The following is a 71619-nucleotide window of genomic DNA, read 5'->3' as shown; positions in this document are numbered from 1 at the left end:
TGCTCCTGCTGGACATAGAAGCCAAACCCCTATCAACAGCCTCCGCAGACCTCCCTGGGGGGGCCCTGGTAGCCAGTGTGCCTAATGGCGGTGTTGGCCAGTCCTACCAGTGCTCCCTATGTGAGCGGGCATTCAGCCAGAGGGGCTCCCTCAATAGACACTTGCGTTCCCACCTGGGTGTGAGGCCCTACTCTTGTCCCCATTGCCCCATGGCCTTTTCCAGACAGTACAGGGTCACAGAGCACATGCGAGTGCACCAGAGAGGCCTGGAGGTCCTACAGAAGACTGGGCCCACCGGATGAGATCTTGATCGCACTGGAACACTTATGGAACATAGATATAAAAGGATCAGGCCCCTTGTGGATCCTTACTTCTGACCAAGGCTGATTTATTCATCAGAATAGAGCCTGTAGGTGTGTCGCTTTTGATTGATTGGATGTGGCACACCAGGAACACCAAATATGCAATGTCAGAGAAAATGGTTTGTAAATACAACCAATTCTGATAGAAACAAAACATTTGGAAACTTTCTTCTGGGGGGTATTCCAGATTAAATGAAATGAATAAAATGTAATGTATTCCAGGTAGCGGGTTTAACAAACTCTGAGATTAACCCTGAACTCTGAGTTGAGTTACTCTAACATGGGAAACTCTGAAAATTTGGTTCCAGAAAGCTGATATGAATTTGTTAACTCAACTCGGAGTACGTCAACTCAGAGTTAAGCGCGGGCATGAGAACTATTAAAAGCCAACATCAATGGAGCTCCGATTCTAGGATCCACCATGGCACACGGCGAAGTTTTATTTCGTGTTCATGGTCGAGCATATATTCCAGGAAAATAGCAACACGGCTGTAGCAGCGTATACAAGTGGCGTGGGAGACAATTGCTGCCGAGTCAATGCATACATTTGAATCCAATAGCCAGTCCTTAAACTGAACATTTAACCCTACTGTTTGTTAATATTACAGGAGAAAAAGTGTTCAATGTTTTATTAAATGTAAAAACATACTACGAACCGGTAACGCATATTTTGCTTGTGATTGTAGCCTCGATGTCACCTTAGTTTTAATCATATTCGACATGATAGTAAGTAAATATCAATTGGTGCCTATTTCAATTTGTAGTAGCAGTTTCCCCCAACAGAATGTTTTTTATCAAAAGATGATGATTATGATGATGATTAAGATGACGAAGAGACATTGACTGCTGCCGCAGAAATGGATGCAGAGAATTATGTATGTAGCTACTGGTAGTTCTCTCAACATCTATTTTTATTTACAGGCTTGTACAGAATTGTCAGTTACACTGACATTGTGAGAATAATTAATATTAAAAAAACGATTTGCACATTCTGATCCTGTTGAACAGAGCATGGATGCTGTATACAGTGAGATGTTCATTTAATGGCAAGTGAATTTTGCATGTGGAACTGAAATGTAGCTAATGTAATCTCATGTATACCCAGTTACAAGTAAATGAGTTGTACAAATTGCACCTCGTGAAGAAAGTGCCAAAAACTGACCAAGAGATGGTGTAGGCCTACTTAAGGTAGAAGAATAAAGGCTAATCTCCAAAAAGATTTACTGGAACACCAGTTACGGGAGGATGCATGGTCACAGGTGATGTTCATTGTAGGAACAATAACCTACATTAATATTAATTGTTGAATTTGCTGAATTTCTATTTCGACCAAGAGATGTTGTACATAGGGCAGAAGAATAAAGGCTATCTTGTAAGGCTATCCACCTGCCCCCACCTCTCATATGGTAAAATATAGAGTTACTGGATGGAGTCTCAACTTGATGGCTCCCACATCTTTGTAACTTACTGTAGCATTACTAGACATGTTGATAAGTAAGGGTCAAGATTCTGGTGTGATTGTAGTTGTTCTTGGGTATAAAAGGAATTGTGAAGCATTGTTCTGTGGATTCTTGATCTCCTGAGACCTTCTCCTCAGCTCTGGCTTGGCCTAGGCCTACTCCTTCTTCCTCACCTCATGCTTTCTATCTCTGGTTTACAATAATCATGGTAGAGTAGGCATAAGAGTTAACTTAATTGATTGCATTCATTTGCAATATGATAAAATAATATTATTTAACCTTAATTTGACCATTCTTGCTCTGATTTAACCCAAAGAGTCAAATAACTGTAATTCCATTGGTATTGGCATTATTTGGTTAATGTTAATACACTGTTCAGTTTCCCATCTTCCTTCAAACCATAGGGGAATTAGTTTAGGTTGTTTGGCCAATATATTGACCCCCAACAAAGTTGAAATAGATTTGCTGATATAACAGTTTCAGGACGGTAGCCTACATCATGTAAATTGTAGGAATCATATGAATCATGTAAATTTTAGGAACAATAGCCGATAGAAATAGACTACTCATTGTTGGATTTCTATTTGGAGGCAATAAAGAAGAATTATTTGTCCTTATTTCAGTGCCAAAAGGCATTTGGTCAATTCTGAGTGCAAATCAACACTCTCGATGAAGACCCAAGGGCTGAGAATGTTGCAAAAATAAATTACAGATTGTGACAGGAAACGGTAACGTTTACTTAGGTATTCATCAGGGAATTAAAGTACATCAAACTGCAGTCTTAAAATCATCTCCCGGCGTATAACTAAGCGAATAGGGGTTATGCGGAGCGATCAGCGTTCGAACCGGAAAACAGATGTAATCGTTTCCGCTTTTCACATCTGTACACACCTGCAGCGCTATGGGTGATCCAAATAACTTATATTGACAGGGAAGTTCAAGGATTTTATAAGTTGTATTGCTCTCTACATTAGGCTAAGTGTGACAGGAATAAAGTGATGAGTTCATATAACGTTATAATAGCCTAACGTTAGACCGTTTCCCAGGAGGTAGCACTAACACTAGCTCTACACATTAACTACAACGTTACAGTAGTAGGCTACATAGCTAGCTACACAACTAGTGCTAAGTTATCAATGAAATATGTGAATTCGGCAAATTAATTTAAGAAGCTCATTTTAATTTAGTGTCATATCCATATCATTATTCTGGTTTCTATAGCTAGGACCTATCGTTCCTAGAAGGAATTACGTTTACTAGCCTACTACTAGGCCAAAAAAAACGTTAAAGTTAGCAGGTGTATAAGATTACGCTACCGACAAAATTGACCTGTAAATAAATACTGTCACACTGGTAGTTGTTGCAGTTGATTGCCAAACACTGCATTCTTTGAGTCCACTTGGACTTCTACTGGTACAGTCTTCGTTTGACTGTTTTAATCGTCTGCGAGCAAAAAAAAAGGGTACTCCCCAGGGTACTCGGGGCTCTGGAAGTCCGTTTGGCAATCCTGTGTACATGGGAAATTGTAATTGAGGGTAGCTCCTTTAAACACCAGCTTTAGTAGGTGGCCTTTACTACGCTGTGTTTACCTCAAAAGCGGCCGGCCGGAAGTAGTTACATCTGTTTTGTAGAACCCGGAAGATTGCGCATAACCCCTATTAAATTTTGTTCGAGATCGCTCGGCTGAACCAGGAAATGATATGCCGTGTCAGCCAACGCTATCAGGCTAAGAAAGTGGGAGGGCAACGGTAGAAACACAGAGTTTGGCGTGGAAAATTAGTTTCAAGGAGTAAGTTACTATGGAAACTTACCAAAAGGTTTCGTTACCTCTCTTTCTGGAACGTGGAACTCGGAGTATGCCTCTTTTCAGGGTTATACAACTCAAAGTTTTCATTAAACCCGCTACTTGAATACCCCCCCAGGTCAATATGCAATCACACAAAAAACAAACAAATGTTTTCTTGTCTATACATTGTGTATACTTATTCTGTTTTTGTAGGCCTATATATAAATATGGGTGTACCATATTTTTGGGAAAATACGTCTAATTTTCTATAATCCGCACCCCATTTTCCAACAATATTCAGTTGGAATGTTCGAAATCACATAGACTATATGCGACGTTACGATGTGAGACCCGCATTTGAAAGATCACATATGTGCGACGCTACTCCTGGGGGTAGCGATTGGAAGGGTGATTGGCTGGGGTTTTGAGGTATTTCACACTTACGGTCTCCGAATAAGGTATGTAACATTGGTTTAGCTGAAAATGCCCCCGGTGGTGTTCTATGTCCCATTATACATCCTGTATTTTTCCCGGGAAAAAACGCTAGGTTTTCTCCTTTTTTGGTATGCTCATGAATATATAGATGAGCTGCGCGCTGATTGGTTGGTTTACAACGAGTGAAGCTGCAGAGCAAAGACGCAACACGGCCACAGCACTCAAGTTCAAGTCTTTTATTTGTCAGGTACACAGAACAACACAAGGTTAGACTGAGCACTGAAATTCTTAAGACAAGACAACGCAAGCACCTGGCATAACACAACATATAAGTACACGGAACATAATTTACATCTATGCTGAGCTTAAATAAGTGAAACTTCCTAAATATACAGATAGCAATAAATAATCGACTATACTAACCCTAATACTAAAACTTCCTAGATTACAGATAACAATAAATAGTACACTATACTAACCATAACGCAAATAGAAACAAGCGGAGCTGGTTCATGAAGGAGGACGCGAGATATAGCGCGTCACTAGCAACGCGTCATATTATGCTGCAGGGCACTCCCTCCTAATAGGGCGGGGTATATAGCGGGGTATCCCGGCATATGCATCGCTAGTGCGACATAGACATCAGTCTTCCTGCTGCCTCCGCCTCCCCGGCCTCCTCCCTTGGTTCTGTTTTCTGTTGCAGGGGGAATGCGTCTCTGCTCTCTGCTCGTAGGTCCAGACGATGTCTCGTGGATGCGGCAGGGAGCCGATGCGAGCAGAACCACAATGCCAAATCAAATGTACAATCATGTATTGTATAGTGCGCAATAAAGTAGTAGTAAAGACATACGAGTCCTCCTGCCTGAACCTGTTTCAACCCTATAACCTATTCTTTCCTAAGTGGAGTACAGTACAATAGTGCAATTTTGCAGATCAGTGACTAGGTCAATGACCATACAGGCGCCTGGTGGCGAGGTACAGTGATGTACAGTAGTGCAATGTTACTGATAGTGCAACCAGAAGCTGAAAGTGACAGTGAATAAGTGACTAGTGTGCAGTAAATCAATGTCCATATCAGTGTCCATTCAGAAGCCTGATGGCCCTTGGGTAGAAACTGTTGTCCAGTCTGCGTGTGCGCGACCGGATGCTGCGGTAACGCCTGCAAGAAGGCAACGGGGTAAAGAGACTGAAGGATGGGTGGGAACAGTCTCTTAGAATCCTGCCAGTTTTTCTTAGGCATCGTGTGTGGTTGGTGTCCTATAGGGCTGGGAGCTTCCTGCCGATGATGAGCTCAGCAGAACTGACCTCACTTCGTAGGGCCTTGCGGTCCCTGTCTGTGCAGCTTCCATTCCACACTGTAATACAACCAGTCAGAATGCTCTCAATAGTGCATCTGTAAAAGTTAGTGAGGATGACTGAGTCCATACCAAACTTCTTCAGTCTCCTCAGGAAGAAGAGGCGCTTACGGGCCGCTTTGACCACCTTGTCCGTGTGAACAGACCAGGTGAGGTCATTGCTGATGTTCACTCTGAGGAACTTGAAGCAGCTGACCTTCTCCACTTCCGATCCATTGATGAGTAGGGGTGCATGCTCCTCCTCCTGCCGCCTCACTGAAACGACAAAGGTGGGTTTTGAAATAAAAACGTACAAAGTACTATTGTGTCTACACAACACTGTTTTCAACAGATTGACTAGATATCATTAGGTGGGTAACGTTAGCACTACATCTTGGCAAACAAACTATCGTGATTCAACTCATCTTCAGTTAGCTCTAGTTATTTTGCAGAAAAATTGATCTGGACAAACATGCATCTTGAATTGTAGATTTACACGACAACACCGGTTATTTATTTGATTGAAACACAGTCAGGAACATGAAATAAAGTTAGCACCATTGCCAATAACCTAGACTAAATCATCACACATTCTACCTATGATCTTGCGTCAGCGAAAACTAGTTTACATGCCTACAGTCTAACGCTAGATGTTTTCGCTATCTAGCATTCCTTGCAAATCAGTGTTAATAAAAAGCAGATGAGCTATACCGTAGCGTAGAAGATCCCTGTGCAGTTCGAGTCTCGACACATATGCGCGAACCACTTCACCAAGGTTTGCAAACCTGGGACAATGTAAAGCAGGGTTTGCTATGAAGCTGTTGCTGAAAAGAGGTGCGTTACAACCAGATGTTCATCACAACCGCAAGCTGTAGTATGATTTTGTCGGTAACAGATAAGCAATGCTAACGTATCCTATATCCAGCCCCTGCCTTTCTCCAGTTCTTTCAAATAGATAATCTAAACAGGCGTTAGCAATAGGCTAGACTGCTATTAGTTTTCTGGCTATTTTTTCGGAAGCTTTCTTTTTAATGCCGACTACAGTTAGTCTAGCTAGAGTATTTGCTAAGTAAGGTATGTTGATGTGTTTAGAAACAGCATTCTACCTATGCTAGATACAGGAGGCGTTAGCATTGCTAATAGGCTAACTGTTAGCGACAAAATCATACTTACAGCTTGCGTTTGTGATGAGCATACGGTCGGAACAGCACCTCTTTTCAGCAAAAGCGGCGTAGCAAATACTTCTTTATATTGTCCAAGGTTTTCATTCAAAATGTTTCTCGCAAATTAATAAATGAGTGTCGAATTTAACAGGAATCTTCTCATAGACAAACATCTGCCATGTCCGCCTGGAACACTGCATTCACGACCGTGGTCCATTTTCAATATCCTTAGAAAAACTTGGAAAACGTTCTTCTTTCAATTCCCGTGGAAGTAGGCTACACAGAGCAGCGTGCAGATAAACTTGTGTCTGAGATCGACGCGACCTCCATTTATTTTCCTGGGCCAGAACACCGGTGGGCTGGTCTGTAGGTAAATGTTGGAGTGTGACAAAGAGCCAAAAAAGGTGGAGCCCCGTTGCGACGTCACAGCGGGGGATTTTTTTGAAACCTATTGTTTCACAGCAGCCGTTACAAATTGTGTGATATGCATAGGAAAAAGGCATCAATGGACTTTGAGGTTCACTACATTTCTATTTTACACACCAAACTGTCATTTTTCAACTGTGACAAGGTAAAATCGGTTTCACCTTGTCATAGTTGAATAACGACAGTTCGGTGGGTAAACTCAACATACCGTGAACATCAAAGTCCATTGACACCTTTTTCCTATTCAAATCTCAAAAAGAAAATATTTGGCTGTAAAACGCTAGCTTTTCAACAAAGCTACCGGTCCTACGTAGGACCGGTGATCGCCCTCTTATTGGCTCTGGTCTGTATCTTTGTCACGCCCCAGAATTTACATCCAGACCAGCCCGAGGTAGCGTCTATCTCCGATACTAGTTTAGCTGCGCGCTGCTCTGACTACTTATAAAGCATTACAAAGAAGAACGTTTTGAATTATAACAAGGATATTGAAAATGGACCACGGTCGTAAATGCTGTGTTCCAGGCTGTACAGGGAAGGCTAACACTCACAGTCTTCCCAAGGGGCCAAACATTCAACAGGCATGGCTGCTGTTGTCTATGAGAAGATCCCTGCGAAGTTCGACACTCAATCATTCATTTGCTCTGAACATTTCACCCAAGACAGTTTTGACAACCTTGGACAATTTCAAGCAGGATTTGCTAGGAAGCTGAACCTGGAAAGAGGTGCTGTTCCGACCGTATGCTCATTGCAACCGCAAGCTATAAGGACAGTATGATGTTGTGCTAACAGTTATTAGCAATGCTAACGTTTCCTGTATATAGCATACCAGGTAGAATGCTAAATACGTTTCTACACACATCAAATGACTCTAGCTAGACTAGCTGTAGTCGGCAGCCATTAGAAGGGAAGCTTCCGAAAAATAGCCAGAAAACGAACAGCAGTCTGGCTTATTGCTAACGCCTGTCTAAATAATCTATTTGAAAGAACTGGAGAAAGGCAGGTTCTAGATACAAGATACGTTAGCATTGCTAGTAACTGTTACTAGTAACACCTAGACTGTAGGCATGTAAACAAGTTTAGCTTGCTAGTTAACGCAAGAGCATAGGTAGAATGTGTGATAATTTAGCCTAGTTTATTGGCAATGGGGCTAACGTTGATTCATGTTCCTGACTGTGTTTCATTCAAATAAATAACCTGTGTAATGAAAATCTACATATCACGATCCATGTTTGTCCAGATCTTTGTCATGTTATTTTACAGCAAGATATCTAGAGCTAGCCTAGCTAGCTAACTGAAGCCGAGTAGAATCACGATATGGTTTGGTTGCTAAGCTGTAGCCTAACGTTCTACCCACCTAAGTCAATCCAGTTTGCTTCAACAACAGAAGTGGAAACAAGTAATGTTATCATTTCAAATGATATATAGTCAATCTGTTGAAAAAAATGTTGTGTAGACACAATAGATTTATTTGCGCGTTTTTATTTCAAGCCTCCAACTTCGGTGTTTCAGCGAGTGCTGCTGTTGGCCGTGTTGCGTTTTTGCTCCCAGCTTCACTCGTGGATAACCAACCAATCAGCTCGCAGCTTATCTAAATATTAATGAGCATACCATAAAAGGAGAAAAGCTAGTGTTTTTTGCCGGGAACATTTCAGAGGATCTGTCAGAGGGCATAGAACAGCACCCGGGCCATTTTCAACCTAACCAATGTTACATACCCTATTCGGAGACCTTAAGGAACAGTGTGAAATACCCCAAAAAAACTGTCAATTGCCCCTTTAATGGGTTGAATAGCATTCATGAAAAAAGTGTTTCTACTGTTGTTTTGTTATAAAAACATGCTATAAGGCAAATCGAAATGTAAGCCGCACCACCACAACAAAAAAATTAATTGGGGTATAAACCGCGGCTTTATTTCCGAAAAATACAGTATGTGCCTATACTGTGTTGGCAAGACATGCCCAACCTCCCTCATACAAAGTTCCATATACAAAGATGTGGTGTTAGTCAGTGCTGGTCCTAGCACATTTGGTGCCCTAGGCAAGGTTTACCTACCTGTAATTAAAGAACTTTGTGTAAGAAATCACTAATGAAGAGGTAATTTGGGAGGAGGAGCGTCTGTCAAGCCCTCCCCTTACAGCTAGCCTGTGTCCAAGCTCCCTCTCTCTTGTCTGTCTGTGGATGTGGTTTAAGGCTCCAGCGCTATCCTGATTACATCATCCAGTCCACCTGGGGCCTGTATTACAAATCAAGATTTGGCGTTAGCGAGGTAACTTCAGGTTCAACCCAGGGTTTTCTGTACTACGACGGTGGATCACTTGTTACCGGGGTAGGTCGTCATTCGCTTCCGCTCCGACCCTATGCTTTCTACCTGCCTCACACACAGTTAGCTAACTGCAAGATTAGGCTACAGAATTACCAAATGGAGCAACAGCAAAGGCTGCAAGCGTTGGCAAACAGATTTAACAATGTGGTTATTCATTATAATTCTGGACAGACTGAAGAAGCCAGTAACAATGTAACGGGGGCAAAGGTCCACCATGAAAATGTGTTTGGGGGTGGGGCAGTCTGTCTGTTTGTGCGTATTGTGTGTGTGTGCTTGTGACATCCCTCTACAGGTGTCCCTAATTGCTGGCTGATTGGGAACCCACGGGATTGGTCGTGCAGCGCATAAACACCACTGTGTCCTCCCAACGGGAGAGCCTTCCGAGAGCCTTCCGAGAGCTGCTTCGGACGACGAAAAGATTCCGGGGCCCGCGCCGGACGACGAAAAAGTAGTCATCTACGACGAACGACGAGTGAATTCCTGGTTGGTGGCAGGCGCCCGTGAAGGACTACTACGAACCTCCACGGAGTGGAACAACAGCAACCGTTGCGATCGAGCAGAAGGACGAATACAACGCACTCAACGAAACAACGTCAAGGAAACGCTAGAGAACACTGTTCTGTGGGAAGCGTACCCACGCCACCGCTGTGAAAGGACAGTTTTGGTGGAACTGCGGTGCGCTCGCGGCTGCGTTACACTGGAGCCCTGAGTTATAATCTGGGTCGTGAGTGGTGTATGGACTGGTGGCATTGCTGGACAAATCCTCTCATCAGTGTTCTACTTTTAAGTGGCCAATTCTTATTTATATTAATCTGTATTTTATGCTTTTTCAATGGGTGACTGGGGGTTATGAGCCTATCGCCGTTTTGCGGTATAGCGTTATGGTGTACGATTATGTTTTGCAGTGTTGTGGGTTTGCTGTGAGATTGCCGTGGGTTTGCTGTGAATTTGCCGTGAGTTGCTGTGGATTTGCTAACCCTAGCTTTTGGCACCAGGTGCGGAGCTGCGATTTGCTCATGACTGAGTCTTCTGTTTTTAGAGCTGTATATTAATAGTCATATTTGTGTAAACTATCTCACCGTGTTGGTTGTGTGCCTCAAGGATCAGAGTTAAACCTGTTATCCGTTACAACAACCCTACAAGTTCTGCAACACTGGTAGACAGGTTAGTGCAATATTTACTTCAATAGACTATTAGTCTGCCAGAACCACGATTGGGTAAATTCCCACCACAAAGTGTAATGTTACATCTCAATTGTCAGCATGTACTCTAGGCCTATAGCTAAAACAAACTGTATATGTACCCCATCCTCATTGTATCCCACTTTTTTTGTAATCACTAGCCAACCTGTTTAAATGTTGGACATTTACAGCCCACATATTTCGGAATAAGAAACTAAACACGATCATGGGTCATTTTAGCGTGCATTGATAAGGCTTTGAAGGTCAGTCGTGATATTGTATGTCAAAGTACATGGACTTTAGATGTTTACCTCTTCCAACACACCTGACACCTCTTCCACAAAGCTAGTTTACAGAAGAAGCCAGACTTAACTCGCTTTGTGGAACAGGCCCCTTGGTTGAAATGAATAGGTCATTTTCAACTTCAACACAACCAAATTACACATTAAATTGTATCTGGGGCCTGTACTACGAATCAAGATTTGGTGTTAGCGAGGTAACTTAGGTAACTTTAGGTTCAACCCAGGGTTATCTGTACTACGACGGTGGATCACTTGTTACCGGGGCAGATTGCCATGGTAACACATGCTGAACGCCTAACCTGGTCAGGAGCAGGTTAAGTTGGAGATCAGAGATCAACCGGTATTAAAAAAAAACGCCCACTAACTCATTATTGAGGATAATTAGGCCGCAAGGTGAACCACGAAAAGTATTTCAGAAAATGATTCCCGCTCCACAGTCTGGCATACCATTTTTAACTCATAAAAAAGAACGAGTCGTTCACACTTAACTTCTTTTTTTCAGAAAGAAGTTAAGTGTGGGGGGTCGATATAAAAATGTATCGACCCCCCCGACCTGTGGTTTTGACCTCTTTATGGGGGGTCCAAGCCTTAATCGGGGGGGAGGGGGTGATCATCACAAAAACATTTTCTTTGAGTGATGTGGAATGGTTGTGCTGCGGTGGATCCACCGCTTCCTTCTCTGCTGCTGGTGGTGAACCTCTTGGTGGGTGGGCTGCATGAGGATGCTTCCTTTGGTGTGGATGGGCATGCTAGATGAGGTTTTGTATTGGACATGACTCAAAACATTGACCACATCAGTGGATCAGATAATCTTTCATATACCTGTAAATTGTGATTGAAGTCAGTAACAGCACTACTTACTAGTTGAATGGTCTCCCTTCAGTGCGCAATTGTTTAGATATCCCCCTATCAAACTCCTCCACTTCACTGAAATAGTACAGACAATATGACTTCTAGGTAAGCATAAATATCAGTTACACTAACGAAGTAGTGTACATTAATTAGCATTGCTTACGTGGTTGATAATACAGGTAATAATAGTAGATGATAAAGTTGTATGGCATTGTACAGAAAATGTACATTCACTACTTACCTCCGATGATAAACTGGTCTAGAGATTAAGACCTTTTAGGGTCTTAATCTCTCTCGATAGCATACAGTACTCAGGCCGTAGGCTATGTGATGGCCTACACAAATTATATGGTTAATTTTTAAGACAGTAGGCTGCAGATTTCATTTAGCTGACAGATCAAATCCACTTGCTTTTAGCCTAGAATTTTTTTTTTTAAGTTTTATTAATGTGCTGGCTTTATCATATAAGACACCTACAGTAGTTAGGCTTGCCAAAATCGCACTATGGTTTAAAAACAAATAGTCTAAAAGTTTGTATTTCATAAAATTATCATAAGTGAACAGATAATGGTACTAGAATTCTTTTAAACGTTTAGCTAACTTAAATATGTGGAACAATAGCCTACTTGATTTACATAAGCTACGTCGCGATACTGTTTCATTAAACAAATAAACAGCGTAACAATTTACAGTTTGTTTTTAAGCAAGCTATGTGTGTAAAGCTAGCTAGCTAGTGCTATAACTACTGAATGTTAGCTTATCAAGTAGTTTGTTTGCCGTTGAAAACCACTCCAGTGTCGTGAAAGTTAGCTAGCTTTATTGTCCAATTCAAGACACCAGAATTGTTTTATACGCGATTCACATTAGTTACTTACACCATAGAGTTAATATAACTAGAGTAAGCTACTTTTGTCTTTCAAGATGGCGTCCCCATTCGTTTCTATGAAAAGTGCTCAGTGGCGCAGTGAGGCAAGCGAGATCGCGAGACTGGACGCCATCTTTCCACTTCCGTGTCTTCCTGTCTAACTTTAAACAGTGGCTCTTTTTTTCCCTAGCTCCGAGAGCTCATGTAAATCGGCTATCGGCCAATGTGAACTTTTGTGCTCGTGCCCTGTTAGTATCCGCCAGCACATTTGCAGGCAACTTTCATTGACTAAGCAAATAAATGGGTTGCTAGTTTACCCATTTCGGATTGGTTTCAAACTTAGCAAAAATCGGGAAAAATTATTTTATGAAAAAGCTAGTAGTATGAGCCAGGTTCGAGAATCAAACAAAAATTATTGGGGGAGATAGTTTTGTAAATGTTGAATGGAGTTAATAGAATAAAAACGACCGAAAGAGTCGGAAACCTAACCGTACATGCAATACCACCTACATCCACCGGGGCCGTTGCTTCAAGCCGAGGGGCGAGGGGTGGGGGCTTGACTTACACTCTGATTCTAGTCCATCTTGTTCTGAGCCGTAATCCTACAATATTCACTACTGCGGGAAAATATGATCTTGTTCCGGTCCATGTTTATCCCATTCGTTACGTGGTGCTGTCAGATTAAAGGGTCCTTGAACTGCAGTCCTGAAACTGCGGTCCTGAAACTGCAGTCCTGAAACTGCAGCTCTCTGGGGGCTCAGGCTCTGCAGTTTCACCCTTCTCACGCGCCTTGTATTGAGGGACCGCGCGCCGTTTACTGAGTGGCCGGCAGTCGCGCCCCCAGAAATTTTCATAGGGGTGGCCAGATGGGGCAAGGGAAAATCTTGGGGTGGCACACCAAAATCAAAACACATAGTCTAACAATAATTTTGAAAAGTGTCTGCCTAAAAAAAGCTTTGACTAAAAGCGCATATGTGTGGCGGTCTGCAAGAACCCGTCTGTCGCGGCCGCTCATTGTTGGCTATAAGCCAAAAAATATAAAAAATCTCAATCAAAATTGAGATTAGTTGTGTTTTGTATAATTAACACCCTAAACTTAATTGTAATGTACAAAAAGTAGGGCCTAATGATTACTTATGAAAAACAGTTAATTTCAACGTTTTTTTGCTAGCAAGATTTTCAAGTGTCAAGTCAAATGCTCAGTTTGCCTGCTCTTTTGAGTGCTGCAGCACTAAACAACTGATCAATGAAGTCAGGCTGTTAAACTTTAAAAAAAAGCTTGCTGAGAAGTTATGAACGTAGCCCAGTAGTTAAACTGACATTTACATTCACAAGGTGATTATAAACAAATTGATTTACTTTCCATATTCGCCCATGGTATTCACACATGGTATTTAACAGAGCTGTACAATAGGAAACAATGGGGTTTTAAGTGCTATGTGTTAAAAATACGCTCTCGGTGTGATCGGCCCGAATTGACTAAGTTAGCAATAGCTACTCTCTCTAGACTGAAGTAACCTTTCGTTTGTCTAAACTAGCTAGCAAGGTAATACAGTCAACCCCCCCAAAATACAGAATAAAACTAGCATAGCTAATTAGACTACTGTAGCTAACCAACGTAAGCTAGGTTGCCTACTGTAAATAGGTCATTTAAAATTCAAAAACGGTTTATTGAATATTTGTACTTAGCCTACTTTTTTCTTTAACTTGGTATCTGCACTTACCAGCGTCCAACTGGGCTAGCGTTCATCAACGATAAGCTCCCTCCCTTCTATGTACCGTTAGGCTGTACTGCACTATCACCTGGCCCAGTGCAACCTATTGTGGGGGGAGGGGTGACACTGGGGTGTCAGGATCTGAGTGTGCAGGATTTCTATGACGAAATGTTGAAATGAGTGTTTTCTGATACTGATTCTATAGGCCAAAATGTGTTTTTAAATTATTTTTTGAGGTTGATTTGTCCTACAGTGAAGTTGTAATCCCGTTTTCCATTCATGAAAAAATAAAATACGATGACGGACAATATGCGACTCACGATGGGGGGGCCAGCAATTTTCTCAGGGGGGCCGCCCCCCCCGCTGACGGCGCCACTGACAATATAACTCCCGGGCCATTTTTTCCCCCCAGTCCGCCCCTACTTAGATGTCATGTGCCCCTGGGCAAGTGCCCAGTTGCCCTTAATCCGGCCTTGTACAGCAACGCCCCTCCGATACCATCGCCAGGTTCAGAAAGCGGCCCTATCGTAACTTCTGCCTTCTGGAAGACGCTACAGATCTATGCGAGCTGGAACGAAGCGCCTCAACAGCTTCTTCCCCTCTGCATTCAGACTCCTGAACCGAAGCTGACCTGGGGCCTCATGTATAAAGGATTGTGCAGCTTTCATACCAGAAGATGGCGTACGGCCAAAACTCGAAAAGTAGGCTACCTATGCACAGAAATATTCACATGTATAAAACCAGTTGTACGCCAGGTCCTGCGCACCTTTCCTTTATAAATCACAACCAACGTGAGATTGACCGCACATGAACGAGCCACTGACCCCGCCTTGCCTCCTCCCATAAATGAATATGCAGATGGACTATACATGCGCTCCTGAGGTCATTTCTTTCTCTGAATTACGTATTTCTTCGAATAAACGCCACCCTAACGCTGCACCAAAAATGAACGTTAAATGCTGCAGCGTTTATTCTAAGAAATACGGTGACTGTGAGATCGAGGTTCCACAGAAGGGAGGCGAGAAAATGTGTCCTGTTTGACGGCCTGTCATCAGGTATTAACACAAAAGAAAGTCGGTGGAGTGGAAAACTGTCACTTTTTGAGGCCTGTCTTGTTTTTAACCTGTAGCACTTTGAGATTAAGCTAAATGTAAAGTGCATTGCAAATAAAATCATTATTATTATAGGGCCATACATGCTGTGGGTTCAGAGAACCGGACCATGGCAGAAATTAAGAAGAAATGGTCCGATGTAAAACTTTAAATTAAGAAACGAGTGGTGGCGCATCATAACAGAATTAGCGTGACATGCATTTCCTGAGTGATTTTGTCATAGCATTTCCCGTTTGGGGTTTTGGCATTTTGATGTGATCATCCACATTAATGATCAAACTTATTTGTATGTTTTTTGAATAGTCAACGTCATAAACGTAGTAGTGGAAACTTTATTCGGTAATGTTTGGTGGGTTTCGACACTTCAGTTAGAATTTGCCACGTTACAGAGCCAGACAAGACTTTGTGGACGGTCCGCACATTCTCACGTCTGCTCAAAACTTTCTGTGAATGGCGGCCCGCACATTCTCACGTTAAGTAAATCTTTACAAAGTGTGCGTGAAAACCAGCGCACACAAGCTTTTAGTGCGTACACAACGCTTATACATGAGGCCCCTGGGGTCTCATTTATAAAACTGTGCGTAGGATTCTCACTAAAAGTGTACATACGCCCAAAAGCCTAAAAGGGCGTACGCACTCCAAAATTCAGATTTATAAAACCGTGCGTAAGCACACCTGTACGCAATCTTCCCTTTATAAATCGCAGATTACCCACAAGTGTGCGTACGTGAATCTGCAATGTACCCCGCCCTGAACACGCCCATTTTTAACCCTAAATAGTCAATGCAAAGCACCTCATGAATGCTAATCTAGTATCTCATCATGACCCTGGCATGCGATTGTTCTTTACGGTGAATCATAGCGCATGACAACTTCTCAGACACTGTTAGCCTATTGGTGGAGCCCGAAAACTCCGAAAATTTGGTGGCCTGTAGATCACAAATTAAAAAAAAAATGTGCAGTGGCGTCAACTGTGCCAGTGATACCGCGAGTCGAGATACAATTTGAAAACAAAAGCCCTTTGTTATGAACAGTAGATTAAAGTCTGGACTGATACCGAGGACGTAGAGTGTAGCGATTCACGGGAGCTTAACGACTGTATTTCCAGTTTTTGACACATGAGGATATTTGCACAGTATTAAATAAATATATTTAGTTATACACTGTGTTATGCGGTTATCTAAAGGTAGCATATGTGATGTTATCCTGTATTCCATGCCGTCGGGGAATCTCCCCCTCCTGCACCCCCATAGTGGACAATCTGATTGTAAGGAAGCGCTGAATTTTGATTACAAATTTGAGTTGGATTGTACAAGGTTTTTATGGAACAATTATCACTCAGTACAAGCGCAATCAACACTGCTGGATGTAATCTTCATGATAATCATGAAATTGAATGAAAAAAAAAACGTGTACGAGGGAAACCAAATATATAAATATTACGAGTAATGTTCTTCCCACATTCAATTTCTGCAGTCTGACTACAGTATACGGTCATCTGCGTCGCCAATTCCTACTGTTTCCACAATGTGCGTAGGCCTACGGGAGGGTCAGAGTTTGCGTGGAGGACCGCACATTCTCCCGTCAAGTTTGTTTGTTATAAATCACAACCTTTGCGTGGAAAGTGGCGTACGCACATTTTCAGCCCCGTTTAGTGCGTACGCAAGCTTTATAAATGAGACCCCTGGACTTTTTCTATTTTTTTTTTTTTTCCTATCCGTTCCAATTCATTTTCAATGAAACCGGGCGTTGACGCTCGCGTAGGGCATTTTGGGAGCGTAAGCGAGCGTCAACGCCCGGTTTCATTGAAAATGAATTGGAAGCCGACGCTCCGCGCCGCTCCGCTCCGCTGTAGTGGACACACACGGTTACCCTCCTTACTGGACTGAGCTACCTATGAAAAAATAATACCACCAACATTGTTGTGTGGCAATAAAGTTCTATATTATCTATCTTATCTATCTAAACAGACTGAATGTGCACTGCAGCAGAACAGAATGTGTCAAAGCAGATTATACAGGAGTTGTGATACTCATTAGAATTTAGATGTTAATATGTATAATATACAGTATATATATATATGAACTTGTATGTGTTTAATAAACAATGTATTAGTAGTTAGTAAGCTATCTAAAAAAAGTTTATTAATGACTATATCCCTGCAGCAATTATATTTTGAGACTGCAGAACCTTTGATTGCTTTATTTGGTTTGCATTGACTTTTGGTTTATTAGTATAGTGTCATTTTGATTAGTGTTGGTTGTCATTTTATTTTGTCTTTGTTTTTGTTGAAGTTAATGGGGATCAAAATTAAAATAAAATAAAATACTCTTCTTTCCGGGCAATGTTCGTGGCTTTATTTTTGAAGCCAGTGATTATCAAAGTCAATAAAGCGTTCAACTGTCACCGTCTGGGCATAATGCTATTATAGTTAATGTCTTTAACAACTGTTAGTCAACTGTTACAGTGATGCAAGAACACTTTGACATTCACCACTAGAGGGCACTGCAATATCGCGAATTCTGGTGATGGGTTAACCAAACCCTAACAGACATGTGTAGCCCTGAATATCAAACATTTCATTTGATAATGAAATGAAAGAAACCTTGTTGATGGCTGTTAGCCTGTTGATGTCTGTTAGAAACATTTGAAGAAAAGTGGAGCCTACGTTAGGGTGTAGGCTAAGCAGCTTACAAGTTACGACCATCCAGCCTCAACACACTGCTCACTGGTTTGAGGTGCTCTGGGCTACAGCTGAACATCACTGTTGTGGAGCAGGATAACAAAGTCACTCTGAGCATTGACGTGTTACAAATCACTACTGGTTAACACTCTTCCAACTTCTCCATACATGACACAGGGATATAGTTAAACTAGGAAATATAATTTATTGCATAAAAATTATATTTTGTTACAGGTAAGAAGGCTAGACATTTATTTACAAATGGTAGTTTACAGAGTGAAGCAAGTCTGTTTTTGTCTCTGAATTAATTTCTTTTTTTTGTAAAAACAACATGAACAGCCTGAAATCAAAGGCGTGTAGTCCGGTTCTGAGGCATGACCCGAGTGGGTCATGTCTGGTAGGATTCAGACCAAGAGGAAACATCAAACTTCTTGTTATTGTTCTGTAATGATAACCAGTCTCTGTATCAAACAGGTTGGGAGAAGGGGGTAGTGGGATAGCATCCATTGTTCAAGGAGGTTCAATGCTTGTGACCCAGAACTATGTGTCTGTAGGGTCACGATGCTGTAGGACATAATATTCTTCATTATCACTGTAATCATCATCATCATCATCCTCAATATTAGCATTTCACTTCTCAGGCTGTGCTTTACTGAGCAGGGGTTACAGTGATCATATGTCAGCCCAGACTTCGTATCCATTTGGAGCTTACACATTACACATCATCAGAATAATCAGTTTCCATTGCTGTGCACTTTGTTCAATCACCAGGTATGACACATTATCAATTTAACCCAGTCTGCCTGCATCCTTGCATCTCAGAAATATACATGTTTCCAGGAAAACAAAGAGGATTTGATAATTCACTGTCATTTTGTACTTGCATAGCACTTAGAAAAATGGCAGATACATCTCAATCAAGCACACACACACAGTTTTTAATTCATTCATACAGTGATGGATAGCTGGGGAGGAAAGATGAGATACTGCCATGTATTTGTTTAGGATTTGCAATCATGGAGTTGAACACTATTTTTTGCTTCAAGGGCCAAAAACCAGACATCCGAGATACAGAGAGAGTTAAAACAAATTTAGACTGTCTGACAATAACTGAAATAACAATATTGACAATGCAAGTAGCTTGATGACCCTGACCACAATCAGGCAGCTATGTAAAAGGGAAACAATCAGTTAGTAAGAGGCATGGAGGAACAGAATAAGCTAAATAAGAGTTAGACAGACAGAGAGAAAGAGACATGTGGGGCATATAGGAAGAGAAAAGGGGTTGAAATACAGTTTAGAAAACTTGAGGTAAGGATTTATGCTCCATTGCTACCAGGTCAACACAAGGCAAAATTAATCTGCCGACAAGCCACATCATTATTATCTGGCAGCACTGCTGACTGTCAACATGATAACAGAGGTTGTCTTACCACAGCCAATGTTATTTTACATATTATGTCTGATAAATCAAGTAAATACACACATTTGAAAATAATTATTTGTTTCTCCAGCCTTCCACTGTTCCACCTCTCCCAGGCTAGCTCCTCCAGCATCAACAAAAACCAAGCAACATTGTACCTCGGTAATCAAGCACAACTTTAAAAAACAGAGTTCATGTCTCGATCATAACAGCAATGACACAAATGACAGTGAAAAAGAACAAATCCACAAATATGGATAATAACTTAAAAGAGCGTTCCCTAAAGGAAACTTTTAAGGGTGGACAGAGGGCTCTCCTGCTGTGTATTCTGAATCGGAACAGATTAAAGGCCGAGCAGAAAGACAGGAGAGAAGGTTTCAAGGAGAAGGAGCGATAAAAGAAAGGAGAGAGACCTTTTGTAAAGCTAACTGTTCTACCAAGACTTTGAGGCATCCAGGTGTACATTATCAATAATCAGTCTTGATCACCTGCCACACCTATCCATAAACACCTCTGTCCTCATACAACCCATCGTACTCCACCCCCAAATCCAACCAAATTAGAACTTCAAACTCAAAACCATTCCTGATGTGATTTGTCGTCAGTCAAACCATAATTATGAGGATAATATCTGTCAGAGTTGGCAAGTCTGTGAGTCTGTCCCTGTGTATGTCTGCCAGTAGCCTGAGGGGTTGCAGACAGGTACACATCCTGTCGCTAGCTGCAAACACACCATGACAATGGGGACCTCAAATATGGCTGGTCGCTAGGAAACAAAGCCCAATCCATGAGGTGAGAGGGTGTTTAATCATGCACTTTCACACTGGGCTTCGAGTATGTCTGCAGACAGAAGTGCGGGCGTGCCTGTACGTGCATGTGTGTGCTTTGATGTATGATTGCTTGGATTGTTGTGCGAGAATCCTCAAGCATTGTGTTTATGTACAAACAAGCCACATTTATTTGTTTTTCCTCTGAAGAAGAACGCAATTTACACTGCACATACGACACTGGGATGGTTATATGGCAATATTTTACACCTCATTGCAACTCCACCCGTCTTCACCTACACAAAAGGTGCCACATTGCTCTGAAGACAGGCCTGGGTAGTGAGTGTCACAGGTAGCCCAGTGTGTTGAGAGTGTGGAGGAACTGATGGGAAAGCTTGGAGAGGAGATGAGGCAGAGGTAATAAAGAGGTGGATATGACAGACATGCTCTCTAGGAGCTGTGTAGGGTCCTAGTTTCTTTGTGCATATATAGGCAAGTATTGGTATTTTCTTCATGATGGCAGATGTGCTCTCTTTGTTCTGTTTTCACTTGACCAATCAGCAATCCCCATCTGTTGTTATGACGACCAGCACCTCACTCTTGCCCATGTCTTCGAGTGCGGTCGCTAGAGAGACTAGGTCTGCGTCACCTTGGTGACAGGCCTCCCATAGGTCCAGCAGAACACCTGTGGGGCTGGGTTTTGTTGCAAAGTAGTTGAGATACCTGAGAGAGGCAGGGGAAAGGAATGAGGTGAAGTTTAGTGTCGAGAGAAAGGAATATAACAATAAGGGCTCTCTGCCGGCACTTTATTATAGATATATACATACAGGTGAACAAACAACACATAGAACAATACATATTCACACGCAAGCACCCCCCCCCCAAAAAATAAAAATAAACAATCCATGTCTGAGGTTGGTTTTGACCTGTCGAACCCCAAGCTATGTGCCAGTAGTCTCCAGTCACATCCGCGGGCACTAGGGGCGTCGAGACTGGCACAGATCTTGTGGCGGATGGTGGCAGGCAGGCGAAAGGCATAGGGGCCCACCTGGGAGGAGGGCAGGCAGATGCCTCCCGAGGGCATGGGCGAGTGTGGTGGCAGGGTCTAAAAAGTGGGTAGGAGAAGGCAAGCTGTTGGAAACCAAGAGAGGTCTGGCACATACTGTTGATGCTCCTTTCCTTGTACATAAAATGGTGGTGGCTTCATTTTCACTGCCCCCCCCCCTTTCCCCCTCTAATCCCAACCTCCCAAGTACCTCCTGGATGTCTGTGTTCAGCTGGAAGATCTGCCCTTCTCCCTCCACCTGCCGGACGCAGATTTTGCAGGCGAGCTGGGACACCGCCAGGCTGCCTCGCTCCAGACTGAAGGTGCAGTGGAGAGGCCTCTGGCTGCCACTCCAAATGTGGTAGAAGGGGATCTCCTAGAAAACCCCAAAACACAAGCCCAAATAGCTAGGGTCACAAAATAAGTGACGAAAGCTATTGACAAGTTCATTCGTTTTAGGGTTGGGGTCATTTGTAATATGTCTGACTTGTCATGACTGGGATGTAAACTCAATAGCTGAGGTTCTCTACATGTTTTACAGAGAGAACTGGGGTGGCAATCATGTTGGGTTTCTGACCTGGTACTTTGCCAACAGCTTGCTCCTCCAGTGGGAGTGTGGGATGTCATGGATGGACAGGCGCAGGTTGTGGTAGCTGTCTTTGAACATGAGGGGCTTGGGGTCCTCCAGCAGAAATCCACCTAGACTCTTCTCCAGTTCCAAAACCTCCTATGTAAAAATAAAAGAGAGAGGGGGGACATAAGGGGCTTGTGGGTCCAGATGTGAACAGAAACACAGAGAGAGGGATGAACAGACAGAAATACAAACATAAAACAAGTGAGGAAAATATGACACAAGAAAGGGAAGAGGGGGGGTTACCTTGAGTGCATGGGGGGTGTCCTGGATGCAGTAGATACGCAGGCTGTAGTCCAGGGACAGGCATGGAGCTCGGGGCGCAAACAGGGCCAGCTGCAGACGCTTGCAGGCAGACTGGGGTGGGGCGGATTGGCCCACCAGGCCGTAGGTGCCAAGCTGCTCCAACAGCACGTGGCAGCTCTCCTCCTCCAGTTGCAGGTAGCACGGTGATGACAGGGTCTCCTCCCCCACCGTAAGCACCTCCTTTAGGCAAGGGGCAGAAGCACAGCATGAACAGACGGCACACTGCACACTTGACTAATATATGAAACAACTCACCAGATTTGATGAAGTAATGTTTTGGTGGTTTGTATTTAGCAGTGTTGAAAATTAGGATAGGAGAAAAGAGATCACATTGAAATAGGATCCAGATCCAACAACTCCTCACCTCCCAGGCCCCCTGATGTGTCTGGGTCTTGAGGGTGAGGATCCAGTCTGGGGTAGGGGTGTCCAGCTGGGCGCAGTGTGGCAGTGTGAGAACCACAGGCCGGCTCAGCAGCATCCCCGATGGTCCACAGCTCACTATTGGGCTGAGCACTGTTTGACTGCCCTCCGACGGGAGCCTACACACAAGGAGAACAACATGACAATGGCAATTTTTGGCTTCTCTATCATGTAGACTTAAAGTAAGGATCCCAACTGAGATTGACATTTAGGTAATGCTAATTACCTTACAATCACACATCCAGAAGAAAGAAAAAATAAATTAGACAGGAAAAATGTAACAGAACAGATACTTTTTGCAGGCTGAATCACAGCTTTAAACTTGCTTGCACAGCAACTCTGAATTCGACTTAGGGTTGTTCTCTTTGGTTAGGAACCCTCTTAACTGTAACTTTTACTGACGATCCATGAACTAAAACCTCATAACTAAAGACCCAATACTTCTAAATGATAGTGATTTTGATGGTGAATGTCATTTTGTCCCCAACTTTATTCCTTCTGAGAAACCTTGGAGAAACTGAGTCTTAGATGCTGGCTTACGTTGTTTTCTCCCACTTGCTGATTATCAAGTACATCTCGTAAAACTTCCCCTGAGGAATGGTTCCTGGTGGAATTAGCAGACTCACACCTAAAGGTGTGTGTGTGAGAACAAGAGAGACAGAGGGAGAGAGAAAGAAATGAGCAGATTACACTGATTACTATGAACCACCATTAGAAGGCACCTCCATTTGCTGTTGCGTGTGTGTTCCAGTGCATTACATTTTCTGTGTGTAACTGAACAGGCCTTCACATTACCTGTGTTGGGGATGGTGAGGCGTCCACCCAGGTGACCAAGGGTGGCGCTGGTACTTTGTCCAGGCTCTCTGGACAGTGTCTGCCCATGGTGCTCCCTGTCCCTGCCCACCGTGCCCACCATCTTCAGGCTCAGGATCTCCCCATCAGAGGAGCCCCCCGAGGGGGGAAGCTCCAGGGAGGACAGTGTGGAGGAGTTGTACACCTTAATCTTCAGGCTGGGAAGAGGATCCAGCAGGGGAGAGGTGGTCATGGGGATCTTGTGGGGGCTGTCATTGGCCCCCTGCTGCAGGGAGAAAAGGGGCCCACGGAAGGGTCCCGCTGTGGCAGTCAAGTCTGGGGGCGCTGAAGGGTGCAGGAGGTGGGGGTTGTCTGGAGGGAGAGACAGAAAGAGAGAGAAAGATGAAAGAGACAGATGAAAAAAAAAAGAGAGAAAGTGTGAGAGAGACCTATTTATATGTTGTCTGGTAACAAGATCATAAGAAACACAGTTGCTACAAAGGATTGGTGCCATCAATAAACTTAGGATGGTTAGGGTAATAGAATAGAGATAATAAAAAACACATATAGTAACATATAGGGTACAGAACCCCCCACCACAAGGATGGACAAATTAAGAACACTACAGACAAAAGAGGGATGATCAGGCAAATCAGAGCATTGCAGAAGCCACTTAAAAGCAGAAGCATGAGAGCTCCCTACCCTGTCTGGGAGGCTTGTAGTTGCCGGGATGGAAGGCCGCTGTGAGGGCAGAGGAAGAGTCTGTGATGTCACCGTGGAGGTGGCGGCACCTGCGTTGGTATGCCAGTATGCCCACACACAGCACCAGTACGCCGCACAGCAACAGCGCCCCCACCAGGCCAGCATACACCGCCACACCCATGCCAGGCTCCAAAGCTGGGGGAGGGCAAATAAGTTGGGTTAGGTTTTCCACAACGATATATATATATACACACACACACACACACACACACACACAAACATCTGGATCCAAAGCTGACAGAGGACGGAGTGGCAGCTATATGTGTATAAACGTACAAATTCACACACACATTCAAGTACATAAATAATTCAAATCAGGGAATCACAAGAGGACAGGGTTGTTTGTGATGCAGATAACAACTGTAGCCTTTAAAAAAAGATCTATTTAATTCGAACTTTGTTGTAAAATCAATGCCACATTCCCATTTCCTAAGTCCATTACCCCATGGGGGCTCTACAGAACAGTGGTAATGATCACACATTAGTCTGCCTCCCCACCCTTGACCTGCAGGGGAAGTTCTTCACCAAAAAACTGTGGCGAGGGGAGGTGGGTGAGGGGGCATTAACCTGACCTGCTGCCTACCCTAACTCCCTCCCCGCTCTCTTCTGCTGGTTGATTGTATCTGACTGGGTAGCAGACACACACAACAACACACAATACTCAACTCCTCTACCTATCCCACTTCCTCATACTAGTGGAAAGATGAGCAATTGATGGCACATGAGCTAGGGGAGGGGAGGGCAGAGGGCCACTTGGGTAGTTGGAAAAAGAGGACCAATACAGTAGAGGAAGAATGGAAGATGTAGGCTGGACAGAGGAGAAATGAATGAACACTGTTGTTTGAGAGAAGGACCCAGGAGGGCTAGAGAAATGAAAACAAGTTAGGAGACAGGAGGATGGGAAAATATAGAGAGGCAAGAGCAAAAAAGTACATGGAGTACAAGGAAAAGTTGGGGAGGGTGCTGAGAGCCAGAGGCGGCCTGGCCGAGAGGCTGAAAAGAGAGATTGCACGCTCACGTGGCACAACGGGAGCGAATCCGACAGCCGTCCGCACTTATTACCAAAGAGGGAACAATGGAGAATTAGGTGCATTACTGGGGCCGGCTCGGCCTGCTCCCCTGTCACATCCAGCTAGTCACAACTAGCATCACCCCGATGGTAAACTCTAGAATATTGATAACTTGGGCCCGATTTTAAATCTGTTGAAATTGTAGAAAGTGAAAATAATTCACTTTTTTCATATACAGTGCCCTCCAAAAGTATTGGAACAGTGAGGCGAATTCCTTTATTTTTGCTGTAGACTGAAAACATTTGGGCTTGACATCAAATAATGAACGTGAGACCAGAGATCAACGTTTCAGCTTTTATTTCCAGGTATTTACATCAGGATCTGATGCACAACTAAGAAAATATCACATTTTGTTTGAATCCACCCATTTGTCATGTGATCAAAAGTATTGGAACAGATATACTTAAAACATATTTAAGTGAATAAGACTTAATATTTAGTTGCAAATCCTTTGCTTTCAATAACTGCAGCAAGTCTGTGACCCATTGACGTCACCAAACTTTTGCATTCTTCCTTTTTGATGCTTTCCCAGGCTTTCACTGCAGCCTCTTTCAGTTGTTGTTTGTTTTGTGGGGTTCCTCCCTTCAGTCTCCTCTTAAGCAGGTAAAATGCATGCTCTATAGGGTTTAAGTCTGGAGATTGACTTGGCCAGTCTAATACCTTCCATTTCTTGCCCCTGATGAACTCCTTTGTTGTTTTGGCAGTGTGTTTTGGGTCGTTATCTTGCTGCATGATGAAGGCTCTGCCAATCAGTTTGGTTGCATCTTTCCTTAAATTGGCAGACAAAATGTTTCTGTAGACTTCCGAGTTCATTTTGCTGCTGCCATCATGTGTTACATCCTCAATGAAGATTAATGAGCCCGTCCCAGAAGAAGCCATGCAAGCCCAAGCCATGACATTACCTCCACCGTGTTTCACAGATGAGCTTGTGTGTTTGGGATCATGAGCAGTTCCTTTCTTTCTCCAAACTTTAGCCTTTCCATCACTTTGGTAAAAGTTAATCTTTGTCTCATCAGTCCATAAAACTTTGTCCCAGAATTTTTGAGGTTCATCTCTGTACTTTTTGGCAAATTCCAGCCTGGCCTTCCTATTCTTCTTGCTAATGAGTGGTTTGCATCTTCTGGTGTAGCCCTTGTACTTTTGTTCATGAAGTCTTCTGCGAACAGTAGATAGTGATACCTTCACTCCTGCCATCTGGAGGTTGTTGCTGATCTCACTAACAGTTGTTTTAGGGTCTTTCTTTACAGCTCTCACAATGTTTCTGTCATCAACTGCTGATGTTTTCCTTGGTCTACCTGTTCGACGTCTGTTACTTAGTACACCAGTAGTTTTCTTCTTCTTCAGGACATTCCAAATGGTTGTACTGGCTATGGCCAATGTTTCTGCAATGGCTCTGATTGATTTTCCATCTTCTCTAAGACTCACAATTGCTTGTTTTTCACCCAAAGACAGCGCTCTGGTTTTCATGTTGTTTTCACCTCTGAATACAGTCTGCATAGACAAAACCTATCTTACCCAATCTGAACCTGAGTGTAGACATTCAGTGGTATTTATTGATTGAATAATGTATGTAATAGGACACACCTGGGCAACAAAACACACCTGTCAGTCACATGTTCCAATACTTTTGCTCACGTGACAAATGGGTGGGTTCGAACAAAAAGGTGATATTTTCTAATTTGTGCATCAGATCCTGATGTAAATACCTGGAAATAAAAGCTGAAACGTTGATCTCTGGTTTCACATTCATCGTTTGATGTCAAGCCCAAATGTTTTCAGTCTACAGCAAAAATAAAGGAATTGGCCTCACTGTTCCAATACTTTTGGAGGGCACTGTATATATCCAGTAGATCCTTGTATGTGAATAATAAGGAGCGTCGACTACACTGCAATATAAACAAAGCTTGCACAATACAAGTCCCGACTACTCATTTAGGATGGATGGATTCGCGTTTGATTTTGTTTTTTCATGTGATGGCATTAATTATTCTCTTTTTTTTTTGTTTGTGTATCTTCAAACCACTGTTTATTTAGGTTAGCTGGCTTCCTGTGAGGGAGGAAACCAAATGGGAGCTGGTTGGCAGACGTATGTTAGTCTAATAAACGACACACAGCTCAGGATGTGTCAGCAGTCCTAACCAGGATAGACAGGGACAGAGGTGTGTTTGAAATGACCTCCTTGTGAGACGACGCAAAACAGGACCCAGTCATGTGCCATGCTATGACTCCTCATCTGTGTCTACAGAAACACACACACACACTAACACACACATACTAACATATACACACAACTATGCAGGAAGTGGATGAATAGTGGACAGAGGGAGGGGAAATTATGAAGTGGTGAACTTACGATGGCTTGCATGTTCAATAGAAACCTTTTTATCTGTTTGAACAGAAACAACAAGAGAAGGAAGAAAAGAAATAACATAAAAATGTATGTAGAAATGCAAATGAATGTAATAGTAACATAAGGAAAATGCAAAAAAGGTGGTCACAAAGCCTATGAATACAGTATGCAATAAAAAGGAAACTACTGTACTGAAGTCCAAAATGAGCCTATGATAAAATAAGATCAAAAAAGTTTACACCCTCTTTAATGTAATTTCTGTTGAAGTAGGCCTATGGCTATTTGTACAAATACACACAGCCTGGCCTGTGCCAGTAAATTAATGAATGAGAGAAAGGTCAAGTTGATTGTGATTGTGATTACAGTGACGAATGAACAGTAAAGCAGTTAATCCAGCTACTTAGGCAGTAGTTTTCTTCTAGACTCCAAGCTGCTACAAGTGCTGTAGTGTCTCCACTGGACTCTCCACAGGGCCTCCAGCACAAAGGAACAACAGACAACACTCCTGTGCAGCTGCATCAGTGTGTGTGAGCTTTAGGCCTGTATTCCTCCCTGCTTTGTGTGAGAAGAGTGTGTAGAGGACGTATTTTGTGTGCATCCACACATACTGTGAGTGTGTGTGTGTCTCAACAAGAAGAGGACTTCTGTGGACAGAGTGTGTGTGTGTGTGTCTGTGTGTGTCGAGTTTCCGTGTATGTATTGAGTGTTGGAGCACAAAGATGTGTGCGTCTCGGGAGTCTAATACGCTGTCAGCTGGATTCCGCCCAGCTCATCACGGGTTGCACATCGGGTGTCAGGCTGGATCTGACTCACTCTCATATGCTCTCCCCTCTGTTAATTCCTCTACTTGCTCGTGTCATGCACACTTCCCAACTCTCTGGTCTCCTTACCATACCGTTGTTGAGCTCCTCCTCTATCTGCACTCCTTTATTCCTGGACGCTTTTCTCTTCTCCTCTTTAGGAGGCTAATTTCCACCACCAAACGCCTTTGTGTGTGTCAGTCTACTGACTACATGAGGGCTTTTTCAGACCCCCCCTTCCCCCAGGAAGAGTATCTGGGGCTATTGCTGAACTGCAATCAGATTTCTGGCTTGTCATGCTGATATCTGATTGGATGCTAGTCTACTCTAATTTACCAATTGGCTGCTCTGTGTGAGGTCAGGTGACTCACTGCGTGTGCACAGGCCCTCAGTGCAGTTCTTGCTTTCCATCATGCTCCCACTGCAGTGGCGGCCCCCATTTCGAGGAGGAGGAGCCTGGCATTCGCGGCTGCGCCAGTGAGTACACTCCGTCCCACAGGCCGACCACTTAGCCCACTCCGTCCAGCCCCCGTCAACTGGATAGGAGGGGGCAGAGGGGCGGAGGTCACAGTGAGGATTTCATAAGTTCACGTAACAAATCCACCTCTGACTGGCTCCCTATGCATTAACAAGACCTTTGTCTTGGCTGAAGGGGGTCATATGTTAGTTCTCTGTGTGTGTGTGTTGATACTTTAATTCTCACCTGGACAGAGGGTGGTGCAGGTTACTCTCTGAAAGGGTGGGCCCTCACAGAAGGTTCCTCCATTGAGTGGAGCAGGATTGGTGCAGCTGCGCGTTCGTCTTTGCCAGCCCCGCCCACAGCGTGTGTTACATTCCGACCATTCGCTCCAAGAGGACCAGCCTCCGCTGACTGACAGAGGATATAGCCAATTAGTGGAAAGAAAAACCGGCAACTCATTTCTGTAATACAGCCCCCCAAATGAAGCCCCCTGATGCTGAGCTGATGCATGTGTGTTACCGTAGACGATAAGTGTGGCCGTGCTGCTTCGGCGCTTGGCCACCACGTTGCGGGCAACGCATGTGTAATTTGCCGTATCGGACAGACGAGCCTGCTTGATGATGAGGTCATGGTCAATGGTCATCAGGAAGTTGGAATCCAGAGCCAGGTCGATAGTATCCTCGTTCTTCAGCCAGTCCACCTGCGAGAGACATTACAGGAAAGACATGCACACAAGCGAACACAAAACAGACCAAACAAGACACGTACACAAACACACAAACAAAAACCCACACAGGACAGTAAATAAACACAAAGAGTAATCCATCAATCCAGTCTGTGCCGGCAGTGCTCCTAAGTCCCTCTGACATTTGCAGAGCACTAGAGATATATTTGCTGAGGGAGATATGAATATCATGTCTGTCACTCACATACACTCATACACACACACACACACATTACAAGCTTATCAGGATCAGAGTAAAGAGGGGGAAGAGGATGAGGACTAAGAGGAATGATGAAGCTGGGGTACCTCAGCAGGTGGCATGCCCTCTGGGGGGCGACACTGGAGTAGCACCTCCTGATCCAGCCGCACCTCCCTGCCCAGGGGCTCCTGCTCAAAGTTCTTCCGTAGGTCTGTGTAGAGAGCCGGGGGTTAGTGACAGTCTGACAGACACCCTCCCCCTCTCAGCCAGTCATCTGCTGTCACACCCTGGGAGGGATGTGTGGGTGCAGACAAGAATAGCCTCTGCCCAGTGTTTAGCTGCATTTCTTTATAAACATGCACTCTGTCAGTCACCATGCACAACACACACACACATGCCCATGGGAGAAACTTGTGTGGAGAAGATGCACTGTGGAGTACACCCATGCAAAAATGGACCTATGGAAAATAAATAAATAGGGATATGTGTGCATGCACACAAGCACACAGCCCTGGGAGAAAATTTGAATTGGAGAAATCCTACTTTAGCATTAGGCTGCCTGAAGTGTCTGGAGGGAGGGAGCATTCTTAAGGAATAGTCCCCTGATACAACACAACAGACACACACCCTTGAGAACAGATAAATCATTCAAAGTATTACCAATGATACCCAGGTGTGACACCAAAAACTGCATGTTCATACATGAATTCAAGCACATGCGTATACATACACACACACAGTGGTGAGGTACTGACATGCGATGCGGACGTATGCACGGGTGCTCTTGGTTGTGCCAGCAGAGCTCCAGGCCACACACTGGCACCAGTAGTCCTCCAGGCCAAACAACTCCTCTACCTGGGTCCTGGACACTGAGATGTCCACCTCCCTCACAACTAGACCTGGGTTTCCGAGAGAGAGAGAGAGAGAGAGAGAGAGAGAGAGAGAGAGAGAGAGAGAGAGAGAGAGAGAGAGAGAGAGAGAGAGAGAGAGAGAGAGAGAGAGAGAGAGAGAGAGAGAGAGAGAGAGAGAGAGAGAGAGAGAGAGAGAGAGAGAGAGAGAGAAGGCAATGGGAGAGGAAGAGATGTGGAAATAGAGAAACAAAGAGAGATGGGGATAAAGAGAGACAGAATGGGAATGTCACAGAGAGATGAGAAGTGAATGTTTATGCATAGTCCTTTAATAATCAGGTAAGAAACCATTATTATGCAAAATCCACTTGAATATCTAATGTCTATTTGAGGTAATTGTCGTGTGGTGTTGGTTGTAAGGGAATTGAGAATGTGTGTGTTTCTTAGTGTTATGTGTTTTATCTATGACTGGCTTGGTCGTACCTGTGACTTGGTCCAGGCTCTCCCTGGTCACATGGTCATTCTGGTTGACCCACTCTCCGTTGCACTTGAAGTAGATCTGGGTGGCCGGAGCAGCTCGGCATCGGAGCTGGACTGGGCGGTTCTTCACTATGAAGGCATCCTCAGGCTCCAGCTGGAACTCTGGGAGCGGTTCTGCTGGGGCCGAGGGGAACGAGTCTGGGAGGACCTCACTGTAGTCACTGCTCTCTGAAACGCAAATAACCACATGGTTAGGCACCTGAAAGGAGTGTGTGTCTAAGAGTGTATGCAATGTAGCAGCAGATGTGTGTGCCAGAGGGATGGTATGCGAGACATCACAAAGAAGAACACGCTTTTGTTGGGGTGGAGTGTGTGGTGTATGTGCGAGTGAGTAGAAAACGCATGCAAGTGTGTTTTGAGAAGACCTTTTGAGGTGTTGGCAGTTTGCGTGTGTGTGGAGGAGGGGGGGGGGGGTTGACATTTGAGCTCCCCTCTGGTCTCAGTGGTCTGCTTCAGCCAACCCCTACCATGGGTTAGGTCTTTCTAGAGTGTGTGTGTGTCTAGGGACACACACAGGGGGGCATGTCTCAGTGGGTGTCTGGGGACAAGGGGACCTGTGACAGGCTCAGTGATCACACATTAGGCCTGACATTTTCCTCCTATGATATTTTCCTCTTAGAAGCTCCACTGAGAGAAAGAGGGACACACAAGCTCAGACCTTTCTCACAGATAGTCCTTAAAGCTGGACCCAGGACGCATCATATTTGACCATAAAACATATTTTGGCCAAAAACAAACTTTTAAGCATTTCACACATGTTGCACATACACACCAAAATAAAACAAAACTCCAAACCCTATTCAGGTTGCAAGTCTTCATCAGCCACTGTCTGAAGCTTGACAGATGTATTGAGTATTGGTCTCTCAAACATTATTAACTGTCAACACCTTCTCATGTCCTTCAGCCATCCCTCTCCACCTCACTGGGCCTCTGGTCGTTTGGTCAATTCGCTGCTGCCAGTAAACATATCCAAAGTCAATAAACATAAGATGCAGGACAGGAGGGAGAGCAAAGAGATGGAGACCACATCCTCATGTCTGCTAATGCCAGCATGGTATTAGACACACACACACACACACACAGAGAAACACACCAGCAGCCCTTTGCAAAGTGTCTTTGTTGTAAACAGTTCTTAGAGAAACAGTCATTAATAACAAACAAGAACAGCTGCTCTCCAGGGGCAGATCACTGGGTGGCATGTGAACTAGCGTGGCCAAGGACAGGCCTAGCAGGGCCAAAAGCCAGAGTGGCACTCAGCTCTGGTCCTGGGGTAGGAGAAGAGGAGATAACAGGACAATAGAAGGACAGGATGGAGGAAGAGGAGGACAATAACAAAATAAAGAAAAATGGAGGGGGCAGGAGGACAGAAGTAGAGGGCAGGGGCTTCAAGTCCAGAGGGCATCCAGTGGACCTGTCACTCTCAATTTATCTCAGCCTATCACACACACAACACACACAGGAACAAACACAGCAGTGTCCTCTCTAGTCCTGAGAAAGGACAGGCCACACACACACGTACAAACTCATATATTATTTAAATATTACACATCTTTAAAAATGATAACATGTCAAACTTCAAGATGTAACCTTTCTATTGTGCATCAATCCCACTCTTGTTCCCTTTGAGTTTTTTGAGGGTCTCTTTCTGTTTACCTTTCTCTCCCTCCACAACACTGTCCCTTCTCTAAGCTGTCGCCTTCAGTCTTTCAGTCTTTGAGTACTCTGTCAATAACCAATTGTGTTTCTCTTTCTGTCCCTGCCTTTGTCCAGCATTGATCACTTTGCTCAAACACACAGTAAAAAACACAGCCTGTCACTCTGTGAGCTGGAGCGTAGGCACAGAGAGATAAACATGGAGAAAGAGGGAAAGAGAGATAAAGGGGAAGAGAGAGAGAGAGGCGGAGAAGACACATTGTCGAAACAGCGGTGGAGACAGAATAGGAGGAGTACTTTGTGTTTGTGTTGATATTTGTGTGTGTGTGTGTGTGTGTACGTGTGTATGCGTGTATCTTTGGTGTGCCAGCAAGGCAGACACAGTTTAATTAAAACGCTGCTGGGAACTGACAAAGCTTTCCTCCACTCTTGGGGATAACAGAACTAAGGGTTTACAATGTTTTAGAGCAGGCAGGCAGGCCGACAGACAGACAGGCAGACAAACATCCTTTGGGCCCCAGCAGCCAGCAATTTGTGTGGAATGGAAGAGCCTTGAAAGACAAGGGGCCATGTAAAGGCTCCACAACTCTTTTATTACACTAATGACAGACAGCAGCTCGCCATTCTTTTCTGTTAAACATAAACATACCATCACACACACAGAAGATGACAAAGCAAGCAATGAAAAACACACATGCTATATTGTACAACAGTAAAACAGGGTATTTGTGCAGGCTCGCAGAATTATGGGTGTCGTCAAGTTAGCCAACCCAGAGTAAACACACAAACTCTCTCTCACACACACACACACACACACACACACACACACACATTGTAGTGACTTCATATTTGTCACTCTCTGTGTAATGGTGTTGGTCTCTAATGACCAGTGTGTAACAAGGTTAACAACAGTGTTGCTTCATCTGTAAATATTGTCTTTCCTAACAGAGCTCTGTCTGTCTCTCTCTCTTGCTTTTTGTTCCCTAGTGCCTCAAGCCAAAGTGGAGTCTAGAGCATCTATACTTTCGTCCACATTACCTTACAGATTTAGTCAATTGTTAGCCCCCCTTTGTGAAATAGCGCCCCACTTCCAAACCCCCAACACACACACATGCACAAGCATACACACAAACACACACAGACAGACACACAGTGAGAGAGAAGAGAAAGATGCAGATGGTACAGACAGGATGTGTCCAGAGAGATCCCATGCCATCAGTTTGTTCTTGTCGAGTCTTGAGCAGTCTCAGAGGAGAAAACCAAACAAAGATATGAGTGTGTCTCTTCCTCCTCCTCCTCCTCTCCTTCCAGTGGAGTGTCTAATGAGGCTGTGAGTTTTTGCTTCCCCTCACCAGCCTCCTATAGCCTGCCAGCTGGGCACGCTGCACTCCAGCTCCAGTCTACTTCAAATGCTATTTCATCAACTTAAACACACACACACCCAAGCTGGAGCTACGATAGATAACGCCAGAGATGGGGTCGTGACCCTCAGTTACTCATCACAGATGATTCACTAAGCTTTCTGAGACGGACACACCGATAACAACAATGACACTTAATTCTGTTTAGCCAGGAATGATCATGAATTTTCATCAACCACAATCTCTCGTTCCAGTATGTGAGCCGTGAGGCATGGACACTGTACACACACACACATATACACACACACACACTCACACACACACGCACACACACACATAAACACACACTGTGCAGTGGAGACAGAGATGGATAGAGGGAGAGTCTCTCCTTGCCTTCCTTAAAGGACAATTAAAGTACATGATTGATATTCAGTGACCTCATCCTCATCAGCTTCAACACAGCTACTAACATACCAGGAGTGAGGGGGAGAGAGGGAGAGAGATAGAGAATAGAAAGAAAGAATGAGAAAGATAGAAAGGGAGTGGGAAAGAGAAGTAGAAAGAGAGATAGTGTCACGGCCACAGCCGTGCCCCCCTGGTTTCAGTTTTTTGCCCTGCACTAGTGTTTCTCTGTCATTGTCATCACCTTTGTCTCGTTCTCGTTAGCATCATTGTGTCCACCTGTGTGTCGTTTGGCTCTGTATTTAAGTTCCTGTTTTGTGTCCAGTCTTTGGCTGTGTCTACTACCGTGCACTTGTGCACTTCGAGCACTGGCTTTCAGTGCTTAGGGCGCTTCACTCACAAAACCAGAATAATTCAGTGCACTGAAAGTACCAGGATGGCGCACTGCAAACGGTCCAAAAAAACAGTGTACAACGATGGACACTACTCGCCCTAAACGGGCGCCATCTTGGCTACGTAGCGGAACAGGAGGAGCCCTTTCGGCAGCTTTTTCCACTTAAGTGGAGAAGCGCGTTCATTTTGGCAGGTTTTGCCACCAAGTGTTTAACGTAGCAGTGTTCCATTTGAGACAGCACTTATCAGCGACAGAGTGCACTGAATATGTAAGTGCACTGTTTTGCAGGGCACTGTATTGCAGTATACTTCATAAAGTGCGTGGTAGTAGACACAGCCTGCGTCTTGTCCTTACTACCTGTGTCGTGTGAGTACCTTTTCTGTGTCCCAGGCTTTTTCAGTAATAAACCCTTTGATTTCGACATGGCTGCGTACTCTCGTGTATTTGGGTCCTACCCCACCTCACACCCTGACAGATAGAAAGGAGGCAGGAGAAAGAGAGGGAGAGAAGGAGAGAGAAAGAAAGATAGTGAGGGGGAAAGAGGGAGAGAATGAGCAAGAGAGGAGGAGAGTGAGATTAGTCAGAGATTTATGATTATAGAAGAACAACGGCAGAAGAGGATGCGAAGCTAAGAGATTGAGGGGAGAGATTTGGTAGTGAGGCTAAAGAAGTGAGTTGATAGTCAAGAAAGAAGCAGCTTAGCAAGATCAAAGTGTGTGTGGAGGTAGATCTGGGTATGCGAAGACATGTCTACGGAAGGGGTTGCCAGGTTGGACTTCACAGCGTCCTTTCTTCTCTTCACACCAATAAGGGCAGACGGAGCGAGAGGAGTCGTGTTGGCCGCTCAATCGTCTGACTGCACACACACACACACACCCTGCTCGCTGCACCTGGCAACATGTTCCTCACACACACACCGATCCCTGCACCTGGCCACGTCACACAAATATATCACTCTTTACATCCTCTTCAGCTCTGTCCATCTTTTCCATTTCTGTGCCTCTCTGCCTCTGCCTTCTCTTCCTTTGCCTCCCCAGTTTATAATTTTCCTCAACACCTCATTGCTCGTCCCCCCCTACTCAGTTTAACAGGATGGAAGGGATAATATCTGAGATAAAAGTCACACACAAAATCACACCTACATACTGTATACAATCACGCACAAAGCTACACACAATGACACCTATGCACTGTAAACAAAACACACGCAGACACACACATTCACACGCGGTACAGACCCGTTAAGGGTGGCATGGGTGCTTGTCACAGCAGTGGAAATGTCACGCCTTTGATTGCCTTGAACATAACAAGGACGCCTGCGGTGGAACTATTTCAGTCAAGTGTGAGACCCCCCCTTTGTGTATGAGTCTGTTAGGGCATACGCAGAGCTTGGAGTTTGTGTGTCTGTGTGCGTGTGCGCGGATGAGTAAGGTGGCAAGGTGGCAGGGGGGCAAGAGAGCAGATTGGGAGAGGAGAGGGCCAAGCAGGTGATGGAGATACAGAGTGACAGAAATGCTTCGCTCGTCCATCTAGTGTGTCTGGGTGACAGGAAGAGAGCCTAGGGATGCACACACACACACTTAACCCCCACACACACATACATACACTTGAAGAGTCACACGTACACAAGTTGGCAACCTTTACTAACCTGTGAGCAGGCAAATACAAGAACACACACCTCTGAAATAGGGTGTTTTCACAATTAGATTTAACAATCCTCTAAGGTAGGTTACTGAGTAACACCTTAATTAGTTGTGATATGTCCATTCCTACTGGACACACTCTCTCCCCCCAACTTTTGGTAATTTCACTTAATTAGCCACACACACACGCGTGCGCACACACAAACACTCAGCTAATTGTACTAGACAGCCTTAGATAGTGTTGGCATGTGTGCATAAGTCATAGTGACAGTTGGTGTTTTTGAAACTGATAAGTGGACAGAAGTTCTTATAATATGGTGTACAAGGTTGATGCCTTGTTCAGATAACCAAGCATGTATACAGTTATACCTGTAAACACTGTGCTTTTGCATCCAGTATAGGCTTGCATATGCAAATACTGTGAGGCTATTTGCGTTTATGTGAGTATGTGTGGGTGAGTGTGACTATAAGTGTGGGCGTAGTAGATCCATTGTGTTCCTCATTGAGGGTGAATCTGCACTTCAAAACCTTGGAGGTAGGGGGCGCCACCCCCTACTAAGTCCATTCATCACAACCCTTTAATATGTTTCCTAGTGATGTGGATGTGTGTGCCTGAGTTTGTGTGTGTGTGGTGTGCAAGTATATGCGGACGCATGTGTAAGCCCATCCGATCACCTACTGCATGGGAACTTAGACACACAACTACCTCCATCAATCACTATCAGAGAAAGAGAGAGGGAAGCAAGACGGAGAGCTCACAATATTGGTGTTCCAAGCATAGATCAACCAGTCTAGTACAATGTCATCACATGGAGGTCAAGGCAGAATGTGACTGAGCGTGATTTTGTGTGTGTAAGTGTGCGCATGTGTGAACATGCACGTTTTTTCTTATGTGTCTTTGCATGGGCGTGTGGTTAGCTAGTGATGTTTGTGTAAGTGCCAGTATGGGTGTGTGTGTGTTTTACTGTCGGGCGCCACTACTTGTCTGCTCTGCCGCTGTGCAGCTGCTTGATGAGCCCAGTGTGGCTGGTTGCCATGACATGCAGTCACACTGAACCAGCTCCTCAAGAGGCCTGCAGTCCACACACGGATCACCATGGTGCACACAGCAACTAGACACCAGTTTCTCTCCCGTCTCCCCCGTTTTCCACATGCACCCACTGATCTTCTGTAATGTACCTCTCAAAGTGTGTGTGTGTGTGCAGGTGTGTATAGATGTGTGTACACGTGTACATGTGTGAGTGAGTGAGTGAGTGAGTGAGTGAGTGAGAGTGAGTGAGTGAATGAGTTAGAGAACAACAGGAAAAAAGAAAGGAAGAAAGAGAGAGAGAGAAAGAGAGGAAGAGATAGAGAGAGAAAAAGAGAGAGAGAACGGGATGGAAAGAAAAAGAGAGACAGAGATTGTGGTGCTAGTACAGTGGACTGAGTGTTTGGGAGCAGGGGCTGTTTAAATGGCAGTAATTACATGAGAAGATGAGCAGCATTCCTTCCTCAGGGCAGGCTGATTACAGGCCCCTCTCTCTCTCTTACTAGGCCCCTGTAATTAACCCCCCACCTCCCCTCCCCTTCTCCTGCACTCAGTTCTGCCCGGGCTGGGGCAACAGGGCTGTACTCTTCCACCCCTTCTCTTCTCTCTCTCCTCCTCCCCTCCCCCACTTTGCCTCTTCTTCTTGGTGCCACTTTGCTTTCCTGTGTCTGATTATGGTTCTTTGACAAAGGACACACCAAGGACGGAAAAGACACTTTGATAAAGTAACACGTTTCATAAAGTAACATAGAAACATGACAGGGGCCTTACACAAGCAACAACACACACACAAAGATCACATTTCTACTGAATAGGCGAGTAAGAATACAAACACATAGCTGCAGTGGTCAATAAACAAACTGACCTGACCTGTGTATGTAAGAGTTAATCTTGTTGACAATCTATTAAGACTCTGGACTCCACCCAGAGACCAGCCCAATGACAGGCCCTGACAAGTAATTCACCCCCACTCCCTGCTCCCCTATGCCCTTCCGACTGTTCTCACACAAACCAGTTTGTCCACACCAGCCACCAGCCAGACTATACCTGGAGACAGACAGATGAACAGATAGTGGAGAGACAGATAACCAGACAAACAGATTCCTAGTCCCAGTCCAAACCTCCCCCCTCTCCACAGACCCGGAGAGTTCCTCTCATGGTAGTAGGGTGCTAGTTTGTTTCCAGCTGTGGAAATTTACCATAACCAACATAGCCTACCATGAAACACACTGCATTACTTGATTTGTTAGTGTATTTTTTAAGTATAGTGTGTATATGTGTGTGTCTTGTTTGAAGGATCGTGAATGTGTGTTTTGTTTGACCGATAGTACTGTATATATGTGCCATGTTTAAAGGATAGTGAATGTGTGTGTGTCTAATTGGAGCGACAGTGTGTGAGTGCGTCTTCATTTTATGTTGATGAGGCTGCTTTACTCTCACAGCACATATTATGTACACCATTATAATGACTACAAGTGTGTTGTACGATGGGCAGTGTGCATTTGGTTGGTTGATGGCAGTCAGTGCAGTTACTGTAGGCATTGGGTGTGTGCATGTGTATGGGTGACAGCCTGTCTATGTGCTCTATGTTAGCACTATGCTTTTGTATTTTAACAGCAAATACTGTATTTGTCCAAGACAAATGTCCTTCGGGACAATAAAGTAAATCCTATCTTATTATTGTTTGTAGCAAAGTACAGTAGGTGTGTGGATGATTGCCAACGTGATGATATTATGGGATGTTGTGCTTGGCATGTGACATTTAAGTGTGTGATGGAGTGTGTGTCAAGGAAACAGTGTTAACTAGAGCTCAATATATCATTCCCACTCTCTTGAGATGGGGGCTTATCTGAATCCGACTTCCTGCGACAACAACAGCCGGCGCCTTGTCAATGGTGCTAATGAAAAGAACCAGGAGACGGGGTGAGAGGAGGGCAAAGGGAGCCGAAGAAGCAGACACACTCGTCTGACACAGAGATGGAGAGGAAGGGGTTAAGAAACCCTCTCGGGTAACCAGGGTAATGCGAGAACATGTGATTGGGAGGGATGGAGGAAGGGAAGGAGACAGAATAGAGACAAGGTGTTGAGGAGAGAGGCGATCACAGTGTGACATGTGCGCAGGGAGCAGGTAACCATGGCAAGGGAAGGGTGGGGTGAGAAGGAAAGAGAGAGAGAGCTAAAGAGAGTGGAAAAAAGTGGAAGGGAAGAGGTAGGGTTCATACTACCTGGTTACTGTTTCAATGCAACATGTGGTGAGGTATAAAGAAGGTGGAGATGTGTGTGTGTGTGTGTGTTGCACTGTTAGAGAGGCAGGCTGGTATAATGTGTTGTGACAAAGCTGCTTTTTGTGACTAACTGCTTTGGCAGCTGAGGGTTAATAAAAACATGGAGATGAACAGGATTGACAGGGATCGACTGTCAAACCATGCACACGAAAACACACATACAGATACTGCTATACTGATTGTTTGATCAGTATTCTGATCAGTAATCAAACTCGGGTGAAAGATGGGTGAAAACAAATCTACAAACCAGTGAGTTAACAGCGGACAAACAAAGACAGGCTGGCGTCACTCTGTTCCAGCATTGCGTCCCCTTGCATCAGGATGATCCCTAGGTAGAATCAGTCACATCTCACAACAAGCAATGTTGGAGAGCATGACCTGTGTGTGTGTGAGAGAGTGTGTCTGGGTGTATAGGATTGTTAAAGAGAGTTGGAGAGACTATGAAGTGTGTGTGAGAGTGATGGATCGTGAATAGATAGGGTAGAGATGAGAGGAAGAGATGAATGAAGGGCAGTGATGGGAAATAGTGTGGGAGCAGGAGTAGAAGGAAAGGTAAGGGATTGAGAGAGATTTGGACCTCATCTCTTCACCTCGTGGATTCTCTGGGTCTTGTAAGGGGAGGCAGTGCTTAGTACTGGTTAATTAGGGCTAATACTCAATTTATCCTTCCTGCCTCTTTTTCTCTCTCTTTCGTCCTCACCCAACCTCTCTCAGTATCTGTCTCACTTACTCACTTCACTCGCATCACTTTTTCCTCTTTCTCTCTCTCGCTCTCTTTCTCTCTCGCTTGTCACTTTTTCCTATCTCTCACTTTCTCTTGTCACTCATTTCTCTTTGTCTCTCTTTCTCTCTATTCTCTCTTCCTCTATTTCAATTTCTCTCCATCTTACAAACAGACAGCAGATCTCTCTTTGTGTCTCACCTCTGTCTGCGTCACTCCAACCAGGTCAGAAGAAGCAGATCGCTGTCTGTCTCCCTGCTTAGAAGGCAATGGACAACAAAAATGATAACTAGCCAGCCAAGACCCTGAAAGAACCTCAAAGGTTGATGTGTTTCTGGTGCCAGTATGAATGGGTTTCCCCAGGTGGTGATTCAGCATTACACATCAATCATTTCTGAGCCCTTTATTTGGGCATGTCAGCAGGGGATGATGTCACAATTGTGTGGTCAGCAGTCCGGGGGGTAAGCTATGTGTCCTACATCTGTGGAATGAGGAGGAAGTGGGGCATGGGGCATGTGGAGGGGGTGGGTCTTGGGACATTCGGAAGCCTGAAAAATCCCAGTTGGGAGGGGGAATGAAGAAAGGGTAGTAAGGAACATTGTCTTGGGCAAATGGAAAAAATAAAGGAGCTGGCAGGAGTCAGAACTGAACCAGGAGTGAGGGATGAACAGAGGGAAAAAGGGAAAGAAAGGAGGGTCACATGAACAGCGCCCAAGGCCACCCTGGACAGGGTTTGACCGTGAGTGACGAGTGTGTAAGACACGATGACAGTAATGAGGGGCGACTGCTTCGGTTTCCCTCGCTCTGTCTTTGCCCCTCTCTTCCTTCTCCCTCTGTCTCTCCTGACATCCAGCGCTCCCTCCCTCCATCACTGTCCTGTCAGCAGTCTATTCCTGCAGGACCCACTGTGCCCCCACCTTCCCTGGGGAGCATTTGGGCTGTAGCTTCTCAGGACAGCCGGGTATTAACATACTGTAGTGGATCCTAATGACCCTGTCCTACTCATATTTGGGGATGGACGAACTGATGAAAATCTGGCCATTCCGTCAGTCGGACAGGCAGGAAGAGAGACAGGCTAGCCTGTAGAGGGGTACTGGAACTGGAACAGACACGTTCAGTTGTTTGTTGGACCGCACGGTGTGTGTGTGTGTATCGGGGATGCGTTTGGACCAAAGCGGTTCGCTCCAGGAGCCTAGTGGGCAGGGCAGAGGCATCTGTAGCTCTGCGTCTGGTTAAGAGGGTTGTGTATCCCATTAGGATGATGAAGAGGCCTTTCATCAGTGAGCTCCCTCAGGCCACTGCTCTGACAAGAGCTTTACCTCTACGAGCCTCTGTCCAACACACTCTACGGGAGACAGCACAGGGATCCGCAGGCACAAAGTGCGCACACACAAGACAGGAGATAGCTATGGAAAGGCCGGGACATTTCCTTAACGCCTTTCAGTTTGCATCACACTCTGTTTCTTACAAGAGCAAATGGTTGTTACTGTATGGTCGGATGTGGGGTGGGAGAAGGGGTGAGAGAAAGACAAGGCTTCACTAATTCTGACACTCTATTCTTATCTATTTTTAACCGTTGCCTCATGAGGACTAACTAATAGTGGGACGGCCATGCTGTGCTAGGTCCAGATGGGCACTATCATTTTTCGAGAAGGAGTGAGAGAACTAGTGCAAAGCAATCCGAGATAGAGAGAGGGAGGGAGAGAGAGAGAGAGAGAGAGAGAGAGAGAGAGAGAGAGAGAGAACACCAGGAACCAAACTGACCTGGATTTAGAGGAATAATATTGATTAGTAAATCATGAAAGGGAAAAAGAAACCAAGAGTTCAAAACCAAATAAATGATCACACACACACACAGAGATAGCACACACATCCTATGTGTGAGACAAACACACACACATAGGACTGGTGCAGCTGGTCTAGCAAGGCAGACGGTATACACTTATGGGTTAATCCACTGCAATGTCACTGTCATTGAGGCAATGAACACAGGCAATATTCATATAGCCAGGCTAGAGCCCTCAGAAACAAACATAATTACCGTAGGAACACAATCTAACTCTGAATATTTGGCCTTTGATTTCTGAGGCAATATATGTTTATGTATAGGAGATGTTTTTTTGTGTTTTTTTTGCAGGCATTTACACTTGCATGCACAGACACACACACATACACACACACACAGACGCCCACCCGCAGCCTGGATTATACCATACGACCATAGCGACAGATTATCTTTCTGTAATCACTCAGTGAAATCAGAGCTAAAAGCAAAAACGCCCTCTCAACATTCATGATAACACCCAAACCTTGAGACACACGTAAGACCACTGCTATTATGTGATCCTGGCTCATCCCATTAGGAGATGATCAAGCACATCCCTAAATTGCAAGCCCAGTCGAAGGGTCCACAGTGGTACCAGCTGGAGAGCTTGGCTCAGCTCAACTCAGACTGCCTGCACATTCCAGAGGTGAGGGCGAGAGAGTGTGAGTGTGTATGTTGGGCTAAGCTGAAGCAGTTGAATGGACCTGCTGTATGAGGAAATGAGGCTAAGAATGAGAGCGTTTGACACTCATGTAGCTGCGGTCAATTGGGTCATTTATGGAACACAATGGCAGGCAGCAAACAACACAGACTATTCGATCTTTTTTCCCACAATTCACAATCCATTCAGCATGACTGGCTTACGAGCTGCTCACTCCGCCTCCACAAATAACTCACATTTGAAGTGTGGAAAGGGGAAAGCAAGACATTCTTCTGGAGAGAGTGGACTGGAGACTTGAAAGTAGATGGATGTGGCCAAAGACATGGAGAATCTCAAAGAGTTAAACTCTAGTGTAAGAGAGGTAGATTGAGATGGGGAATTGAGGGGGGTACTAAGGGGGCAAGTAAGGGGTCTTCAGACATACAGCTCTGGAAAGAAATTAAGAGAACACTGCAAATTTGTCTTCAATTAACATCTATACATGAATGGCAGCCATTCCATTCCTGTGTCTGTTCCAACACAGGCCCACCTCATTCTACTGAATGAAGTTCTGATCAGGTGATCACCTGAACCAAATTGTATTTAATATTAAAAGAATGAAAACCACCGCTGTGGTCATCACTATCCTTTTGCAATAGGACCAGCTGGACGACGGCCCTCCACTGACTGGGATGACCGTCAATTTATTTGAATGTCATTCAACAACTGTAGGATGACATCCAGTGACCTACAAAAAGAATGGCAAACAGTAGCTGGGGTGAAGTGAACAACAAGGACGGTTCGAATCAGATTCCTAAGTGGGCAGAGCTGAAGTCAAGCAAAGCTAGACCACTGTTGAATTTGGTGAAGGATCAGTGATGATCTGGGGCTGCTTCAGCAAGGCTGGAATTGGGAAGATTTGTCTTTGAGAAGGATGCATGAATAAAGCCACGTAAAAGGTTGTCCTGAAAGAAAACGTGCTTCCTTCTGCTCTGACAACATTCCCCATCTCTGGGGATTGGTTTGTCCAGCAGGACAATGTTCCATGCCTCAATCAAGGTGTGGAAGGAGGACCACTAGATCAAAACCCTGTCATGGCCAGCCCATTCTCCAGGCCTGAACCTCATTGAAAACCTCTGGAATATGATCAAGAGGAAGATGGATGGTCACAAGCCATCAAACAAAGCCGAACTGCTTGAATTGTTGTGCCAAGAGTGGCATAAAGTCACCCAACATCAATGTGGAAGACTAGCGGAGAGCATGCAAAGACCCATGAAAGCTGTGACTGAAAATCCGGGTTACGCCACCAAATATTGATTTCCGAACTGTTACAAAGTTAAAACATTTGTATTGTTGTTTAAAAATGAATATTAATATAAACTGTAATTTGACCCAAACAGATGTCTCTAATAATGCCAGGAATCTGTGTGTTTGTGTGTACAAATTAGAACTAGTTTAGTTTTCCACGATCATAGAAAGAACCGGGCACTCTGCAAAGTTTATATCTTGCAGGTGTCCTCTTTATAATCCAACGGAGTGCAGTGCCACGATTGATGTTGTTTGGATAAGCATTTCGACATCAATTATGAAAAATAATGAAAATATTATTTGACGCCCGTTTGGCTTTCTCTCTTCGGGTCCCAGCCCCTTCACTCTGATTGGTCCCCTGGTCTGCAGCGAGTTGAAATTAAATGAAACAAAGCGTAGTACAGAAAATAGAGAAACTCTTATCCGTTATTTAGAAGCAAATTTGCTTTTACAACCGATATTCAGCTGCTTTCAAAGGGGCTGGCTAACTAACAGAACGATAATATTAAGTGGATAAAATTTTCAGTATAGATCAGTGAATTTCGTTCCAAAAATGAATGTGTTTACTGATGTAAAAACTGCCAAAGTAGCCTACCGCGATTGAACTAGCTAATAGAACGACAATGTAAAATGATACTTTCAGTATAAATCAGTGCATTCTTTTACATAAATTAAGTATGTCAAAACTGCCTGCACATTGCAGATGTATAAGCGCTGTATGGTGAATTAGGCCTACAATTATGACAACTGGCTCAATCGATGTACATGTAATGACAATAAATTGTAATGTTTAGATGTTTGTGGTGGTAAGACAAATTAACAGAGAACCAATATAGTACATTTTGATCAACACAACACAATTTATAATGTAGGAAACAGCAAACAAATGAAGGCTACATGCATGAATGTAGGCTACCATAGCATTGGCAATTTGACTAGAATAGATGTGGAGGTTGAACAAGTAGGCTACTTAAGAGATGACAGAGAATTTCAATTGTGATCTGAGAAATATAGGTAAAAAAACCACTGAGAATAAATGTCATCAACAGCTGCATCATGGGCACTGCACTATCTATCCATAATTCTAGAAATCTGTGTCACCAACATCATCGCAGGCACTGTGCCCTATCTATAATTCCAGGAATATATGTGTGTGTGCCACCAATTTTATCATGGGCACTATGCACTACAAGGAATATGTATTTGTGTATTTCACTGACATCTTAATCACCGACTGTGCACTAGTACCTATAAATAGTAAAACCAGAGAAACTACTAATTTGCAGTTGTCAAATTATTTTACAGAGCTGTATGTTCGCTACAAACTTCCACCTCTGCATTGCCCTACTGGAGAGAGAGAGATTAATATTTAAATATTGCAGTGTATTCACAAGGCTTTACACAGATTTGGCCTGTAGAATACTCAAGTGGCTGTGTGCAAAGAGTACACATGCTCATGAGGATTACATACTACATACACTTAAATCCACTTGGCATTTACACAAGAGCATATTCGTAAGATGTACATAAATCGTATATCCTATCCGAGAGCGTATAGCGTCATACTGAAGAGAACTTCGAGAGCGCTGCATTGACTGCGAGTGATCAAGACTAGTATATTATTGAGTTTAGCTAAAAGTTAGTCTCTTGGGCAGAGCAGAAGGGCCAGCAGTTAGATAACCAGTTGAAACTGGTCAAGGAGTAGCTAGCCAGTGAGTCATTTTCGGTTTCGGGGTACTCAGGATATTCTTTTGTTTGGCAGTAATTGGGGGCGTTGTAGAATTTGGTTTAAAAGCCGAAGTCGCCTGGAATCAGCTGAGAGCGTATAGCGTCATACTGAAGAGAACTTCGAGAGCGCTGCATTGACTGCGAGTGATCAAGACTAGTATATTATTGAGTTTAGCTAAAAGTTAGTCTCTTGGGCAGAGCAGAAGGGCCAGCAGTTAGATAACCAGTTGAAACTGGTCAAGGAGTAGCTAGCCAGTGAGTCATTTTCGGTTTCGGGGTACTCAGGATATTCTTTTGTTTGGCAGTAATTGGGGGCGTTGTAGAATTTGGTTTAAAAGCCGAAGTCGCCTGGAATCAGCTGAGAGCGTATAGCGTCATACTGAAGAGAACTTCGAGAGCGCTGCATTGACTGCGAGTGATCAAGACTAGTATATTATTGAGTTTAGCTAAAAGTTAGTCTCTTGGGCAGAGCAGAAGGGCCAGCAGTTAGATAACCAGTTGAAACTGGTCAAGGAGTAGCTAGCCAGTGAGTCATTTTCGGTTTCGGGGTACTCAGGATATTCTTTTGTTTGGCAGTAATTGGGGGCGTTGTAGAATTTGGTTTAAAAGCCGAAGTCGCCTGGAATCAGCTGAGAGCGTATAGCGTCATACTGAAGAGAACTTCGAGAGCGCTGCATTGACTGCGAGTGATCAAGACTAGTATATTATTGAGTTTAGCTAAAAGTTAGTCTCTTGGGCAGAGCAGAAGGGCCAGCAGTTAGATAACCAGTTGAAACTGGTCAAGGAGTAGCTAGCCAGTGAGTCATTTTCGGTTTCGGGGTACTCAGGATATTCTTTTGTTTGGCAGTAATTGGGGGCGTTGTAGAATTTGGTTTAAAAGCCGAAGTCGCCTGGAATCAGCTGAGAGCGTATAGCGTCATACTGAAGAGAACTTCGAGAGCGCTGCATTGACTGCGAGTGATCAAGACTAGTAGTATTGAGTTTAGCTAAAAGTTAGTCTCTTGGGCAGAGCAGAAGGGCCAGCAGTTAGATAACCAGTTGAAACTGGTCAAGGAGTAGCTAGCCAGTGAGTCATTTTCGGTTTCGGGGTACTCAGGATATTCTTTTGTTTGGCAGTAATTGGGGGCGTTGTAGAATTTGGTTTAAAAGCCGAAGTCGCCTGGAATCAGCTGAGAGCGTATAGCGTCATACTGAAGAGAACTTCGAGAGCGCTGCATTGACTGCGAGTGATCAAGACTAGTATATTATTGAGTTTAGCTAAAAGTTAGTCTCTTGGGCAGAGCAGAAGGGCCAGCAGTTAGATAACCAGTTGAAACTGGTCAAGGAGTAGCTAGCCAGTGAGTCATTTTCGGTTTCGGGGTACTCAGGATATTCTTTTGTTTGGCAGTAATTGGGGGCGTTGTAGAATTTGGTTTAAAAGCCGAAGTCGCCTGGAATCAGCTGAGAGCGTATAGCGTCATACTGAAGAGAACTTCGAGAGCGCTGCATTGACTGCGAGTGATCAAGACTAGTATATTATTGAGTTTAGCTAAAAGTTAGTCTCTTGGGCAGAGCAGAAGGGCCAGCAGTTAGATAACCAGTTGAAACTGGTCAAGGAGTAGCTAGCCAGTGAGTCATTTTCGGTTTCGGGGTACTCAGGATATTCTTTTGTTTGGCAGTAATTGGGGGCGTTGTAGAATTTGGTTTAAAAGCCGAAGTCGCCTGGAATCAGCTGAGAGCGTATAGCGTCATACTGAAGAGAACTTCGAGAGCGCTGCATTGACTGCGAGTGATCAAGACTAGTATATTATTGAGTTTAGCTAAAAGTTAGTCTCTTGGGCAGAGCAGAAGGGCCAGCAGTTAGATAACCAGTTGAAACTGGTCAAGGAGTAGCTAGCCAGTGAGTCATTTTCGGTTTCGGGGTACTCAGGATATTCTTTTGTTTGGCAGTAATTGGGGGCGTTGTAGAATTTGGTTTAAAAGCCGAAGTCGCCTGGAATCAGCTGAGAGCGTATAGCGTCATACTGAAGAGAACTTCGAGAGCGCTGCATTGACTGCGAGTGATCAAGACTAGTATATTATTGAGTTTAGCTAAAAGTTAGTCTCTTGGGCAGAGCAGAAGGGCCAGCAGTTAGATAACCAGTTGAAACTGGTCAAGGAGTAGCTAGCCAGTGAGTCATTTTCGGTTTCGGGGTACTCAGGATATTCTTTTGTTTGGCAGTAATTGGGGGCGTTGTAGAATTTGGTTTAAAAGCCGAAGTCGCCTGGAATCAGCTGAGAGCGTATAGCGTCATACTGAAGAGAACTTCGAGAGCGCTGCATTGACTGCGAGTGATCAAGACTAGTATATTATTGAGTTTAGCTAAAAGTTAGTCTCTTGGGCAGAGCAGAAGGGCCAGCAGTTAGATAACCAGTTGAAACTGGTCAAGGAGTAGCTAGCCAGTGAGTCATTTTCGGTTTCGGGGTACTCAGGATATTCTTTTGTTTGGCAGTAATTGGGGGCGTTGTAGAATTTGGTTTAAAAGCCGAAGTCGCCTGGAATCAGCTGAGAGCGTATAGCGTCATACTGAAGAGAACTTCGAGAGCGCTGCATTGACTGCGAGTGATCAAGACTAGTATATTATTGAGTTTAGCTAAAAGTTAGTCTCTTGGGCAGAGCAGAAGGGCCAGCAGTTAGATAACCAGTTGAAACTGGTCAAGGAGTAGCTAGCCAGTGAGTCATTTTCGGTTTCGGGGTACTCAGGATATTCTTTTGTTTGGCAGTAATTGGGGGCGTTGTAGAATTTGGTTTAAAAGCCGAAGTCGCCTGGAATCAGCTGAGAGCGTATAGCGTCATACTGAAGAGAACTTCGAGAGCGCTGCATTGACTGCGAGTGATCAAGACTAGTATATTATTGAGTTTAGCTAAAAGTTAGTCTCTTGGGCAGAGCAGAAGGGCCAGCAGTTAGATAACCAGTTGAAACTGGTCAAGGAGTAGCTAGCCAGTGAGTCATTTTCGGTTTCGGGGTACTCAGGATATTCTTTTGTTTGGCAGTAATTGGGGGCGTTGTAGAATTTGGTTTAAAAGCCGAAGTCGCCTGGAATCAGCTGAGAGCGTATAGCGTCATACTGAAGAGAACTTCGAGAGCGCTGCATTGACTGCGAGTGATCAAGACTAGTATATTATTGAGTTTAGCTAAAAGTTAGTCTCTTGGGCAGAGCAGAAGGGCCAGCAGTTAGATAACCAGTTGAAACTGGTCAAGGAGTAGCTAGCCAGTGAGTCATTTTCGGTTTCGGGGTACTCAGGATATTCTTTTGTTTGGCAGTAATTGGGGGCGTTGTAGAATTTGGTTTAAAAGCCGAAGTCGCCTGGAATCAGCTGAGAGCGTATAGCGTCATACTGAAGAGAACTTCGAGAGCGCTGCATTGACTGCGAGTGATCAAGACTAGTATATTATTGAGTTTAGCTAAAAGTTAGTCTCTTGGGCAGAGCAGAAGGGCCAGCAGTTAGATAACCAGTTGAAACTGGTCAAGGAGTAGCTAGCCAGTGAGTCATTTTCGGTTTCGGGGTACTCAGGATATTCTTTTGTTCGGCAGTAATTGGGGGCGTTGTAGAATTTGGTTTAAAAGCCGAAGTCGCCTGGAATCAGCTGAGAGCGTATAGCGTCATACTGAAGAGAACTTCGAGAGCGCTGCATTGACTGCGAGTGATCAAGACTAGTATATTATTGAGTTTAGCTAAAAGTTAGTCTCTTGGGCAGAGCAGAAGGGCCAGCAGTTAGATAACCAGTTGAAACTGGTCAAGGAGTAGCTAGCCAGTGAGTCATTTTCGGTTTCGGGGTACTCAGGATATTCTTTTGTTTGGCAGTAATTGGGGGCGTTGTAGAATTTGGTTTAAAAGCCGAAGTCGCCTGGAATCAGCTGAGAGCGTATAGCGTCATACTGAAGAGAACTTCGAGAGCGCTGCATTGACTGCGAGTGATCAAGACTAGTATATTATTGAGTTTAGCTAAAAGTTAGTCTCTTGGGCAGAGCAGAAGGGCCAGCAGTTAGATAACCAGTTGAAACTGGTCAAGGAGTAGCTAGCCAGTGAGTCATTTTCGGTTTCGGGGTACTCAGGATATTCTTTTGTTTGGCAGTAATTGGGGGCGTTGTAGAATTTGGTTTAAAAGCCGAAGTCGCCTGGAATCAGCTGAGAGCGTATAGCGTCATACTGAAGAGAACTTCGAGAGCGCTGCATTGACTGCGAGTGATCAAGACTAGTATATTATTGAGTTTAGCTAAAAGTTAGTCTCTTGGGCAGAGCAGAAGGGCCAGCAGTTAGATAACCAGTTGAAACTGGTCAAGGAGTAGCTAGCCAGTGAGTCATTTTCGGTTTCGGGGTACTCAGGATATTCTTTTGTTTGGCAGTAATTGGGGGCGTTGTAGAATTTGGTTTAAAAGCCGAAGTCGCCTGGAATCAGCTGAGAGCGTATAGCGTCATACTGAAGAGAACTTCGAGAGCGCTGCATTGACTGCGAGTGATCAAGACTAGTATATTATTGAGTTTAGCTAAAAGTTAGTCTCTTGGGCAGAGCAGAAGGGCCAGCAGTTAGATAACCAGTTGAAACTGGTCAAGGAGTAGCTAGCCAGTGAGTCATTTTCGGTTTCGGGGTACTCAGGATATTCTTTTGTTTGGCAGTAATTGGGGGCGTTGTATCTGCGCATTAGCATATTTAAGGCGGTTAGCATTACAGAGGCAGCCTCGTCTGCCAGCCTCGTCGCACGAAGACTCAGTCGAACAAAGACAAGGAGTCTACCTGCGGAGTCCACCGAGGAAGGCCAACGAGGCGGATCACCTCTTCTGATAAGCATCAACCTATTTATATTCATATTTAGATTATATTCTACCTAGAATTTATTCATAGCTAGCATGTGTTTCCTTAGCATTCCTGTTCATTACACTACCCGTAGACGTAGATATGTCACAAAGTATATTCGGTCAACTTCTAACCTTCACTACATATCCAGTTCTTCTCCACCTGCCCTGTCTCTTTCCTTAGGGCTCTGGAACTGCCAGTCTGCTGTGAACAAGGCAGACTTCATCCCGGCGTTTGCATCCCATGCTTCTCTTCATGCCCTTGCGCTGACTGAGACATGGATCCGCCCAGAGAACACTGCAACTCCAGCTGCTCTCTCCGTCAAACACTCCTTCACTCACTCACCCCGCTCAACCGGGCGGGGTGGTGGGACAGGGTTGCTTCTATCCCCTCATATTAAATACACATCCACACCACTCTCTGTTACTGCCAAATCATTTGAACACCATTATGTGATGCTAACTAATCCTATCAAAGCATGCTTAATTGTTCTTTATCGCCCACCAGGACCGCTTGCCGACTTTGTGGAGGAGCTGGACATGCTCCTCAGCGTCCTTCCGGATGATGGAACCCCCCTGATAGTCCTTGGGGACTTCAACATCCACCTCCAAGGAACGCAGGCTGTCGACTTCTTGTCTCTCCTGACCTCCTTCGAGCACCATCTCCAGCTGAACCTTGCCAAAACAGAACTTCTCATCATCCCGGCCAAACCCTCCATCTCCCATGACTTCTCAATCACCCTGGGATCTGCGACGGTGACCCCCTCATCCTCTGCCAGGAACCTTGGGGTGACCATGGACAACGAGCTCTCCCTCACGGCCCACATTGCTGCGGTCTCCCGGTCGTGTAGATTCACCCTCTACAACATCCGGAAGATCAGGAGATACCTGTCTGAGCACTCCACCCAGCTGCTTGTCCAAGCACTTGTCCTCTCCAAGTTGGACTACTGCAACTCGCTGCTCGCCGGTCTCCCATCATGCGCAACCCGCCCTCTTCAGAGAATTCAGAACGCAGCGGCCCGTCTGGTCTACAATCTACCCAGACGCTCCCACGTTACCCCGCTCCTCATCTCCCTCCACTGGCTACCCATAACGGCCCGCATCAGATTCAAGACCCTGGTACTGACCTTCCGAGCAGTGAATGGAACTGCGCCCGACTACATCAAGTCTCTCCTGCAGCCTTACACCCCCACCCGCCACCTACGGTCTTCTTCAGACAACCGCCTGGTGGTCCCACCTCTCAAGACCGCCCGGTCCCAGCACAAGCTCTTCTCCTGCCTGGCACCCCAGTGGTGGAATCAACTCCCCACCTCCATCAGAGACACGGACTGTCTCTCCACCTTCAAGAGAAGGCTCAAGACGCACTTGTTCCGGGAGTACAATGGTACTTAGGAATGGTTTGCTGAATCCAACGCTAGTTTCCTCAAGGTTCACAATGACTCTTGCTTAGACTGTTGCTCTTGTTGGTTAGTGGTAGCTGATTTAAACTGTTGTATTCTTCTTTTTTTTTAGTTAATCCTATTTTTATTGCTTTCCTACAGGTACACCTGCACTTAGAGATCAATGTTGTGTAATTTTAACTTGTTTAACTACATGCTCTTATGGTTTCTTCCCTTTAGCACTATTTTCTGGTTGTCCACAATATGTACTTCTTGTTTTTGACTACCCGCAATGCTGTGGGGCTATCTTGTTGTTATTATCAGTGACCTATGCACTTTGTGAAGCTCTCTCTTGGAAGTCGCTTTGGACAAAAGCGTCTGCTAAATGAATAAATGTAAATGTAAATCATTACAAGGCAACTGTGGCTGCCAGTTTTACATGTTCAGTATGTAGTCCATTGGAAATTCTGTCAGACTATCCATGCTTTATCCATCCAGACAAACCTCTCTTGGTTGGGGTCAGACCATGGGCCAGTCAGTTTCTAATCCGTAAATGATAGGTTTTGGTCCCCAAGTAGCTTGGTGCTAAACTATCAAGCTCCACCCCCTGTTTCCTCACACTCTCACACAACACTGGGAGAGTGCGGAGAGCAGAGGGCAGGGAGATATCCAGTGTAGGACATCATCAACCCACACCGGCCTCATTCGTAACCCTGTGACCCCTGGCCTCCAACCGAGTTCAGAGTAGGCTTTACCTTGAAGGCCTCAGTACCCTAACAAACTCAACACATACAAGGTAGAACTATTTGTAATGACACATTCATAAATAAGAAAATAAACCACAAAAATAAATCACAAAAGTTTGCTTTCTATGGGTTTCAACTCACTCATTTTATACAATGATGTGAAACGATGTTTCCTTCAAAGAAGATCAAGAGAAAAGAGAGGTTAAGATAAAGTAAAAAAGGTTATCAGAGGATAAATTAGTTCAAACCAACAGAGGAGAGGGTAATGATGGAAGAAAGGACAGAGAAAAGAGAAAAGAGAGATGGAAAGAAAGCCATAACAGCAGCAGGAAAAGTAATTTGGAGAGAGCCAGATACAGAGTGCTCTGTTAAAATGTTTCATATTACAAGGTGTGGAGATCAATAAGATCCATTTACTGGTAAAGCTTCATCTCATCACTTGTTGGCAGCTCTGGAGGGGTTGTGAGAGCTTGTGGGAGATGCAGTCCTTCTCTCCTCAGAGGACAGCAGAGTAATGAAATGTACACTACAGGCCCACCGGAGCCAGCACAAACAAGGGCTTGCACCCCTCCACCTCTCCACCCACCTAAATGAGCAATAACACTAAGCCTCACCTCGTCTTTGTCTCTATCTCTCTGCATCCTCTCATGATGGGCTCGTTTGTTTGGCTAAGCTGCATATTAGTGAGGTCCGTTAGGAACGAGAGGTGTAACGGGGCATAAGACCAAAATGTATCTCTCTATATTTCTCTCTTTCTCCCCCTCTCTCTCTTCCATTGACTGTGTGCCGGAGGGTAACATTGCAAAACATGGTCCTCTGTACTGCTCCCAGATGTCTCTCCATAATTTATCTTAATTGAGAAAAAACAAAAGAAGAGTGTTGAAAGGGTGTTCACTGGGGGAAGAGTATCATTTAAGGGAGAATGATTTGAGCAAGTGTGTGTGTGCAGGGCCGTGTCAAAATATATGCCCGGGCCCCCACCCGCCATAATCAGTGTGCTGATTTTTACAGTTGATAGAAGTCAGTCAAAATAATGTTGCCTACACAACTATGCCTGGCGCGGGTAGCCTGTATAGGTACCTGAGCCTTAGGAGTAAGTTTAACCGATCTACACCGGTTAAACATACATTCTGTGCATTTCAGAACGTATATCTCTAGGCTGTAGGCCTATCCAGTATTCCATAACTGAATGTTTATAGTTGAATGGTAACTCATGGAGTAATTAATTACGGAAATATCAGCCCATTGTCTGTTATTGGTTTTCACCTCAGGCAATATCAGATAACTAGCTGAGTTTCATAAAACATGAGAAGTGCTAGCTAACATGCGTGCCCGGCTGCCAGTACATCATGATAGCTAGTGTACTGTGGCGGCTCACCACTCAAATCTTTGCTGTTGTGAAAACATTTGTTCATAACAAATTCCCAGCACTGACTCTCTTTTCTTTGTCATTTCTTTTTCTTTTTTGTGCACCAGATTTATGTTGCAACAACATTTTCCTGCCACCCGTTGCAAAACGCAATCCACCTGTCACACTGAGTCGCACTGAACAAAACTGGGAATTGGGAATGTGCAGTTGGATTTATTAGAGCGGAGAGGAGGGGGCCCTGAGATTTATAACTGTTCCATTTTTTAAAAGTTTTATATTTTTGTCTTGTAGTCTGTATTTTTCTATTCTTTTGGTTTGAAATTTTGATTTGGTTCATATGTTATTTGATTGACAAATAATTCCTACAGACATATGAAAACCCACACAGTAATGGGCCCCCTCCAAGCTATGGGCCCCGCGAATAATATTCACCTTTCCCTGCATTAGCAACGGCCCTGTGTGTGTCTGCATATGTGAGCTTGACTGTATAGGGTCAAGGACAGCGTCATCCATGTCTGACCCATTACATGCATACAGTGCATACAATCATGCTCCGATCCTCAGATTATCTGTACACTCACTCACACACACACATGCAGGCAGTCGCATGCATAACACACACACATATAGTATATTACGAAATTATATCCCATGTCTATATGTATTTGGCCTACCGTCTTTGAGAGTAAATCTAGGACAGTGGTCAGCAGATTTAATCAATTCTCCAAACAAAGGAGCTCCATGGAATAAAAAAAATCCAACAGGACAATGGGCAATGGACATAGCAATAATAATAACACAAAATCTAATCTGAGTAGGGTCTAAAGAGATTAAGACAGTTTAATCCCCAGAATAAACAGAAAAGGGAGGGGAGGCTAGCTGGCTGGAATGGATGGAGGCTAGGGCGAGGAGCTTTTCTGTCTCAGTGTGTGTGTATATGTGCGTGTCAGCTGGAGGTCTGCTGTAAAGGTATATATATGTATGTGTATGTCTGTGTATATTTGTGCAGTAATGTGTGTGTTGGGTGTAGCTGTATCATGTAAAAGTTATAAATCGGTGCCATTCCCCCCTACCCACCACTACAACCGCAGGACACATTCCCAACTCAGAGCGGTGTGGTGGCAGAGTGGAGGCTGCGGCGTTCCTCTACGGGAACTTTCACCCCAACCTGTGTGGTCAGGAGATGTCAAGGGACAGGGGTCAAGGTGGACAAGGCCTGAGGTGAGCCAGGGGTCCATGGCTGCCTTTGTGCCGAGCTGCCCATCGTTCTGCATCTGCATGGCCAACAGAGCTGTGGCACTATTGAGGAGCCGAGGCTGAGAGCACTGTCAGACCTTGGCCTATTTTCTGACCACCACCATACGCTACCCCAGGACGCTCACTTCATCTCCTTTGACTGATATTCTGGAATGGGAGCAGGTTTACACAGGCTAGATAGATACACTGGCATATTCACACATACGTCAGGACACAAAAGAGGGTGTGGTAAACACGATGTGGATTGGTATACTCCTCAAGTATGTACATAGGCTACCCGGACCAGAAAATAGCTAGCTTTTTGTTGGTGTAGCTGGTTGAGCTGGTCAATCTTGTGAGTCAGAGGTCTTGTGAGGGGAAAGATTGGGAGGACTAATGTGCAACACAACTCCCCCGTTACACCTGCAACCTTTATAGAATCACCCCCGTCCCATAAACAACATGAACAAGTATATTATACAGTATGTAGCTAAATATGTACAGTGTTCACTAACACACACCGGGCCCTATTTTAACGATCTGAAACGCAAGTATCAAAACGCAAAGCGCAAGTAACTTTGTGGGCGGGACTCCGGCGCTGTTGCTATTATACTGGCGGGATAAATGACTATACGCCTGGCGCAAATCTAAAAGGGGTTGGTCTAAAGTAGCTACATAACTAATGTTGTCAGGGCCATAAAAGATAGAGAAGTGACATTGTATGGGAAAGGCAGAGCAGTTTTCTCATTGCACTAAATTGCCCACTCAGGCTGCTCATTCAAATTCTTATTCTTATTTTTATGTATATTTTATTTTTTAAATTGTTATATTTTTAAATTGTTTAGTTCTTAGAATTAGTTTAACTATTGTACTTTACTTTAAGACCCGTATATGTTTATTGTTTGCACCTTCCTGCCACTCAAAATTCCGTGTTTGTGTAACGTAGGCTACATGGCGAATAAACCGAATTCTGATTCTGATGCTGATGGGCATGGGAGAAGAAACCCACCCAAATTAGCTTTGGTTAAACAGGCGTGGGAAGAAATTGCCACAGTTGTTACAAATCCAGTTCACATACATAGAGATTTCTCATTAAAATCTTTTTAAATCATTGACATGAAAGAAATGCAACATAGCTAGCCACTACGAGTAGTCCCACAATGAGCTTTCCTCAGAACGCGCTGTTTCTTTGTCTGTAGCTTTAAATGCTAAATGAGGAGGAGAGAGGTGGCACCATGCGCTAATGTTTACAGTGGATGTATCGCAATGGCTCGTAGACCGGTTGCTGTAAGATGCCTGGAATTTGCCCATTCTCATCTGATAACCCTGGTTTGCAGAGCTGCACACTCAGTCATTTCAATGTGGGGAAAGGCGGATATCGTGCCCGCCATAACACCAACAGCAGAACGTTATCCACATAACAACGAAGCGTACAACACTGCGTTACAGAATGTGTATTCACACACATACTTGATGCTATCTACCTTAACATTAGCGACAGTACCTCAGCTGATAGCTGCAGAGCTAATGTTATGGCCAGATTCTAAGGGTAGCAAGCTAGGTAACCATGTAGTAAGCAACAAAATGATATAGCGTTAGTTGACTTACTTGTCTGAGGTTTGTAGCTGGACCAAGGAGTATTGATCCAGAATTTAATTTCAGACGGTCAGCAAGGCCAACTTTGTATTGGCTCATTGGAAACAGTGGTGTCTGAAATGTTTGGCGCAGACAAGCAAAACTTTGAGAGGTTGTGTCGGCGCATTTCCAGTGAAAATTAAATTAAGATAGGCTACTGGTTGTGCAGAGGCTCTTTGTGACGTCACAAGGAGCAGATTTTCAAACAGAGCGTTTGAGCCTTCATTTTCTCAAAGGCGGAGAAGAACACCCAGGGCTTGGTTTACACCTATCGAAAATTCTAGCCACTGGGGGACCAAAGGCAGGCTAGGGGAACTCATATTAATGTTAAATGACCTCCTAAAGTGAAGTTTTCATGTCATGTTACTTTTAAAATAGCATCTGAATAACGCAACATTGACTTTACACTACGTCTTTCCTGGTCAGTGGCAGAATTGTTTTTCTGAAACTGCAAAATAGCACCAGGGAACGTTTGCACCGGAACACGCCTCCTTTTTTCGCTGAACCGCCCCCGGGAGCGCAAAGTAATTCCGTAATTTACCGACGTGGGTCTGTGGAGGGAAAAGTCCACTTTGCGTCGAGTGCAAACTAGGAATGATACTTGCGTCGTTGACAAAGTCAATTGCGCTGGGTGGAAGATAGGGCCCTAAGTCAACATGAGCGGTAAGTCATAAAAATAGTTCCTCCACAATCATCAGTGAATATCACTACTGGGTAAGACGGAAACAATGGTTTGTTACAACTCTGTTGTTAAAGCCAAAGACAGACTGCATACTGGCTGGGGTGCTGGAGAGATGCCATGCATACATTAACATCAGAGCAAATAAATAGACTGGGGACAGTGGTTATTAGGCATCCATAAGTACAAGGTAAAGACAGGGGTTGACAGCCATATCAAAAAGGCCTAAATCCAGGCCAGTCCAGGGTACTTTAGGAAGGATTTTTGTTGGATGAGATCAGTGCCCTCGTGCTGAATGTCTTTGTGCGATTATACGCAAGAAAGAGGTCACTACTCCTCCATTCCTCACCTCACAGTGTGAGATGAAAGACATGTGAGACAGAGGGCCCTATCCTGCACCCAGCGCAACTGACTTTTGTACAACGCATGTATCATTCCTATTTCGCACAGCGGACTTATCCCTTCACTGACGCACGTCGGTAAATTTGTTTCAGAAAACAATTCCGCGACAGACCAGGAAAAACGTAGTCTAAAGTCAGTGGCGCGTTATTTAGATCCTATTTTAAGCGAGGCCAAGGCCTTCTTCCTGCGAAGCGTTACATTGTTTTGATTCATTGTATGGCTGTGTTACATTTCTTTCATGTCAATGATTAATAAAGATTTTCATGAGAAATCTCACGTATGTGAACTTGATTTGTAACAATTGTGGCAATTTCCTCCCACGCCTGTTTAACCGAAGCTAATTTGGGTGGGTTTATTCTCCCATCCACCGCATACAATGTCACTTCTCTATCTTTTACGGCCCTGATGAGAACGTCGGTCTCCTCCGCTGTGCATTATAATAGCAATCAGCCATGGAACAAGCGCGCCTGCTCTTAAAGGGAATGTGAGATGACGCTCTGATTGGTTAATTGCACGTCACACCCAAACCACACCTATGAGTAATGTAGCTATTTCAGACCAATCCATTTTAGATTTGCGTTGGGCGCAGGAGTCATTTATCCCGCCTGTATAATAGCAACAGCGCCGGAGTCCCGCCAACAAAGTTACTTGCATTTTGCGTTTGATACTTGCGTTTCAGATTGTTAAAATAGGGTCCAGAGTCATGTAATCAAAATTGCTCAGCACACACAGATGGAGAGAGAAAGATGGTGAAGGAGGGGGAGCAAGAGCAGAAGAGGGAGCTGTAGTAATAAAGTTTGTCTATTGACTACTTCCACGTCTTTGTTGTTTTAGTCTCTCTCTACCCATCCCTCTCTCGGTCTTCCACTTTCCCTCTCTCCCCCCCTCACCCCCTTTCAATCACTGAGTGTCTCCAGTCGATTCTGGGTTCATTATTCTGCGGTTGTGTGTGTCTGGCAGTGCCTCCCGGACAGATGTGTAAATTGTTGTGCTAATGCTAAGCCCACTGTTGAGTGCTTTAAAGGGAGGGAGATTTACTCACTCTTTACCACTGTATAACTGTCACTCACTCACTCATGCTCGCATGGGCACAAAGACAAGAGGGCCGTAAACGACAAGATGTTCACATACACACTTGACGCCATGTGCACGCACCCGCACACACACACAGGCACTGACAGGAAGAAGCGTGGGTGGTGAACACAAACGCATATGTTCTATTTACTTCCGTCAGTCACACTCTACAAGCTAAATCGAACAAAGGGCTCCCTCCACATAAAGGACCATTGAGCAGTGGGGCGTCCAGCCTACAATTTGGCTCCTCTGTACTCCTGTTCAACTCCCAGCCACAAGGAGGTTGACGTTTTCATTACAGACTTTCTTTTTAATCCAAACTGAAATTGTTTTTTTGGGGGGGGTAGAGAAGCACTGAGCTACAAAAAAAACAACGAAGAAACATCTATTTACTTACAGTCTATATCTATTTTATCACTGAAAGAATGGAGAATGGAGATGGTGGGTCACACACACACACGGGCACACTTCCCTCTTTCACGACTGCCTGAGTATATCCTGGCTCCATCTGAGTTGCATGCTGAGATGTACAGTATTTGTGGGTGAATTCTCCTTTAGCACTCTCTTGAGGAGGAAATGGGCCTTTAAGGACCTCCTGATGACCCATCTGTTCCCAGGCTGCTACTTTGTCTGTCTGTCCGTCTGTCCACACATCAGTCTATCCTGCCTGTCTGTCTGTCCGTCTGTTTTTTAACTGATCAGTCTGTCTGTCAGTCAGTCTCTCCATAGATTGTTCTGTCACATACATGTCTGTGCAGGGCAACAGTGAGTTGATCTCTAGGGTGGTGAAGAGAAAGGGGCCAGGACAGCGTAGTACTCTGAGGGTTGAAGCTACACACATTGCATTTTGTGTGTGCGCACTCTAGTTGATGATCTTCTGTAACTGCACTTATCCATCCCATCCATCCCCCTGTCCACCAGCCTGCCCCAGGGCTATAAAATATAAAACTACAATTCACTGTCAAGATTCATTGTCTCAGTTATAGTCCCAATGCAATCATTTTTGTGTGCCACACACATGCACACATAGCGTTTGCCACATATTCACCTCAATGCAGTTTGACAGAGTTATGTCACAAATTTGAAAAAAACTGCAGCCCCAGTTTAATATTAACATGACAAGCAGAAACTCTGTGCTCACATCCTCTCACCAATCTTTAAACATTGTTGTGGTTTTCACCAGTGTTTGACGGCCTCTCTCTACCCCCTCTCCACCGGCACCACCACCACCGTCTGTGCTCGCTGGTGACAAGAGGATTGAAATGGGAGAGCAGGAGGTTATGTGCGGCAGGGCATCTATGGTTTCAGAGTGGAGACACACAGAGTTAATGAAGCCTCACCAGTCAGCATGTCTGTCCATCTGCTTTCATAATCCCCCATAAACACCAGATTCCCAATGCTTCTAAATGTACGTGCGCAAACACACACACACACACACAGGCACAAACACACAGAAACAAACACACACACACAACACCACCATGATGAAGGAGATCCCATTCTCGTGGGAAAAATAAGCAGTGGGCAGTAGTCTTATTTTTATAAAGGGGAGGGGCTCATCTGACCTCCCCAACTAATCGGGGAGGACTGGAAGAGTTGAGGGTGAGGTCTACTGTACAGCCCATCTGCTTAGTGGCAGGTAAGAGGCTTGGGAAGTGGCAGAAAACACACACTCATAACCACATGCTCACATACACATTATAAACCTCACACACACTGCCTGATACAAATACCATGAAAAGGCTCACATGACGTGACATGATGGGCTCGTCCAGTGTCCTGTTTTAAAATACACCAGGCCAGAGTTAGTCCAGGTACACTCTTTTCCGAGGAGAGGTAGTGAGTTTAAATTAGACTAAGGGGAGGGAGAGAGAGCAGAGAGAGAGAGAGAGAGAGAGAGAGAGAGAGAGAGAGAGAGAGAGAGAGAGAGAGAGAGAGAGAGAGAGAGAGAGAGAGAGAGAGAGAGAGAGAGAGAGAGAGAGAGAGAGAGAGAGAGAGAGAGAGAGAGAGGCAGACTGCTTATTGAGACAGAGAGTATGCCCTGCCCTGACCTACACACAGGAGACACACTAATACACAAGCTTTCTGCTCCTCTGCTCACAACACTTGACACACATACACACACACACACGCATCTGTACATCCCTCCAAAGAGGCTGTTAGCCTCAGATTAAGACAAGCAGTCAAGGCAAGAACAGAATCTTAACCCCGTTGAGAGACTTGCAGGCAAAGCCTCAGAAAGAGATGCCAGAATAGAGTTGGAGGGAAGGGTGGAGGGATAGAGGGAGAGATGGATGAGACCAAATCTCATCCTTTTATTTCACACTCTGGAATGTTTATGACCCAAGAGCTTTTATGGGAATTATTTCTCTTTGTGTATGTGTATATTTGTTTGTGTGGCTGTGTATTGGTGTGTGTGTGTTTATGGACATAAGTCTGACCTCTGTAGTCCATGTGTGGGGCAGTAAAGGAGCATTACTGTGTCTTCTCTGACCTTTTCTGGAGTGGCAAATCACATCTCTGATCTCTGCTGGAGTGGTCAAGCTCAGCTCCATTACTTAGATTAATGTATGCACTACTGAGCCAAACACTACACAATCTGATTCTTTACAACACCCAAACACGTAGATTCACATCACTAATAGTCCCCCCCACACACTCACATTTGCACACCCACAATGTGTTAATCATATAGAAAATACAAAGAGACGTCAAGCTGTGTTAAAAACTGTTTAGTGTAGACGCCATATTATGAGGGTTGAGCTTCTTTTTTCTGCTTGTACGTTTACTTGTTTTGATTTTCTTTTAGATTTTGTAAAATATCACAATGGTAGGTCATTCCTGCTGCATTAAACCATTGTTGTTAATGGTGTTTAATTTATCCAAATATTGTTTTCCCTTCTCCATATAATTCTGGCATTAACACAAAAGGAAAGGGTTACAAGATGGGTTACAAGACGGTGGCTGCATGCAACGCAACGTGACGTAGCTTCGCATTCTCTATAATCTCCCACCCCAGACTCACACACTCACAAACTGTGCCAGGTAAAAACCAGTTCTTGAGTTAACAACAATAAAAATGGAGAGAGACTTCTCTTAGGGTCAATTAGATTTGTAACATGGGGACACGAAAACTTTAAAAGTCCTACTGCCTTAGCTAGCATGTAATTAAAAAGGGATGTGAACCAAAACTAACATGTGCATCATCTCAGTCTCCCCCACCATTACAAAGACACATAGATGTAATCGCCTCAATCCAGGCCTCTCCATGGAGGTCTTTCAGCCCTTCCCCTACTTTTGACACACCAGCTGCTCTGTGTGTGTGCGCAAAACTAAGCCCCCTTCCCACTTCATCCTTGCTCAGGCCCCCAGCGGCCCCCAGAGCCAGCACATACAGAGGTACAACAAAAGGCAACTACCTCCCCAAAAACACCCCCTACACTCCAACCCCTTCCCCACTCCCTGGGGCAGATGGGGCCCTAATAAGCGAAACACTCACAGAAATAGGATTCTCCACACTGACTTCTAAAGAGGAATTCCCCAACTCTGACCGAGGGCTGGCTAAGAATGGAGGATGTAGGGAGACGGGATGAAGGAGAGACAGGATGGAGGGAGAGAGGATGAAGGAGAGCAGGGCGATTTGAAATGATGACAGAGGGTGGTATTTGTAAAATGGGGGGGGGGGGGGGGGGGGGGGGGGGTGTAACCGATGAGATGAGAAACAGATATAAAAGGAGAGTGAGTTTGCAGAAATAATACATTTGGCTTTATGAAACTATGCTATGATTAAATTCAGAGAAAATAAACTGACACACAAATGTGTGTAGAAATATCTCCACCAATCCTCTCAAGTGCACCCTCTTAAAGAATACTCAATCCCTGAAAACATACTGTTTCCCTTCAAAACATCGCACATATATTTATCAAGTATGTTTTCTGTAGGTATCAAACAAACACACACAGAAACACCCCAACACAAGCACAAATGCGCAGATTGGCCAAGCTTTAATCTCTGTCCATGGACTGAACTGCCTTTTGAAGACAAAAAGCCTTTGCTAAGAAGATTCTACATGGCCTCAAAACCTCCTCTCTGTGACTAGGACACACAGGGAGCACGGACTGCCACATCACAAGTGACGTGCAATGGCTTCTGATCTAACACCCTTGTTTAATAATAGTTAATGTATCAGAGAGAAAAGGTGGGGAGGTCATGGTTTTTTAGGCTTCGTATCACCCATTATGGAAGATCCTGAATGCTCCCCTCCCCCACTCCATGATAAGTTATTTAATGACATTCCTCCACTCTCTGTGGTGGTCCTTTGTCTAGCCTGGAACTTAGGGAACTCTTTCACACCTGAATAACACTTCACCTCAGCATGAAATGGATCATGCAGCTCATTTCCACAGGACTGGCCTTTTGATCTGAAATGTCAGTGCCCATGCCTTTGCATATAAAGGGGAGACTTTACTAATAGGATGCACGAAGACAGACAAGGCCAGGTAAGGTGCGATTTTAAAACAGGTTATGCCAACAAGACACAGGCACACATAAACACTCACACCCACGCAGTCGCGTTTTATTTAGTAGTGCTTTAATGTGCTGTGGTCCCCCCTCACCCCACACAAAGAGGCAGAAAAAGCCCTCTGGAGTTCTCTGCATTCAGATCCATCACAATGGACCCCCACCGAGGTATTCATCCTGCTTCCCTGTCTGCCCCACCCACCTACCCCTGGGGGGGGGGGGGGGGGGGGGGGGGGCAGGACAGAGGGGCAGGGACAACCCAACTCCCATCTGCCACTTCCCCAACTTTACCTCCCTTCCTTCACTTCTCCATCAACCCCCATCCCCTCCAACCCCAGCTGATTCCTCTCTTCTAATTCTTGGTTCCACACCACTCTTTCCCTGCTATTCCCGTATTGACTACCCCTTCTTACTCTCCCTCTCACTGCTGTTTGGAGCAGATTTATGGGGAGGTCTAACATGTGCAATATTGGCAAAGCATTAAACATGTCTCGTCTTACTAATACTGAGAGCTCTTGCCACCCATAAGAGCCTTAATAAAACATCTCCCCAGTGGACGCCTCTTTCCATCCCTCACTCTCCTCCTCCTGCTCCTCTTCACTTTCTCCTTCACTTTCTCCTCCACTGTTTCTTTTGCTCTCATAGTTTTTGCTCTCCGTCTCCTCGTCCTTCTCCTGTTCTCTATTCCTCTCCCCATGTATGTGTGTCGTTCCCAGGCCGGTGCCAGGTATTTAATGACGCTTGAATGCCACCGTTCTGGACTTTTCTCCCTTTGTCTTTTCTAATACAGAATATTTAAAAGCCAGGCCCTCAGATCCATCCATCTCAATATGCCACCCTCTTCCATCTCTCCGTCTCTCTCCCTCTACCCTCCTTTCCTATCCACCTCAGATGGATCGCATTGCCCTGTCTGACCTTCTCCTTTTTTGCCTCCTCCTCCTTGTTCAGATTTAAACATGGCGGTTCCCAGCGGTTCACTCTAATGGGAACAGTTTCAAAAATGGTCCTGTTCTACATGTATGCTAAGGATCTAATAACATCCCACCTCCACTCCTTCCTGCCCACAAGCTGCCTACATCATGCTGAACACCCTCCCCCCATACACACACACACACACACACAAACCTCAATCCCACCTCCCTCCCTGACCCCCACCGTCAACCCTGTCAGATGCCTTGTCAGGGATCTGAGCATCATAAACACATTTAAAATATTAACAACAACCACTTTGCTGTGATGAATAATACAGCAGTGAGGCTGTTGGCTGGCCGGTGATCCCCCTCTGCCGCCCGCCGCCCGTTAAACTAATGCACTGATCTGGAGCTGGTGGTGGGAGGAGCCTGCTGGGACAGGAGCACAGTCGACAGCCTGAGGAGAGCTCTGTCTATGTCTCTGTTTACACAACAACCGTAACAGCAAATGTTCTAATGATCTTACAGCATTACCTCTCCTATTGTGTCCTTACTATTTCTCTGAGTAAAAATAAGTCTTAATGCGGGATAGACAACAGTGTTGTTCTATACTCTCCCCCTTGAGAGTTTAAAGATAAACAACAGTCTGACATCCTGTTTATTCACACTTTTAGGTCGTCTGAGAGTGCTTGAGACCACTACTGTCTCCTAGTATTGTGTAAGACAAGCACGTTTCTACAATTAACACAATGAGACAGCAAGTCTTGGATGAGTGTCGCCATTCAGGCACTACTATCTGGGGAGTGGCTGACATGTTCCGCCCCCTAACTCTTAACACTCTCCTTTACTGCCAGCCCTCTTCGCTCCTCCACCCCCTACTTGACCTCCTGTGCCTCACCCCCAATCCCTAGCTCTTCCCCTACACCATGTCCATCACCATCCAACTTCACCTAATCCCCTCTCCATTCCCTTTAATAAAGTATGCAAACTCCTGCCTTTTTTATTAACTCATGTCAACAGCACATACACATGCGTGTGCACACACACACTCAGATCCCCATCTAGGCCAGCGGAGTAGTCGCTCCACACGGGTATTCCTGGCAGTGGAGTTAATTAATGTGTATGTCAACACAGACAGAAGAGCAGCACAGCGGAAATGTGAGCTCAGCACATCCACAATACAGACTGAGAAAGGAGAGGAATGGGGTGAGGAAGAATAAAGGAAAAGGAACATGATGAGAGAAGATAAATGCAGTCTGTCAGTACCATCATGCTCCATGCACTCCCTAAATAGGTCTATGCTTCCTCACCTCCTCTGTCTCTTCAGTTCTCTCCTTCCCTCTGTTTCTCTTCTCTCTTAGAAAAACTTTTTTATTGGGACACACAGAGGCCCTCATTGTGCCCTCTGCCCCTGCCCCTCCTCTCTACTCTACTCTGCTCCTCCACTCACAAGGCAGAAATCCACTGCAGTCAATCAGCTGTTTATTTTAATATTTTTCATTTCTCATGCAAGGATTCTGAACAGACCTTGGTTTAATAAATATAAGCAGCTTTTCTCCTTTGTCCATCCAGTAACAACACAGGGAGATTTGGGGGTGGGGGGTGGGACAGGGCTGGAAAGGACAGCGTCCAGGGACTTAGTGGACACTTTAACAACATTTTTCCTGACCTGGTCGGAGGGCGACCATGGTAAAGTTACCATGGTATATAAGGCATCACCATAGTAACACATCACTTGTATCCTTTACCGTTGAGCAGGTGAAGTTCTAGCCAGACCAATGCATGCAATATTTGTTTCTTTTTTTCTGCATAATCCACAATTCCACTAAACCTTGTAATATTTTTGCATCTTTACAGAGATTTCGAGATAGACAGAGCAAGAGAAGAGATAGGTTGAAGGGGGGGGGGGGGGGGGGGGTCCTTGTCACTGGTCTATATTTGATAGCAAGACCAATAAATGCATTATGAGTACAGGCATCCTGAATCCTGAATTGTGTCATTATAAAAGGCTGACAGTATTTCAGCCTTTACATTCGCAACTTTAATTAACATTAAGTGCCGCACATTTCCAACAGACGTCACATTTCTTAGAAATATTTCAAACCCAACCCTATGTGGCCCTAAAAGTTGGGGAGAAAACGTATCTCTAAATTTTGACCAAATGAAAAGTGGATTTAACCCCATAAACAAAAAGCGGACTAGAGTTTGTAAAAACGCATACCGTGATTATCTATTTGCATGTAGTCACCAGGGATAAACAACACAAGTAAGGCTGCTCAAAACACGAAACGGGAGTCTAAAACAGGTGTCACAAAATGTAGAATAACTTTAAAGCGCTAGCACAGCAGCGCTTTCCCTCGGGTTCTGTGCGGCGTGTCTTGCTCTGCTTTCCTCCCTTTTACTTTTTCGCGATGCGGATCTTTTTATTCTCTTTTTAAGAGGCCAAGGCACTGAACAAAACTATAATTACTACCCGCACACCGGGGGTTCGGCTTGTTCCGTTCCTTCTTGAACTGGACTGTGAACACAGTAACTTGTTTTGGAACAGTGGAGGGTGTGTGGTGATCGAGAAATCCTGTATTTCTCTCTTCCTATGAATTTTAATCCGAATGCATGAATGTAGCTGCATGGATGTAACATAGAAATCTGCTGCAAACTATTTTAAACCACAACGGTCTTGAAATATTGTTACCAAGGCCACAGGTTGGGCTGTTCGGCTGTTTTCTAGTTTAAACCATTGTGCCAAACCAATACATTGTGTTTATAATGTGGCGCTCGTACTAACATGATGTAGTTTTACAAACTTACCAGAATCGGCCAAGAGATATCCACTTAAGAGAAATAGAAATAGTAGAGGACCACGACCCAGGTCGCGATGCATCTGAGCTGAGAGCATCTTTTTCAAGTTACGCTGCTACGAACTGTCCCAGGTACTCTCGATGCTGTCGATGTCGCCCTTCCAACTTGTCTTTAAAAGTTAGAATAATTTCTCAGTGAGAGAAATTGGTCTAAAAACATGGAAAAGTCCAATAAAGGGTCTGGTAGCCTAAATGTAAAAATGACTACCAAAACATAGAACACGAGATTAGTAGTATGGCCAAAAGACAAAACTAACACGTTTATTATGCTTGATAAATTATTTCATAAATTACACAAAACAACGTGTAGCCTTGTTATAAGGTTCCTGATAAAACAAAAACGGTCAAAAAACCCACCAACTTCTGCGTTATTCCCGTTTGTATGACCCTGGTCCAATAAACCCCATCAAAGCGGAGCCAGTCACGGGAAAGTTTGTGGTATCAATGCTTCATATTTTGGAAAATTAGTTGCAAATTAATTACAAGATAATCACGTAGACTGTGTAGACTGCTGTCTAAGCGACTGAAACTTCCCCTACGACCATAAGAAGTAGCCTTCCGAGGCACTACTGCCTTCCAACACGGCAAACGGTTGCTCCAAGCTTCCCGTTCCGCGCGGTCTGTCCTCTCAGCTCCGAGATTGTGCAAGGTGTAAACATGAGCACGGGGATGAACACCGCGCTATAATGCCTTCTACCAGACTACCATTCCCCGCCTGGCCAATCATAGACCATCACCCCCTAGAACGAACGATGAAATCGGAAGGGAACGGAGAGAGGGGGAGGTGGGGTGGTGGAAAACTTGAAAAAGATTGTGGAAAGATGGAAAACCTGGAACAGCAAACAATGTAATGGATTTGCGTTATTAGAGATTGACACTCCCATCTGTTATCAAGTAGGGAGGTAACCTGCTTTTCCATTGAAGATTCAGTTGAGCAGTTTGTCGCCATTGGTACCTCCTGCAGAATTCCACTTGTAAAGGCTTCATTTGTAGTATACAATAGTATACACTGATATCATTTATAATTCTGCTTTCATAATCACATTTTGAAACTTGTATTAAAAATGTCAGCAAGATGGATTACCGTGTTTGGAATTAAATAAGCCCAGGTATAGAATGGCATACTTTTCACCTCTAAAATAACCAACCCAAGTTGGATATGAGGGTGAGTCGTTTCAAATCTTATGACTACCACTAATTGCCACAAGAGAGCACCATTTCAGAGATGTGTTTGAGTTGATGGAAAAACGTAATTTGACACAACTGCCAGACTTTTCAAACAGTTTTCAAGGAGATCTTCCTAGATGGTTATGTGTAACTGCTTTTAGGTAATAATATGTATTAATCTGATCTAAGGTAGAATCCTATTGACAAAAAGAAAAATCATGCAGAACTGTCTGTACTGTAGATGGGCTGTCACTGTTAACTAGTTGATGATTCTGGATGGGTGTGTGCCATGATTGTGTTGATGGACAGTATGTATAAACTGTATGATGTGTTTAATGCCTGTGTCAAACATTTATCTAGAGCATTCTGGGCATGTGTACACAGAGCTAGGCCCTCCCTGAGCTGTAAAAATATCAGACAACAGAACAGCATTCCCTGGTTGAAATCCTACTTCAAAGTTCATAATCCGTTTGGACAAGTGATAACTCCCAGTTTCCAGCCTCACAATGACAATTATCTTGCCGCCTCCTGGAGCACACAATATGATGGGGATTATTAATTCCTTCTCAAATATTTTCATTATGAGGATGATGCCAACCTTCCCAAAGAAAAATATTTTTTCTTTTTGCATGCCTGTGCATGTTCGCAGTGATCTGTGTATATGTGTATGCGTCTGAGTTTGTTTGTGGTTGTGTGTCTGTATTTGTTTTCGGAACCCATAACTCTCTCTATTTATTTCCTTTGAAGACTTCAATTGCTACAATCTGTCTACCACACTTTTAACATGCTGTCCTCCACTACCATTAACTTTGAAGCACATTATTGATGTTCAGGCTCCTCAGAACTATTTGTTTTGCACTTTCAAGGTATGGGTTTCCTTGTCAACCTCCACAGAAACCTCCACACATCTGTTAGAGCTTTCTGGTGATGGTTTCACAGTTTCCAGATCCGATCCAGACAATAATTACCAGACTGATGACAATATCGTTGTGTCATAAGTTATAATTTTGTACTGTGGTAAGCCAAGAACTAATGGAGATATAAGTCATGGGTGCCCCGTAGAAGGAGAGTCTGGAAAGCAGGTAAAACATGAAGTCCTAATGGACCACCTTGTATGCAGCTGACTGTAAAGAGGGTTTCTCAAACAATGAGAGAGCTAAGACTATTATTAAGCTGTAATGGCTGTGAGGGCTGTTTAGTGCTGAAGAACCTCCCATAGCTTTGTGTTGGAAATGTGACATAAAAAGAAGCATGATCACTATCTCTGTAACAAAGAGCGATTATAAATAGCAGCCATACTCTGGAAGTTGCAGAGGAGATAATTGATTATTATTTTCAGGAATGATCAAGTTGACCTATCCCCCAAACTAATTATTTATTGCAGGCCAGATGAAAGAGTGTTTTATAGATTTCAATAACTGTGAACGGGTACCATGTCCAATCTTTAGGCTTTCAGTTGACTAGAAATAATATGCAATCTTCTGCAGGAGAAAGACTTAAAATATTTTTAATTTGAGAGGGTCACAGATATTTCCAGATGCCAAGTGTTTATGTTGTGAGTACAGAAGAATACTTTGAACCTGCTTGCCCTTGGCATCTCTCCCAAAGCATTCCTTTCAGAATCTAAATCAGAATCACCATCAGAATGGAGTTTAATCGCCAAGTAAGTGTACACAAACAAGGAATTTACTTTGGTGGGCAGGTGCATACAGTAAACATATAATGAACATCCAAGAATCAACACCACTGTCAATCAATACCACAGTGAGCACAGTATTCTTTGTGAACTATACAATATGTGCAGTACACCAGTGTCAGTTTGGTCAATGAAACGTCCACATTTTTGTGATGATAACTGTAACAAAGACAAAAATAAACCTAAAATTGCAGTATTTTCTAAAGTTTGGTGTGGAAGAACTTGACTTACCTGCACAGATCCCTGACCTCAATACCATCAGACACCATAGGCATGAATTCTAATGCCACCTGCGAGCCTGGTCTAGTCAGCCAACATCAGTGCTTGACCTGACTAATACTTTTTTGGCTCCATATGAACTTACTAGTTCTTCTATGGGGTTGAGGAATGGAGAGTAGGATGGGAGGAAAACTTACACCATCCTGCGATGGGCTGCAAACTAATGTGTGACAAAATACAAGACCAATTTCGCCCAATTTCCTCATCTGTTACAAGCCTTCCATGAAGTTCTGTGATGTCTGGCAGAATGTTTAGAGTTCATACTATTTTTCCAAAGATGTCCCATTTTCTATCTAAGGAGATTGAAAATACAAACACCTGGGTATGCCTTCAGTTAAAATTAAACTCAACTGTGGTAAGTAAAAGAATACAATATAAATAAAATGCTTTTTCGAACATTGTCTCAACAGTTCTGAAAATAGTTTGCATGTGCAAAATGGGCTGAGGATAGAGTTTTGGTGGTGATTCAGTTTGAGTACTAACAATATTTTTGTTGTTTTTAGTTTGTTGTTCAGTGCATTTTATGTGAAAGCAATAACAAAATTAAAGATTAATTGTTCACATAGACTGGTCCTAACTGTGTGAAGCGTTTTGAAAATGTAATCACAGTTTGGACAAATGTGTGACCATTTGTAAAAAACTGTAATAGTTGTCTTCCATATCCTTATAAAAGGGGATTCCTTAAATGGGTGATGTGATGGAATCTGAAAGAAAGGTACTAATAGTT

At 44.3% G+C, this 71619-nt stretch overlaps 1 protein-coding gene across 4 annotated transcripts; it reads right to left on the bottom strand.

The window, feature by feature from the left end:
* Positions 1–18184: 18184 nt before the first annotated feature.
* unc5b (unc-5 netrin receptor B) lies at positions 18185–68544 on the bottom strand. Of its 4 annotated transcripts, none has more exons than XM_047029935.1 (18): positions 68108–68544; positions 67701–67900; positions 31080–31304; positions 30504–30647; positions 29856–29959; positions 29345–29525; positions 29069–29236; positions 28737–28901; positions 27569–27619; positions 24086–24280; positions 23387–23755; positions 23132–23219; positions 22536–22710; positions 22112–22351; positions 21812–21961; positions 21446–21610; positions 21116–21294; positions 18185–20912 (listed from the first exon to the last, which is right to left on the bottom strand). In XM_047029935.1, the coding sequence occupies exons 2-18, from the start codon at positions 67786–67788 to the stop codon at positions 20747–20749; spliced, it is 2853 nt and encodes a 950-aa protein (XP_046885891.1). In that variant the 5' UTR covers positions 67789–67900; positions 68108–68544; the 3' UTR covers positions 18185–20746. The 4 variants fall into 4 exon arrangements, with proteins under 4 accessions (XP_046885891.1, XP_046885892.1, XP_046885894.1 ...); XM_047029936.1 differs by having other exon boundaries at positions 67701–67860; XM_047029938.1 differs by having other exon boundaries at positions 27569–27601; positions 67701–68542.
* Positions 68545–71619: the final 3075 nt, after the last annotated feature.

This window comes from Hypomesus transpacificus, chromosome 11 (assembly GCF_021917145.1).
Source record: "Hypomesus transpacificus isolate Combined female chromosome 11, fHypTra1, whole genome shotgun sequence".
NCBI lineage: Eukaryota > Metazoa > Chordata > Actinopteri > Osmeriformes > Osmeridae > Hypomesus > Hypomesus transpacificus.
The sequence above is the reverse complement of the archived record's forward strand: the minus strand, read 5'-3'. Positions and strand labels throughout refer to the sequence as shown.

What these genes read in the sequence shown, in the direction of transcription:
- unc5b (XM_047029935.1), bottom strand. Translation starts at nt 67,788, where the DNA reads ATGCTCTCAGCTCAGATGCATCGCGACCTGGGTCGTGGTCCTCTACTA. An exon ending in TGAGGGCCTGTGCACACGCA is followed by an intron (nt 27,620 to 28,736) that starts GTGAGTCACCTG and finishes TTCCTTCTCTTG; the next exon opens with TTGTTTCTGTTCAAACAGAT. An exon ending in ACACCCCCCATGCACTCAAG is followed by an intron (nt 21,962 to 22,111) that starts GTAACCCCCCCT and finishes ATTTTTACATAG; the next exon opens with GAGGTTTTGGAACTGGAGAA.